This window comes from Mustela lutreola, chromosome 9 (genome assembly GCF_030435805.1).
Source record: "Mustela lutreola isolate mMusLut2 chromosome 9, mMusLut2.pri, whole genome shotgun sequence".
NCBI classification, from domain to species: Eukaryota; Metazoa; Chordata; class Mammalia; order Carnivora; family Mustelidae; genus Mustela; species Mustela lutreola.
The window spans coordinates 3,987,701-4,058,295 of record NC_081298.1 but is presented as its reverse complement, the minus strand read 5'-3'; the positions used below and the strand labels follow the sequence as shown (position 1 = coordinate 4,058,295).

General features: G+C 47.4%; 2 protein-coding genes and 1 pseudogene across 9 annotated transcripts in view; all 3 read left to right on the top strand.

Moving 5' to 3' along the window:
• The window catches only part of LOC131840487 (guanine nucleotide-binding protein G(s) subunit alpha isoforms XLas-like), a 3,256-nt gene extending 2,663 nt beyond the window's left edge, over window positions 1–593 (top strand). Inside the window, 4 exon segments of the mRNA XM_059188476.1 lie at window positions 1–60; window positions 63–188; window positions 190–412; window positions 415–593. The exon segment at window positions 1–60 is cut by the window's left edge and continues 135 nt beyond it. Of these exon segments, the coding sequence (XP_059044459.1) occupies window positions 1–60; window positions 63–188; window positions 190–412; window positions 415–593 (588 nt within the window).
• Window positions 594–30,956: 30,363 nt separating this feature from the next.
• Window positions 30,957–52,087, top strand: LOC131840488 (guanine nucleotide-binding protein G(s) subunit alpha). Of its 8 annotated transcripts, none has more exons than XM_059188485.1 (13): window positions 30,957–31,074; window positions 37,450–37,522; window positions 40,712–40,756; window positions 45,109–45,166; window positions 45,252–45,371; window positions 46,985–47,082; window positions 50,056–50,110; window positions 50,221–50,294; window positions 50,408–50,466; window positions 50,572–50,692; window positions 50,897–51,027; window positions 51,276–51,343; window positions 51,564–52,087. In XM_059188485.1, exons 2-13 carry the CDS (start codon window positions 37,488–37,490, stop codon window positions 51,708–51,710), a joined length of 1,011 nt encoding a protein of 336 aa, XP_059044468.1. In that variant the 5' UTR covers window positions 30,957–31,074; window positions 37,450–37,487; the 3' UTR covers window positions 51,711–52,087. The 8 variants fall into 8 exon arrangements, with proteins under 8 accessions (XP_059044468.1, XP_059044469.1, XP_059044467.1 ...); XM_059188486.1 differs by having other exon boundaries at window positions 30,959–31,074; window positions 45,112–45,166; XM_059188480.1 differs by lacking the exon at window positions 30,957–31,074 and adding an exon at window positions 33,405–33,642 and having other exon boundaries at window positions 45,112–45,166.
• Window positions 52,088–59,454: 7,367 nt separating this feature from the next.
• On the top strand, window positions 59,455–60,606 carry LOC131808501 (phosphorylated adapter RNA export protein-like; annotated as a pseudogene).
• Window positions 60,607–70,595: the final 9,989 nt, after the last annotated feature.

The window sequence follows — 70,595 nt, the reverse complement described above, 5'->3', positions numbered from 1 at the left end:
TTGTGTCCGCCTGTGCATGATATGCTCAAGTGTCCCCCAATTCGCATCCCTGGCACCCCCAGATTACCCGCCGACTGTGTACTCGTACTGGGGAACGGGCTGTCTTGTGTTTTGCGCCATGGCGCGGGCAAAAACTTTCCGTGTTTTGCACACTCTGGTGGTACCTGTGCGCGGGCGCTCTGCAGCGGGCAGCGCGAAAAATGCGGAGGAGAAGGTGGTGGGACGTCTCGGGGAGTGTGTTGGGCTGCTGGCGCGGGGGAGAGGGGGCCGCCTCTCGCTGGCCTCCATAACCTTTTTTCTGTATGTCTTTCTCTCTTTTTTCCCTTTGCGCTAAGCGTTTCCTCACTTCTCATTCGTTCGCCAAACCCTCCCGCCTTTACGGTTGAAAAACCAGACACTCAGGTATCTGGGGCGTCGGGGCTACACACATGCGTTCAGTATTCTGCACACACTCAGCTCACCTGGTGGGGGGATGGTGGGAGGAGGGGGGAAAAAAAACCCTCTGAATCTGCTACGGGCAGGTCTGGATCCAAACCTACACAGGGCTGGTTCCAAGAGGGTGGGCGTGGCTGTATTTAAAAAATATGAAATAATTTTTTTCCTAGGGAAGAGCCCGAGGTAAGCCAATCATTTCCTCTTTTACAAAGAGTACAGTAGGAGGGGCTTGGTTTAAAAAGACTGTTATGCGTTGGGAGTGGAATGCTGTCTTGTCTTCCAAATGCAATTAAAATAAAAAAATTTTTAAAAATGTTTCCAGTGTATTTTAAGTATATGGACGAAATGTGGTAAAACTGTTGACCATGACTTGTGAAACATGTCAATGTTTGCATGTGAATCTTTTCAAGCAGCTTTAGCTGGGGCAGAGAGGATCAAAGGTAAGATCCTCTTCAAATGGACTTGGGATACCAAGAAATTAAAATGGTCTTGTGTTCATAACCACCGCTGGTACGTTTGGCGGCCCTCCACCTTCCCTCCTTCTGTCTTCATCTTTCCCACCTTTAGGTGTCCTCTGGCCCCTCTAGGACTCTCTCCCCCCACCCACCCAGCCCCTCCTCCTCTCCATCTCCCTGCCTCTCTGGCCCTTCCCACTCCCCCCACTGCTCCTCCTCCAGCCTGGCCTTGGCTCCCATCTGAGGCTTTGGCTCCTTGTGCCACAGTCCATCAAAGCAGCAATTAACAAGAGTCTAAATGTGTGGCTTGAATGAAAATTTCAAAAGTGAACCTCCACAATCTTAATTTCTTTATTTTACTCTCTAAAACCTTTCAGGGGATTTAAAGATCACAATTTCTAAAGCTGGGCTACATTTTTTCGCTAAATATTTTATAATGTGTGATGCTTTTTAGTAATGACATTATGGACAATATCCTTTGGCTTCTGTGACATGTGTGTCTTTCACAAATCAGTTTAAAACATGGCGCTCGTTTTAGTGACACCCACCCGGGGAAATAATGACGTCATCGTTTTCCTAATCACGTATAGAAGGGAAGCAGTTTTAAATTTGGGATGTCCCAACCCTACTATAGCCAGAGCCTTAGATGACAATGCACTGTTTTCCTGCAGGGAACTGCTTTTGCCATAACAGTCCCATTTCAATATTCTGAGCTTAGTTCTAGAATGCTGACCTCTGATGGGGAAGGGACACAAATACAGATAGGAATACAGACAGGTGACAGTGTCCACTCGCCCCCTAGTTGGCAGTGTCCCTTACTTGCTGGAGTCTCTGTTGTCTCATTTGGGACATGAGGCTTTCCCAGCCGATCTCCACTAGTCTTCTTTGCCGTGTCTCGAGTCCTCTATTCTGGGGGGTGGGTGGTTTTGGAAAGCACCGTCCACTTAAATCAGGACTGGGGACTTAAACCACAGATTATGCCCACCCTACAACAAACTGTCAGTCCATGACTGGGGCCAAGCCTTGAGAATATTAGAAGTTTACCTTGCTCACCCTTGTTTTGTATACAGAGTGCAAAATTAACCTCAATAAAAGGAAATTTGCTGGGGTCATCCTGCAGTTGCCCTGATTCTGCTCTCAGGGAGTCTCAGGGAGTCTCTGGTCAAGAAGACCAAAACCCAGGCATCTGAGACACGAGCCTGAGTTAGGACAGCCAGCATTACCTGCTGCCGTAATGCGGTTTGGGAAAACGGTTCATTTCCAACCAACCTTCATTTGGCAAAGTGACAAGGAAGGTAGCGGTCTGAGCTACTGATGGGGAGGGGGGAGAAGAAGAATGAGGACTTACAGTTAGGACAAGACCTCTAGCTAACAGTCCGGTTCTGACACAAAACAAGACATCCATATATTTCTACCGCTGAAAATGCGGGCCGAAAGAACATCCTTTCATATGGTCACCAATTTGTGACATGCATGCTCATCTGTTGCTTTACAGCTGTGTGTGTGTGTGTGTGCTGTTTCCATTTTTATTGCCCAGTTTAACCACATTATAGGGAAATTTTTTTTTAAGGAGATAGATAGGTAATCAATAACATGACTAAAATTCTAGAAATTGTAAGAGATGAAGCCTTTTTCTTATTTGACTGTTCAAGAATAGACTGTTTCCATGTTTTTGGAAATCCAATTTGGGTATGATTCTCCCCCCCCCCCTTTTTTTTTAAGACTTGTGGGGGCAGGCAGATTGGAATTTTTTAGTATCTGCTACATTTTATTAAAACTGTGCAGGCAAATGCTATAGATAATAATGGCCAGCTTGCCATGATACTTTATTTATACAGTGAATTGCAATTAATTGTATGATAATTTATTTATGCCACCAGGTACAATAGTGATACATTGCATTCCATCATGCAGAAGAGGCGCTTTTTTTTTTTTTTCCTAATTCTTCTTTAGTACAGCAATTGTTTCCATATTCAGAATGCCTCCACTGAGCTTTGTGGTGCAGTGGGAAAGGCATAGCTTATCAGGCCACCAAATCTTTAGAATTAAGAGAGACTTTTATGATTTTCCCTCTCTGTTCCCCCAGTAGTATTTTATGCCTCTTGAAGGCCGAAATTCTTCCCTGCCTTTTAAAATCCAATTTCCCATAGATTTCTCTCTCAAAAAAAAAAATGTTTTCTATACAAGTAGGTTCATTTTTATAATTTGCCCACATTATGTCTATCATGGGAAATTGGTATTAGGCAAAGAAGAGTGGGGTCCCTGGGCTTTTTGCTCCCCCCCTCCTGACTTGAAAGGGATGGCCTCACTGCCTTCAGGTATAGTAACCAGTAATAGTAATGATCACGCATAATGATACCACATTCTTATTATAGTTTTAAAAGCCTTTCATTTAAGTCACATTTGTCCTTTGGAACAGCCTTGGGCAATAAAAATGTGGTAGAACCCCATGTCATAGGCAAATAAACCGAGAGATGAGATTAGATGTCAGGGACTTTTGCTCAAAGACTTCGAGGTAAGTGAAGGAATCAAAAGTTTCTTAACTCAGATAAGACCGTGCTTAACAAAAAATGTGGCAATGGGCCACAAAGCATTATTTAAGTGTAACGCATGATGGTGAGTGTGCTGCGTGCTCTTCAAATCCCTTGTCAAGTGACAGGCGTCTCGCCGTCTTCTGCTTTCTGAAGGACAGCCAGACCCAGCCGATCTGCGGTTAGAAATGTCCATTGAGCATACCTAACGCGTGAGCCCCCCGTTTCTGACATAACCTGTCATGGCTAGGGGGGGTCTTTGGTTTCCACATTTGCTTGAACTCATCTGCCAACGCTGTAGTCTTAGTTTGTTTATTGGGTTTTGTTCTTTTTCAACTGCAGGTTTCCTTTAGGGAACCTCTGTGGTTTTCTTCAGTGGGGTCTAAACCTTTCCTTACTCAGTGTTCCACTAAAATAATAATAATAATAATAATAATAGTAATTGACAATAATACTAAAAAGTGGGCTTCAGTGCCTGGCTCCCTATACTTGCAGTGTTAGAGGAGGAGACGGCTTAAAATCCCGGCCTGGATCTAGTAACCCTATTAAAATCACTCTTGTTTTGATATTCTTCATAATGATTTTTTTTTTAAAGTATTCCTTACTTTTTGTTGGGGCTTAATTCCTCCTTAGCTTAGCAAGAGTTAGCGCATAGTCTTAGAAATCACCTTTGATTTTATGCAGGAACGTTGGTATTAAGCAAAAAAAAAAAAAAGAAAAAAGTATATTTTTAAAGAGAAGGTAGTCTGATTGTCTAGATTTGAAATTCCTCATGCTGTCACGCCTCTGCTATTTTCCAGAGTCAGTTTTCCCACCAAATAGAACTCACTGTCACCCCTAGCAAAACTGTGGCACCCCAATGCTTCTACATAAAGTAACATTCAGAAGACACAGAAATAGCCTTTCATTCAGTAGCATTAAAATTGGTTTCCACACTTCTTGATTTCTTGAGCTGGTGGCAAAGGGGTTCTTTCCAAACCTCCATCTTGTGCCTCCTGGGGTTCCTAGTGGAATGTGAAATTAACAAGCCGCTTGTCCATTTCAGAATCAAATTTCTCAGGAAGATTCACAATTTTCAACATAGGAAGGGCTGGGCCAATAGACAGGACAAGGTTGCCACCCTCCCCCAGGTGAAACCCTCAAGCATTAGTCAGTCTAATAATTAGCCCTCTCCAGCCCTGGTGTCCCCCAACAACAAGGACTCTGAGACTATGCCTCTGCTGACATCCTCCTTGAATTAGACTGGAAAGGGGTTTTATCGCCTCAGGTTCCTGTCCTGGCCTGTGGTCACCCTGGGCGTGAGACCTTGACCTCTTCAGGGAGGGTGGGGAATCAGCCAGTTTCTGTCTGTCTTGGAGAGTCCTGCTGGAGGATCAGCAAATCCTCAGCAGCCTTTCTAAAAGTGAAAGGGACAGGTGGGAGGCTCCAGATAAAAACTACCATAGGGCCAGGCCAGGAGGCCTCTGAATGAGGGCGAGGAGGGGCATTTCCAGAAGAATCAGAGAAAGAGACTGCGTTTTTCCACAATTCTCTAAAAAGAGGGCCAGAAGTGAAGTTACCCTCTAGAAATCCTCAACCCTGTATCTGGCACAGGCCCGTGTCCAGAATATGGTTACCATTGTTTCTAGAAACTCTCTTAGACTTTTGTCTCCGTGCTCCAAGTAAGAATGTGGGGTTTGTGTTTCTTTGTTTTCTGTATTCCCCATGAGACTGTTAACTTGTAAATTCTCAAAGTACTAGGCACCCGTTCTTTCTCTACGTTTCAGAGTACACTCTTCGTACATACTATATAGATAAGGGTCGGCTCTAACAGGAGACAGAGGACACCGTGCCAAATTTATGTTTGTGCGAAGCCCCTATCAGGGGAGTGACGTGGCCAAGAGAAGATGAGGAGAGAGACCTTGTTTTTACTTGTCCTAGAAAAGTTCCCCATCCCTCTTTCCTACCCCCACCCCCTCTACCTCCTTCTCTTTTTATTATTTATATCATCCTCCAATCTGTAAACCAACTCTGTACCGTGGTTGAACCCAGGGACCTGAGCGCAAATTGTTCTATGTTTACTATACATGCAAAAAGAAAAAAAAAAAAGTTGTTTTTAGTTTCCCTTCCCAACAGCCAGACGGTGAAGCAGTCCAGCCAGTGGGAACTGAAGATGAGCCCTCCAAGAATGAGGTAAGAACAACAAGAAAAAGCAATGTTTGATGTTTAATGATTGTTGATCCTCTCATGGTCAGTTGGGTCTCGGACAGGCAGTGAGCACACGGTGCCCCCTTTCCACGTTAGAATTACCAGAGCCAGTTGTGGCCGGGGCAGGAACTGGGGGCTGGACCACGGGAGGAACGTGAGGGAACGGATCTGTGACAGAGTCACTAAAACGAAGGGCGTGTGCTTCTGTTGTACTCACTTAGAGGGAAAACCCCAAGTTGAACTACAGGGTAATTTGTTAAACCTCAGGAGACTTTGGGAGCCTTAGACTTGTGGAGCTCTGCCCACATGCTAACTTGAACATTAGATCTTACTAAATGCTTCTTAATGATTCAGTTTGGGGTGAGGAGAGAGGTGTATAAATTGTTACCTGATCCCAGACTTATGAGTCAGCGTTTCCGACATTGTCACACACATTTGGTGTGTGGGACAGAGTAAGTACCTTAAACTGCCTTTAATGAGCTGATAATGGGAAGAAAGATCTCACTTTCTTCCACTTCCAAAGGAGCGCTGTGATCCGTCCCCGTTAGACAGCAGCGGCCTCTCCCAAGGAGGCCAGGGGCGCCTAGAGGCACTTGACTGACACAGCTCTCGCCTCTCCCAGTCAACAGACTCTGTCACCTCCCTCCTCGTTCCTAATTATTAAATAGAACAGTTTTTCCTTTCGTCAGACCAATGACTAGTGTGCAGATGACTATGAGGGGATTTTTTTTTTTTAAACAGGGAACCTGCGTTCAGGTAAGTTTGTAGGATTTTTGGAAAGAAGGTCTAACGCTCATCCTGGTTAATGCCCCAAACTGAAGTCAGGTGGCAATGCTAGAGTCCGGGCCGAGAAGGCCTGTTTCTGCAGAATGGGTCCAATTGAAAGTGACAGAGAGTTGATGGTGTCACTTGGGAAGAGTCTGGGCACTTAATTCCCTGGGACCACGTGAGCACATCCCCTTCAGTCTTCTCGTCTGTGGTAATTCCTTAGTGTCCAAAGGACTTAAGCAAACGCCTGTGAGGTCCTTGTTTATTTTTTATTTTTATTTTTTTAAAGATTTTATTTATTTATTTGACACAGATCACAAGTAGGCAGAGAGGCAGGCAGAGAGAGAGAGAGGAGAAAGCAGGCTCCCTGCTGAGCAGAGAGCCCGATGCGGGACTCGATCCCAGGACCCTGAGATCATGACCTGAGCCAAACGCAGCGGCTTAACCCACTGAGCCACCCAGGCGCCCGAGGTCCTTGTTTATAAAAAGTGAAACCTCATTTGTTATCAGTCCCTTGAGTTTTTCTGGCCTTCTTGGGCTTCTCACATCGTGGAAAGTGGCCATCTTAATTCCTGACAGCTTCTGACTCTGTGGGTCCAGTAGGCCTACAAGATGTGTAAGGAACACAGTGAGAACATCAAATCTGTCATTCTGAGGTCCTCCCCCCCATGGTTCCCCACAAGTGTGGATTTGAGGGTGACTGACTGTAGTGGGGCCCAGAGATGGTGAAGGTAAGTTGTTACTTCAGGTCGGCCACTAGATGGTGAGACAGTGTAAGGCAGAAAAAAGGTGTCGGATCTGGGATTAAATCAGAGGGGAAGGGCCCAGGGAGCAGGGGTGGGGAGGGTCCTGCTCCACTTCCACCCCCACGCCAGGACAGAGCCCACAATCTATAGGCCCTGAAGCTTTAGTCAGACCCGGCCTCTTTTTTTTTTTTTTTTTTTTTTTTTTAAGTGGTGACATCTCCCTGTTGGCTAGGTGGTAGGATTATAGGGGGCCATATCTAACACAAGGGTCCTCCATAATAGGTCTACTGATACTTTGTCATATGGGCTCTAAAGGATGTCTAGCAGCATCGCTGACCTCTGCCTACTGGATGCCCATCTCTTTCTCCTCCAACTCCCTCTCTCTTTCTCCCCATCTCTGTCCCTCCAACTCTCTCTCTCTCTCTCTTTCTCTCTCTCACACACACACACACACACACGCACCACCACCACCACTAGGTACCTACACAGTGTAACAATCAGAACTGTGTCCCCTGGGGGACAGCATCATCCCTGTTGATAACATACTGCCCTAACACATCAATATCAAATTCTGGGAAAGGTAGAGATCACACATGTTGTAACTCGAGCCCCTTAAAAAGAAAAGATACCTTCAGAGAGAAGGTTCCTGACTCCAGTTACTAAGGACCAGTCAGAAATGTTTGCCACTGTGGTGGTGACCCTGCATTCTTGGGTAGAAGTAATTTTTGAAAAATTGTGGAAAAGAAGGTGACCCAGATGACCCTAAATAGAATAGAAAAGGGAATTATCCCAAGGAAGTAAGTAATGAATTGGTCTCAGACTCTGATTAACGAAGTCAGTCTCATAGCTAATCAATGGGCCAAGATAAATCAAGGCTTAAATAGATTTTAACCCTTACATGATCATCTCTGCCACTTAGAGGTTCTTTTAGGAGCCTTTGTAGCAGGCTGCGGATTCTCCCTCTGTCTGGTGTGTACTAAATTAAGTCATTCTGCTGTGGAGAGAAGGATGCCAGGCTAATCGGGGCTAGGACTCAGGTGGCTGTAAATACAGCCGCACTGGGATGGCTGGGCCCCACTTTGCACGTATCCCACAAAACAGTAATGGAGCCTTTAATTGGTAGTGTCTGCGCACACACAAGGATGTAGGCTCTTAGCGGGGTCACCTGAGTCCCAGGGCCACAGGGGCCAACCCAACTGCATGCAAGTGACCCGTAACCTTTAGCAACTGATATTTCAAGGCAGGAAGTGACCTTGTGGGCTGGTGGGCGCCCATGGAAGGAATGCCTCTCAATGACTACCTGAGAAAGGTAAAATAAGATCTTTGGGAAATAAAACATAGTTGTGCCAGTAGAAATCATGATCCAAGGACATTCCCCAATCAAGTCTTGTACTTGGTCTTGGGTAAGATTGTCAACGCCCCCTCCTCCATCCTAGGGCAGAGTCTGTAACCAGCATCTCTTGTAATAATCATAACAAGACTAAATCATGATTTCATTTTTAAACCGTGGCCTGACCCGCCCCCCCAGCCCTTACACCTAAACAGCCTCTCCCCCAGTTAATCGTTATAGAAGACGTTATTGCTTCTTTATTTTATTTTAAGCCCAACATATTTATATTTTCGTCCCTATCTGGTCTTCTGCTAGAGCTGTTAGATCTTATACATTCTCCGTATAAGACACATAAGTGAAGTTTTTTTTTTTTTTCTTAAAGCGTTTGGAATTTGTGATCTTTAAGTTAGTCACAATATTGAGAAGGAAAAAAAAATTAAGAGAATAAACTAGTTTCCACCCGCAGCCATCTATATGAATTTAAACACTTTTGCTTTTGCTATTAGGATTACTTTAGGGTGAGGGGTAGAAAGTGATTACTAGTTCGATAAAGTGCACATCGGATATGTAAATTTTTAAAAAATACTATTTTTTAATCTGTTTCGAATTTAGCTGAGTGCAGTGCCCCTAACTAACACATCCTTACTGCAGAATCCTCGAAATTACCCAAGGCATGTTTTTTGAATGTTGATTTTGACATTTTGCCTAAGACCAAGTACAACATCCTTCCAAGGAAATACTTAGAAGACTCCATACAGAACCCAAAAACAGATGCCAGACATGAGGGGGAAAATTTTTTAAAGTTTGGTTGCCAGAAAACTAATAGCTGTTTATAATTAAACATTTGCTTGTGCTTTCATTTCTTCCTTCTTGCTGCTAAAAAGGAAGCATATTAGATCATTTTGTTTCACAAATGGCCAGGGCTGGTTTTAAGATGGACACTTGAAGGAAGGTTCCCCTTTCCAAGTGGGAATCTTTGGAAATTTTCCTGATGGGATCCAGTCATTCTGGAGCACTCTTAGGAAATCGTTCCTAGTGGGGTGGTTTGGCATGGAACGCGCTAATGGTGATGATTCCTTGCTGTCTTCCCACATTGCCCTGATGGGGGAGAGAGTCTGATATGATGGGGGAGGGGTGGGCAGAGGATCCCCAACTTTCCTGGGGGTTCCTAGGACAGTGGAAAGACAGCACTGGTTTAGGGGTTAGTGGGAGATTCTCATTCCTGGAACATTTGTGGTTTCTAGGGCTCTATTCAAGGATCCCATGAATTTGCCAAGTAATATCCAGAAAAGGCCAAAGTTTGATTCTTAAAAGTGTTGACAAGCCTTCATTTTGTGATGATTCTGCAGGAGTAGTCCTGGGGTCCCGCCATGGTCAAGGGAGAGACTTAAATTTGTTGGGTGGTTCAAGAGAAAGCCCCGCGGTATCTCTTTGTCCAACCTGATGTATGAAGAGGTAATGAATGACCCCAGATGGCAGGGTGGGGCAGGGCTTGAGAAAAGGATTCTGGGTAGAGCACATCAAAACCCTGGTAGATGTCTTAGCCTGAGACTGAAGTTGACAGGTGACAGGAGAACTCACTTTTATTTTTCTTTCTGACCCTAAAACCATGATTCCCCTGAGGTGAGAGTGGGGGTTTGACTTCAGATGTGAAGGCAGGCTCCAAACTGGGAGTTGAACTTTCATGCTGCAGGAAGACCATCGGGGCTTTCCTGTCCCCGCAGAGGTCCGCACAGCTCAGAAGTGGGGGCAGAAATCAGCCTCCTAGGGAATTTTTATTCCCTTCTGGCTTTCCTTTTCTTTCCCCTCAATTTTGAGATTTTTTTTAAACAATTATATTCTTATTTTAGGGGGACTTTGGCTCAGGAGATAGCTTGTTTTTAAGGAAAGAGGTGGAATTCCCCAACTGTTTGGGGCTGGGAAATGAAGAGTGAAATAAAGCAAGACTGCTCCAGGCTGGCTGGCAGATGGCGCTCGGCTCTTACTGTTGGGAGCCTGCCTCTGCGAAACTCCCTGGCTGCGCCCGAGGCGCCACTGGGCATCCCCCTCCCCTAATCCCCTTTCTCCGGGACACAGGCTCCACCCCCAAGGCCTCCGGGGTAGTTTTAAAGATTTTCAGTTGAACAGTTGGTTTCTGGGGACAAATCCTGTCACTTTTAACTAGTGGCTCTGAAGACCTGAGCCAGGGCAGAAAAACACTATCACAGTGACCTCCAAATTCCTAACCCAGGTACGCGCCATGGTTCTGGGAACCATCTCTGGGACCTTGGACCAATGTCCTGGGTCCCAGTTTCCCTCATCTGAAAAATGAGAGGGATGTCCTCCTCATTTTAAAACTTTAGTTCTCAAAGTTCGGTTAGCACAGGTACGCTGCCCCCCCCCCTCACCCCCACAAGCAACCTTTAAGGGGTCCTTTTCAAAATGGCGGACTGTAGAGGAAATTTTAGATCTCTTTGTTGTCCTTGGGTAAATAATAATTTTTGAATACCCACTTCTGGGAAATGCTTGCAAGAAGGAAAGGTGAGTGGTGCATCTTTCCCACCCCAGTCAAGGGCTAGAAAAGAGGTTCACAAGTGGGCAGAGGTCCCTTTTCTACCAGGGAAACCCAAGGAGCCTTCCTGGAGGAGTTAGCATTTGAGACAATATGGGAAGATACAAGGAGATGAGGGAGTAGAATTTGGGATGGAAGCTCAATGCTTTCTTAGGAGAGAAGGTGCTAGCTGAGGATGAATTCCTATGGTTTTGCCTTGGTTTGGTTTTTTTTTTTTTTTTTTTTTTTCCCCCCTACTTACAAGGGCATCCTTGGGTTTGTCAGGGTCTCTGAGATTTCAGGGCTAACTTGAGTTTTTTCCCCTTTCCACCCTTCTCTACTCCTCAGTGCCACAAACCCACAGTGCACTGAAGACACTCTTGCTGATGAAGGAAGAGGCTTCTGTGCCTGTGGGTGGGACACCACCGCCCTGCCCCCGCCACCTTTCCCCTCAGGATGTGGGGCAGGCCACCTCTGCCTTCTTTAGGCCAAGTTTCTGTGGAGGGGAAGCTAGTGCTGACAATGTCATGCCCCTTGGTTCTAAAAAGAATAGGCACCCTCTGGCCATTCTTTCCACCCCCTCATAAGTCTTGAGGTCATCCATCTGTGAGCTTCTCATGGGAGGCCCTACTGATCCCTACAATGGGAATTCATTCCTTTCCAGCAGAACTTATCTTCCACACACCATTCCTAGATATGGTCTCCTCTTTTATAGTTGAAGAGTCCAAAGAAATGAATAAAATGTGTTAGTTTCAGGCAAAAGCTTCCCCCACCCTGCTATTAAAATTCTTTTAAGTTAGCAAAGTTTATTCCGACATTCCTGTCTTAAGCCCGTAATCTTCTGGGGCTTCTTGAAAGCTTTTCTTGCTCTTTTTTTCTCCCCACACCTCCCAACTTCCAGCCCTGAACCTTGGCCAAGGCACGTGACCATGGCAGCCCCTGGGGTGTTACTCAGGATTTTGGGGGGGTACTGGGGAACAGGACAGGTGGGCTGCCCCTGTTCAGAACACCTTTTTGGGACCCGTAGAGCTCCTCTCCCACCAGAGGTCAGCAGAGAACTCAAAATGGCTTTACCCGCTCGCAGGAAGTGGGATCACTTAGAATTCTCTAGATGGAATGTGGAAGTGCAAACGGAAAAAAACCCCACCTTTCAGGGATATCTTGGGTTGGGGTCTCATTTTGTCCTGGTTCCCTAGGAGGGTTCGTTCTGACACCATTCCTGCCATTCTGTGCATTAAGGGCCCGGGGGCCTTCTGTCTTTTCATTTGATGGGTTTCTTTGCCTGTGTCCCCAGCCCCCCAACACATACACGCACACAGACACCCCTTTTCCTGACAGGGGACCTCGGACCCTCCCACATGTGACCAAACTCCGCACTCAGGTTGCCCACAGGACTGGGAATCTGAGCCCCATACTTTCCCTTTTCTTCCAGAAGGTTGTTAAAATGACTTTATGGTATGACAGGAAGTCCCCCTACCCCACCCTTGTCCTGCCCTGATTTTACATCTCCTTATCTCCTGCTCTTCGGCCAGATGTATGGATGTTTCTAAAGAGGGAATGAACCCCAGCATACAAACTACTCTGTGCTTGTCCCCCACCCCCCAACACACACGCGCACACGCACACGCACACGCACACGCACACGCACACGCACACGCACACGCACACTTCCTTAGAGGTTTTCCCACGTCCTCCATCGTGCCTTCCACGTCTGCTTGCTCTGTCCTCCCACTGGGGTAGGAAAAGGGGAAAAGGAATCTGAATCCCGTTCCTTTGTTTTTACTCCGGGCTTTTGAAACGCCCGAGTGCTTGAGAACGACCCCCCACCCCCCACCCCAAAGTTAAAACCAACTCCCCTTAGCCAGGTCTTTATTGTTGAAAGAGAGACAGAAGGAAAGAAGGCGCAGAAAGCAGTGAAGACGTAAAGACCAAGACCAAGTGAAAGTCTTAAAAAGAGAAAGAAAAGGCACTTTGGGCACATTTAACTCTAAGACAGAGTGCCTGCCCTGTGGGAACTTCCAGTCGGCGAGGGAGGAGGAGGGAGGATCGGGTTGCAAGTCAAGGCAGTGGCCACAGGCCCTTGGAGGGCTGCCAGGCTCCGGGGAGCTTCCAGCACAGCTGAGGGCTGGGAGGGGGAGGTATCGTCCTCCACCCGATGTTGGTGCCAGGAGCCCACTGAGTAGGGCAGGGCCTGGGAACCTGGGAGCGCATGCCAGAGACCGAGCCCGAGTTCTGACCACTGCCTTCTCTCGCCCACAGTGGGCCCGTTATGCCGCCCCACATTATTCTCCCGGTCCTGCAGTGATTGTTCGATTTCTGGACTCTTTTGAAATCAGTCATTAAGCCCCTTCTAGCACAGCCCGATTTCCCAAGCCGGTTTCCTATGCCTTGCCCCACTCAGTGGGGGCAGTTTTGCTTTAAGAAATCTGGCACACAGTGGATCTTTTCATCCTTCAAAAAAATCCAGTCTTCGTGAGTTCTTTGATTCGATGATTACTCAAAGCAAAACAAAGGCAATCCTAAAGTTAAAAGCAAACACCCTGTACATTACGTATACATCTCAGATGTTGAGGAAACCCTTAGAAGTTTACAGGTTGGTGTCCTCGAGAATTTGGCTCCGGCCAGACCCAATATAGGCATTGTTTTCTTTTTTGTTCTTCCTTCCTCCCTTCCTTCCTTTCTTCTGCCCCCACCACCCCCCTTTTGGAAAAACAAGTTTTATTCTCCTGGGTATGTTCATTAGAGAGGGGAGACATTCTATTCAGCGAGGAAGAATGGGGGGAGGAAGAAGGGGGAGCAGGCTTCTGCGGGAGGAGACACAAGATTGATGACTTTGTGCTGGCGGGTGGAGAGTCGACCATCACACCCAGATGAAAATCTCTCAGGCTCCAACGAGGAACAACACAGCAGAGCAGACCTTCAGCTTCCTGGAGTTAGTGGGGAAAATATTTCGTCAGCTGCCTCTCTGTCCTGAGCTTTTATTCATTAACCCAGTGAAAAGGGGAAAAAAAAAAAAAATCAAAGTCTTGTCCTAATTTGTTGTGGTGAGACCCCGGTTCTCCCAAATTTTTGCCCTTGTTGGTTTGTTTGTTGAAAAAAGCACAGCCCACAGAGTCAGAAGGGGGTTTGCTGGGTTCGGCGCACTTCAGTTTGCTCTCAAGGCTTAGCCTCTCTCCATGAGGAAAAGTCCTCACTCTTCCCAAGTGCCAAGAGTTAGAAATGTGTTACTAATTGATTTGACCTAAATTTGTATTGCTCCAAGACTTAGCAAATGGTCAGTTAGGGGCCGGAGGTGGGGGGCGGGCAACAGTGGCTGTCCCCCTGGCCAAGAGAAGAGACTCACCACAGCTATGTTTATAAAATGGGCCTTCTATGACATTAAGGAATTCTTGAGGGGGACAGGGTGTTGTGGTTGTTCTTCAGAGAAAGGGAAAGGTAGCTGGGAAGTGTTTAATGGGAATTTAGCATAAAATGACACGCCTGGCAGAGGAAAATCACGGTTCCAAATGAAAACAGTTGTCACAAATTAATTTTTCAAATTCTTGACTATTGGCAGATCTGAGGTTTACCTCATATGCAGAGTTATGCCCAACTTGGCAAAGAGCATGGAATATGGCCTGGTTCTTGGTCCATATGTACCCATTTTCCCTCACTGATAAGTTTTTTCCTAATTGGGGTGTTAAGTTGAATGTCCAAATAGCTTTGTTTCCTTTTCTGCCTTTTTAGTAGCATCTCTTAGCTTGCGGTAGCCGTCAGTGTGTCTGCCAAGCCTCTCAGAAGGATGAAATCCTTGCCGGGTCGGTGAGTCTGCCTTCACTTGGCCTTTTTCATTCATTTATTCATTCATTGACGTGTTCACTGTCCACGTATCGAGTGCCTAATATGTGCCCTTCCCCATGGGGAAGACAAAGGTATAAGACTGGCGGCTTCCTTTGATGGTCTTACGATCAGAATGAACCCAGGAAGTCTCTGCTGAGGAATGAAATAGGGCAGAGAGAACAGTTCAGAGCAGATGGAAAGGCGGTCAAAAAAATGGACTTCAGAAACCTTTCGACACTTCTCCAAGCTGGTGGGGCAAGCCAAATCAGGGCTTCCGTGAAATCATTGCACCCTAATCGTTAAGTCACAGAGAACCCGCCAGAACGACCTGGGTCAGAGCAAACAATGGCATGTCCATGTTGGACAGGTACAACCACGTGGATTTCCATGTCAGTCTGAGGCCGCAACTTTGTCAGTGGGCCGGGATGGAGCCCCGTTGCAGTGGGGTGACAAGGCTTCCTCTCTGGGACTCCAAGAGCCCTTTCTCCTGTGGTGTAACCCAGGGGCCTGCAGAGGCCTGGCCAGGGCTGGTGTAAACAACTGGTCTGTCTGGAGCCAGGTGGTGCTGCCGGGGATCTAGGACTCAGAACACTGTCAGGGGATGGGCTTAAATTCTTCCACCCAATCTTAGAATCTTTTGTGGGATTCCTGTTCTGAGGGTGGGATGGGGAAGTGCTCGTAGTTTGCTCCCAGAGGTCCTGATGGAGGCAGAGTGCTTTTATCTTAGCTTCTAGGCTGTCCTTTATTTTAGCTGCAGGTCTCCATCTTAGTTTCAAGCCTCCATCTTACCTCCTGAGCTGCCCTCCATCTTAGCTGCATCCTCCATCTTGGGCCCTGAGCTGCCCTCCATCTTAGCTCTAGACCTCCATCTTGGGCCCTGAGCTGCCCTCCATCTTAGCTCTAGACCTCCATCTTGGGCCCTGAGCTGCCCTCCATCTTAGCTCTAGACCTCCATCTTGGGCCCTGAGCTGCCCTCCATCTTAGCTACATCCTCCATCTTAGGCCCTGAGCTGCCCTCCATCTTAGCTCTAGACCTCCATTTTGGGCCCTGAGCTGCCCTCCATCTTAGCTCTAGACCTCCATTTTGGGCCCTGAGCTGCCCTCCATCTTAGCTCTAGACCTCCATTTTGGGCCCTGAGCTGCCCTCCATCTTAGCTCTAGACCTCCATTTTGGGCCCTGAGCTGCCCTCCATCTTAGCTCTAGACCTCCATTTTGGGCCCTGAGCTGCCCTCCATCTTAGCTGCAGCCTCCATCTTAGCCCCTGAGCTCGGGCCTCTTTTCCCTGTTCTCTGATGCAGATAGATTCTGTATGCAAGTAGTACAGTTAGTTCCCAGTCACTGTAGAAAGAAAACACACCTCAAATTCCAGAACTAATTTCCTGCTTTCCCTTAACAAATGCTTTCATCTGTGCGTTACTCTTGGAAGAGCATCTTACCTGTAGGCCTCCTGTAATGCTCAGCACCTACCTGATCTTTTTATAAAAACACAGTTTTTTCATGTGTGTCTACAGATAGAGATTCTTTGCTTTTAGCTATAAGACCAGGGACACGCTTTTGCGTGGAGGACTGAACGGCAGCAACTCGAGATGACAGGGACTGGTCTTTGTTCCAGGAGTAAAGTTCAGATTCACAGAGTTGAGTTTCGGCCCCCGCTGTTTGTAACATTGAACGCTTTGCACCCGAGAGGCAGCCGGAGCCATCAGTGTGACTGAAAATCCGTTGCAGGACTCAGCCGAAGCTTGCTTGCCCGCTCAGAAAAATCAGTCGCCCAGGTTACTTTGAAAGCATCCCTTGTGACAAGTCGCCAGCTCTGTAAATGTAGGAGTTCACGGGCTGTCGCTTTCCTGCGCTGGCCTGCTGTTGCCCTGTCCAGCCCACCACCTTACCAGGGCACGAGTCAAGTGTGGTCCACCCCCAGAGAAATGATGGGCAGAGATGAAGGCATGAAGGCTACGAGAAGTCAGTGAGCAGGTGCTCCCCCAGCTGGGACTCGAGCCCTGGCTTCAGAGTCCCCTTGAAAGAGATCTGAAACTGGGGTTCCTGTGTTTCGTGTGCTGGGCCCTCTGAGATGAGCCTCCGGCTTATTTGAGAAGCGGAGACTTGACCTCGGGCCCCCTTACCTCCCTGCAGGTGGCTGTGTTCGGTTCAGTTAATCCCATTAGCTGGCGAAGGCTTACAGGGCTGCCCTTAAGGGAAATTTGCATTTTAATAAAGAGCTCGGGAGGCCGGTGGAAAACAAAAAGGCGGGGAGTCACATTTTTAACGGTCGGAATTCTAACTGGAGGCCTAGGGAAAGGATAGGGGAGGGGGCAACTGAGCAGAGGACTCCCCTCCCCACCCCCTGTCCCAGGCTCCCCCCCCATTCTCCCCGCCCCACACCCCCCCTCCAGTGCAGCGAATTCATGGAATCTGCTTTTTTCCCTTGTGACCCTGCAGGACTTGGGGTCCCTCCCTCCCCTCCCCCAGTTCTCCAGGTGCTATCAGGGTGCCTTCCCGGCTTCCGCTTGGCAGTGGGGGGTCGTGGGTGGGCATCTGAGTGGCCAAGTCAGGTCCAGATTGAAGCCTTCAGGTGCCTGACTCATTCCGGCTCGGGTCGATAATAACAAGCCCCATGTTTTCCTCCAGCGTCCTCAGTGATGACACACACAACAGTCAGGAAATGACGGGCTCGAGTGCTATATCGTTGCTTTGCTTTTTTTAAAAAAGAAAAAAAACCCATGTCGGGGGCGGTGGGGGGGGAGGAGGGAGGAGGTGGGAGGCCAGGCCGGCGAATAACCCGGCGGCCGAGCAGTCTTGCTGCCCGGATGTTACATAAACAGCCCCCAACTGCCCTGCGTCGCAGCCCCGGGAGGACCGGGTGCTTAGTGACACTCAGTGGATTTCACACCTTCGCTTCCAGGTACTTAGAGCTGCATTAACAGCTAATGATTCAATTGAGGGAGGCCTGGATTGCCATTTTGACTCGCTCGGTATTAGCATACCCTCCCAGAAACCCGCAAGCCTGCCAATTAAGCTCCCCAGTGTAACTCAGAAGGGGCCTTTCCAAGATGTGTGATCTTTAGGAAAAGGAAATTAAGCTAATTTTGAAAGCTCCTGACATACGAGTTTCCTTGGAACGCACGCAGTGGAAGGCTAGGATGAATATTATGATTCCTCACATGATGCGTATTTGAACATATGTCAGAGATTCCTGCGGCAGAGCTCGGTGCTGCTCAGGGCGGTGGGCTCCCTCTTTCTTCTTTTTGCTTTCCTTCCCGGTTTTTCCCTCTTTTCTGCCCTTTGTTTTCTTCAAACGTTGACGCGCGCCCCGCCGGCAAGGCTCTTTGCAGAAAGTTCTGCGGTGGCCAAGGGGATTGCGGTGATGTTTGCACAAAACAAGAGGCGACGCCATGGCCAGGACAGGAGCCTGAAACGCTGCAGTGTCCCTGATGGTGGGGGGGGGGGGTGTCCCCCAGTGGCTCAGCCATGCTCGGCAGGGGGATAGGAGGGCATTTTATTATGCGTGTAAGTGCGAGCTTTATTTCAAACACAAACACGCAGGCCGCTGCTGGTATTACATACACAGTCACGCTCGCCCTGGGAGCGTGAACGGCATTCGGATTTTATCTTCCCGGTTCCAGAACCTATTGACTTCCTCCCAACGGCTTCCTCCTGCCCCTCTGCTAAGTCCATGGGGAGCATCGGCCTCCCCATGCGGCTGAATTGTGCACCCTGACAATGACTGGTAATTAGGGGCCGTGTGTGGAGCCGAGCCCGGAGGTGGCTGTCACCACCAGTCCTGCCCGTGGACACGGCTTCGCCTGCACCTTGCCGCAGAGAGAGGCCGCTGGAAACATTGATTTCCGCACCCATCCCCTGCCCCCAACCCTCTCAAGGTTAGGATTCTGCTTAGAACTCTCTGCTTCCAGCTAAAATTTCCATCCCCAAAGGGCCTGATTTCAGGCAGAGAAAGGACCACTTTAGCAAATGAGAGAAGAGGAACGAGAGGGTCATTTCAACTGCAGCAAAAATCAGCCATGCCATTTTCCCTGACAGCACTTTAATTATGATGAAAGAACAAGATGTTTTTTGGTTTTTACAGAGGAGGCTTGTGGCGGGGGAAGGGAAGGGACCTCTGGAGGAGGCGCGAGCTGCAGCGCGCCCGTCACCAGGGTGATGGATACTCGGGGAGGGGGAGCGAGGGCCCCCCCCCCCCCCCCGGCCCAGCCGCCCCGCCCCACGGCAGCCCGGGGTCCCGGCCCCAGCTCGGTCTGGCATGCCTCAGGGGTGCGGTGTGACTCGGAAGGGCCCACAGGACAGAAGTCAGCAAGCTGCTGGGTGTCGGCCTCTCCCTTCCCTGGTGTGGGGGTGAGCGGGGACTTTAACCCCGAGGAGGAGGCCAGCCTGCGTTCTGCTCCACCGGCTTTGAAAGCGGCGGCGGGGTTTCAAGTGATCACACAGCCCGTTGTTGAAAATGATGTTTTTTTCCTTAAACTCAGGTGCCTGAGCCAGATGGACGTCCAGGGGCCTCGGAGCTGCAGGGAGAGCAGGGCACGGAGGTTCTGATGGGCAGAGGCCATGTTTTAGAAGAGGAAGAAGGTTAGAGAGGCAGATGTTGGTAGACCTCATTCAGCTAGGGCAAGCATCAGGGAAAAGCATCCCCTTGTCCCCCTGCAACCCTCCCGGGCTTGTCTGCGGTCGGTCACTGCCCTGACCTTAGGCATCGGGCCCCCGGGGAGCCTGGGGGGGGGTGTTTGTACCACCCCTGACGGGGGGCCTGGGACCCCCGTCTGGCAGCATTTAGAGAGAAATGTAGAAGTGGCTACTAGACTCTCTCCCAGCTGAAGAGAGCCTAGCTGCCGTGAATGGGAACGTAAGCCGGAGAGGGCAGGAAGCGTCCAGGTTAGCTTGGGGTCCGCAGTGATGCAGGGAGCCGAGGGGGAGACCCCAGACCTGGGAGGGGGCGTGATTCGCTACTCCCTTTCACCTCCCTGCTCTGTTTTAGGGCTCTTTCATGCCATGCAACGTACAGTGCCGGCTGTTTCCAAAGCCTCCAGCACGGAATTACACAGAGCAGGAGACATGATTTGAACCTGCTCATCTCGGCTGCTTTTGTGTCACTGAATTACACAATGTCTCTGTTAAAAGTGATGTCGCCGCCGCTGCCGAGCGCCCCGCGGCCTTGAATTAAACACCGATGGGTATTATTTCCCTCCAAGGAAGCACTCTGTGGCAACTTCCCCCGAACAATTTGCGATTTTTCTGGGGCTCCTTCTTCCCCTCACTAAATTGGCATGCTGCTGGAGACACTTCTAATTTTTGATTATTAACGGGCAGCGGCTAATGAAACAGCGGGGACTTAGGGCTTTGTGGTAGATGAATTATGGACATTTACGACTAAAACCACTTTATTTCTCGCACTTAACAAGGGGATTAACGAGCAAAATGCCACATCTGTAGAATCCTGGGGAGGGGGGCTGCGGTTCGGGCTGCAGGCTGGGCTGAGATGCCTCGTTCCCCGGTTCCCCAGAACCGCTGCAGTCTCCCCGTCTGAGCCAAGCCGAGATGCAGATTCTTGCTCTAACCAGATACACGGCAGTTCTGCGTGCTGCAGAGGTGGGAGCTCCATGATCCTGCGGAGTTCAGTGAATCGGTTGAGGGGGAAACATTAGGAAAATAGGCTTAAGCCCCTTCCCCTCCCTTTCCACTTGGAAAATAATATTAGGAGCCGGCAGTTCGTCTGCAGGGAGAAACATGGGAAGGCAACATCCCGACTGACAACTCTCAGGGTACTTGAGTATTTTATTTTATAGTGATTTTATAGTTCGGAGGAACAAAAAAACCAGACAAATAAGATACAGAAGCTGGCAGAGTGTGTGGGGGGGGTGCGGTCAGGGCTCAACCACCTTAGGAGATGGTGCCTTTCTGATGCCAGAATAAGGACAGAATAAGGACTGCATCCCCTTTTTGAAAGAAAAAGGCACTTCGGAGAAGGGAAAATACCCCGTTCTTTGAGAAACACAGTGAGGCGATCGGGTACTGCCAGGCAGCGGTGGTCACAATCCTGTTGGAGAATTGGTCTCATTTTTCATGTCAGAATTAATATTGGTTAAGATTAGATGGCTTCTTAATTTAGACCATTTACATTTTATACAGTGCTAAAAAGGAGGGCTCAGGCCAGTCTGGGGCAGCAGCATCGCCAAATAAATAGGAACAATACAACCTTTGAAAATATCCATTTTTTCTGCCATGGCTTTGTTCTGGCAAATTTTGAGTCATTTAACACCATCTGAAAACTCAGATTTTCATTGCTAGAAAAACGTAATGCTTTCCGCTCTTCCTCTTGCTTCTCGTTGCCCACAAATTTCCTGTTCTGGTGACCTTCTTGACTTGAGTTTTTTGTCTCCTTCCCACCGAAGCCTCCCATCAGTTTGGTCCAAAATGTAATCGTGAAAAAGCATTTGGTTGTTTTGTCTACAGAGAGAGATAGTTTGCCTGAATATTTCAGAAGAACAGCTCATCCAGCCACCTACCCTGACATCACCCCAACACAGACCCAAAGCCGTAGATAAACGTATTTTTTGGAACCAGAGGGAACAGACCTAGGAGCCAGGCTGTGCTCTGAGGAATGAGGAAGGGAGGACAATGAACAAGACACTGGAGTCTCTTGCTTTCTCTGCAGTGGCCACCAGAAGTCTGCAGAGGGATGGTGCGGATGAAGTAGCAAGCGGGTCCCTACAGGCAGGCGCAGGGAGGCAGAACGGTGCCAAGAGACATCTTTACGGCTTGGCTCTCTTGGCAACATCATCAGCAGGGTCAAGATTCATCTGGTGCCTGAAGCCATCTTAGAATTTAGAGGCAGCCAAAGCCACCGGCCCTTGTTCTGTCTTAGGTTACAACCAGCTCAGACCCATCAGTAAAAACTAGGGAAGAGAAATTGTAGCTTTTACAGAAAAAGAAAAAATATTCATGATTCAGGTTCTCAGAAAAAGCTGATTAACCCCCACCACGACCACCTTTTATCTCAGAGTCACCAAAACTAGAACTAGATCATCAGTCTTTCTCTCTCGTTCTCTCTCTCTTTTTTTTTTCTTTCCTATGTGGATAGCCAATATCGACTCTCCGGGCTACATTTCTCCTGCTGTTTCCATGCGGTCAGCAGCCAGGCAGGTGGAAGAGGAAGGGGGTGAGGAAAGGAGGCAAGAGAAAGGTCCGGGCTCCCTTGGCACCCCTCCCTCCTGCCCTCCAGTCTTGTGCATTTCATGTCTATTTGCAAACAGCTCAGCCCAAAGCACAGCGTGGATATTACCCCCAGATGCTGTCTCTGACCCGTCTTACTTTTCCTCCGGGGCGCAGGCAGGGCAGAGCCTAGATGTGCTCAGACCTCCGAAACCGCCCAGCCTTGATCCTTTATTTTTATGTTACAGTTACGGAACCTGGGAAATGTGTTTTCAGCGATTTACCCCATACCAAGAATTTCAGGAGAGGAAGGTCAAGACGTGATGACTTAGATTTTATTAGCAGCTCCATTAGGCAGACCTCGGAATTCTAATAATGGGTCTTTGCCAGACAAATCAATGTCACGTTCCTAAAAGGAAGAGAGTGACAGCTGAGTGATTTCACAGAATTACCAGGTATCGGGAGGAAGGTTAAGCAAGGGTTCCATTACGATAAATTAGAGTGATTTTTTTCATTTGTTTCCCTGGGGTCTGCGTGCCGCGAGGAGCTTTTTAAAAAAATTTTCATTTGCAAGACGTGCTGGTTTGCTTTGCACGTTGTAGAAAGGACGTGTATATTTTTCTCCCCAAATCTCCTGCCTTCGGCGTCCATTTTAGAAACTAGCTGTTCGTTGCAAAAGTCCTTCCTTCCGTTCCAGTGCTGTCTTCCTCCACCTTTTTCCAGAATTCCCCTCTCTGCCCTCCGTAACCTCAGTAGATCTAGCAGATACATATAGCTACGCCAGGTTGGGAAAACACATTTGTTTAACACGTTTAAGAATGTGCAAGGAAAATGAAATATCAAGGTATTTTATATTGAAGATTGAAGCGTTAAGTGTCCTTGGGGATAACGCTAGTTAGTTAACAGTTCTTCTTCTTCTTTTTTTTTTTTTTTTTCACATTTTGCATCCAGCCAACTCGTAGCAGCTCATTGAGATGATATATTTCCAGTACTTACTGACTTAATTAAAAGAAAGCCATCTAAGAAACTCACTTTTTTTAAAGGCTGAGCGTGATTTTTAATTACCCTGCTCTGGGGCGCCCCCCTGAGGCCTGAGTTGATAACAACATGGTAGGAATTTGGGGTCAGTTAGGTTTTCCTAGACTTGGGGATGCTTCTAATGGTGGAAGTAAGTAACTTGTAGATCTGGTGTCTTTGGGTCCCAACTAAGTTTTTGTATCCACTTCCTTTGCAAGTTCTTTCATAGTTGTGCTTTGGAAGCAGCTCTAGGGATCCAATTATTAAAGAAATCCTGGAACTCCGAAGGCAGAGATTATCTTTTAAGAATAAAAGGCAAAAAATGTTTCTAACACAGCTTTAAATTGGTCGACACCTTCAGCTGTCATCTTAGTGAGAAGCACTTACTGGAACTTTCTGGAACCAGTCTCCAGAGTGGGGGATGTGGCAGCCTCTGGAGCTGGCCCTCCATCCCTCAGCTGGCTGCCATTCTTGCCGGAAGATAGGGACCCAGGGCCTTGCAGTCAGTGGGACCGACCAAGGAACACCTTGTGTAGGATCCGTCTTGGCTTGACAAGACACAGCCTAGCCTTCTTCCTTCTCTCTGTAGACCAGGACACCCCGTGGGCATCATCCAGTTTCCCAGGCCCGACGGACATTTCAGAGCTGCCCCCTTCCCAGCCTGTTGACATCGCCCCCAGAACTCCCAAGGATTGGTCTTGGCTTCTCACTTGACTTCTTTCACTGATTCCAAGTTCCCACGAAAATCAGCTGCCTTCATGGGTCACTGCTGATTTCTCACCCCAGAGAGGACCAAGGGACCCAGTGAAGCCATTGCCTCATGACGCCCACCCCCAAGGTCTTCGTGTCTTATATATGTGAAGGGCTAGTCTTCTAGAGATCTTCCATCTTGGTGTTAGGTCACTGCAACCCTGGGATAAAAACAGCTATAATTAGTATGTTACAGATTAGACTGCCTTTCTAGCTTTGTGCCACTTCCTCTAATAATACCAATTTTGGTGACACATTTCCTAGAATCCTGGGCTCGCTTCAATTGCTAAAATCCTCCAAGAGGCGATTATAGGACAGACCTGTTTGCTTTAAAACCTGGAAGGGTTTGGTCCCGATCCGTTGTCTCTGCTCCCACCTTTGTCTTTCCCCCACCTTCCGGGGTCTGTCTGGATTTTCTCCTTTTATGTTCAGGGAGCAATGCCTCCATTCTCCCCTGAGTCTGCTGTTTTGTTGACAGCCGAGCACACATGGTCTTCTGTGCCTGTGGCAAAACATGCTTTGCTTTCCTGGCCCACTCCAGAGTCCCCACCCCTTAATTGGGTGGGGGGTAAGGGGGAGCAGAATTTGAGTGGGGCATCACAACTTCAGCCAAGCTGGGCATACATCTAGTCCACCTGTCACTCGAGCCGGTGTCCAAAATTCAGCCCTACGGGTCACAGCTGTGGTATTATTTCAGCATGAGCAATTCGGTATTTAATGTTCCTTAGAAAAATAAATCATTCCAAGCTGCTACCGTTCACCTATTAACCCTTAGAGGATTTCGGAGAAGGAGGGGTGGTACTATCCATAGTTTGTTTGTCTGGCTTGCAGGAGTAGCTCATCCTTCCCGGGGCTGTTTCTCCCGGAGCTGGCTTCTCCCATTGTGGAGGGCAGCCACAGCCTTCTCCGGGCGGGGGAGAAGTTGGGCTTGCATTTCATGTGTGTCTTTACCTACATAGTACAGGTACTGCTTTCTGCCTGGCTGCAGCTTTGGTTTCTGCCCTGTCCCCTTGGTCACTACATTAGCCTACTGTGGCCGGCGAGTCGTGATTTACAAATAAGCGCGGGGGGGGGGGAGGGGACGGGGGGGCGCGGGGGGGAGCTCATCATTAATCAGATCTTCTCATTGTATGTAAGGGGCCCCCAAAAGCAACATACATTTTTAATTTGTCCTCTCAGTCACTGGGCCCTCTGTCACCTAGGTCTTAATAAATGAATTGGCCATCTACAATTAAGCCACGTAGTGCAGATCGTTTGAAAGCTGAGTTGTCTGCCTTCTGAAAGAAACTGGCTCTATTTAGGCTTTAAGGCAACCCTGCTTTGTGTTCTTTGTAAAGTCAGCGACATTCTTTCCATTTTTTCAGTGTAATTAACACAAAAGGAGCGGTAATCTGAGAAGGTAGTAGAGACTAAGGCAACTGAGAGGCAGGAATGTTCAAGAAAGCGGCAGAGGCAGCTTTCCCAGTCCTGGGCAGCGTGCAGAGACCCCGAGACGCGGCTGTGGCTACGGCTGAGGTCTGGAGCTCATGGAAACATCTCCTTTTCATCTGATCCCCAGACTGGTGGCAAAATGCTTGATGCTTGGGCTGGATGATTTTCTCCTCCTAACTTCTAGAGGTCTGCAAAGACCTCAGGAAGAAGCCACAGCACCAGTGGGGTTCTGCTGCTGTCGAGTGGGATTCCTGACAGGCTGGCCAGGGTCGTGCCCGCTGCTGATCCTGCCAGCTGAGGGCAGGGGAGTGGGGGGAGTGCAGCCTTAGGGCTCCCAGGAAACCCTGAATTTCATCAAATGGTGGCTGAATGGAGCTTTTAGGGCAGGGGGACAGGACAACCAGGAGAGCTCAGGCTTCTGTGGAACCTCAGTGGAAAGCAGGAGGCTGCCTTCCCCATCTGGGGGCCACGCTCTTTGTGCCTCCAATGGTTTGTTCCCCCTGAAAACAAAGACCCAGGGAAATAGGTAGAGCCCCACTGTAATTCCACATTTTTCTATTTCAGTCTAAACGTGTGTGGGCAAACACAAAAAGATGAAAAGGTAGATCCATGTCTAGATGAAGTAGGCTTGTGACTAGTTATGTCACATGCATTGCTTCCCTCAGGGTTTGCCAACAGCAGATAGAAATGGGACTAGGGAGGGGGCTCCGGCCAGGAAGGCAGAGGACACCCCTGCCTGGCCGGAATCTGGGGGATGGGAGACGGGCTAGTAACTAACCGAAAGGCTATTTGAAAATGATCACCCACATTGAGTTAGTGGGTAAATAAAGTAAAACCCAGGACGTAAAACTCGTATCTAGAAGCTGTTGCATGTGTATATGTGTGTACACACAGCAACATTTAGTGAAAGGAAATTTATTGCCTGATTAATCCAGAGTGTTTAACTCTCTAAACTCTTAATTATAGGGGGCTGAATTTGAAGAATTGAATGCAACAGGGGAAAAAAACTAAAATCTTTCAAATCAGAGCAATTAAAGGGCCGCTTTAATCTGAGGAGGTCTTACTAGAACTTCAGCATTCTATTGATTGCGCCAACTTGGGTTTTGTTTTTTTCCCCTGTTGTTACTCTTTTAGTAAGATGTTGGATCAAAATGTCATTTAAATAAGGCACCCTGTAAATGAAAATAGAAGTTAGCTGGCCTTCCCTCCACCAGCCCCCATCCTGGATGAATTTCCGTCCTCAAGGCCAACTTAAAAGTTCTAAACAAGAGGTTTTGCTATTACCTTAGCCCTCATGAAACATTTTTCCCACAAAAGGAGTTAAAAATATTTTACGTTAATGAGAGTTAATCTTCCTGCTTTAGGACCGTGACAGTTGTATAGCTTTTTTTCCTTCAAACCCAGTTATGATCTCCAGTAAGTGGATCCATGGATCTATGATGTCATTGTGCCCCTAATCCAAAGTGTTTGTCCGTCGAGAGTCTCAAGTCAAGGCTAACATGTGTATCGTATTGTTTAGGTTTAAGTTTTAAAAGGAACGGAGTCAAGCACATAGTCTCTTTTTGATTATTTCCCCCTTTTAAGGTAGATGGTGGCTTTGTTAAAAGTCTACTCCTACCCACTCTGGGGCTCTTGGGGTTGTGGTAAGGAAGGAAAGACACGCAGGGCCCTGGAACCCGGGCATCCACAGATACCAGAAAGTTTCCCTCATACGTGGTGCCCACTCATCAGATTCAAGAAAGATCAGTAAAGGGGCACCAAGTCCTGGTTGCCTCACATTGTACACCCTTGGTTCAAGTGGCCGCGCGAATGGGCCCTCACAGCACTGGCCCGAGAAATTGGGTCCAAACACATGGGCCAGGGTGCTCCTACATTCCATTTGGATCAGCTGTGCTTTGAATTTGAAACAAATTGTTTTGAAATTAGTTGATGGCAATTAAATAGGGAAATTTCATACGGCATGTAGTTAATTCTTTGACTTCAGATCTGAAATGAAGGTTTCCTAACTTGAACATTGTGTTTAGTGTAGAATGTAAGTTTAGAAGTACTTTGTGATTGAAGTTACTAACTAGGGAATAGGACAAAAAAAAAAAAAAATATATATATATATATATATATATATATATATATATATATATATATTTATGTATTATGTATGTATGTCCCAGGTAATCACTATATTAGATTTTAAGAACTTTATGGTCCTAAGTAATAGGATCTCTTTACCAGGGATGTACTAGGTGTTAATTCTTGGTCTCATAGTCTATATAGCATGGGTTTCAGGTCACGTTCATTTGCAACAATTTTGGTCATTCTACTTAAAGTGCAGAATGTGCTTTGAAAACACCATGGAAGCACTAAATACTGTTAAAATCTTATAGCTGGGGTTTCTGTTTCAGTGGAAACCTATTTATTGTTTCCTAGGCTATTAAAATATTATTATATTTTCTCTGGGCTCTTTCCATGACCCCAGCATATGAAAGACCAGGAAGAACACCCTTGTCCAAAACCTGAATTACATCATTAAGTGTAACAATATTTTCAAGATTCCAAGCTGTAGCGAGTCTGTTGCTTCTGAAAGCAGACAAGGCCTTCTTACTCAGACACATCCATCCACAAATATGAAGCTTACAAGACCACACAATTCAAACCCGGACATGTGGACTCATTGTCGTAAAATGTCGTGTTGGAAAGAACTGTTGCGAGTCCCTCTGGGCAGTGTGTGTGACACCATCTGTTTTTAACCAAGTTGTATCATTAGGGGACCTAGTGTTTTAGGTTAAGGGTGTGTTATCCCAGCTTGCTGGCTTTGGCAGGAAGCAGGTCACCTGAGCCAGGGATCTGTGCCCTCCCTAGACATTTTATATCCAGGACATTCTGGCCCTCTGCCCCCTTCTGGAGCCTGAAGTTTCCACGACTTACATCTCTCCCTGAGCCAAACGAGAGGCCCCTTCCATTAGAAAACTCTAGTTGAACTGTTCCAAGAATTATGCTAATGGATTTCTGTACTTGCAGAGCGAAAGCCAGGTACTTAAAACGGCAGCGATCTATTAGAATAAATTACTGATTCATAATGAAAAGGTCACGCATGGTGGCCTCCAAATGTGAAAGCCTTTTTTAAAAATTAAAACTTTTAAGGCCTGGGCAGGTCAAATGCTAGACCGAAAACTCTAGACAGTGTCGGCTCACCACACCAATTAAGTAAAATCTCGTCTTTCAGTTTGTGTCGGGTGAAAACAGAAAGCCCAACAGACCACAAACGAGCTTGTGTTCCAGAGTGCTTGGTGTCATCTGCTTACCCTTAAACCCTTGGTTCCACCTGCTGTCACCTGTTTACAAAGTAAATGCTGTATTTGTCCCTCAGTGGTCATCACGACATATAGGTGAAAGCCATACAGAGACAAGTGAAATCCTCTGGAGGATGGCCTGCTAGGTTAGAAGCTGGAACAACTCAAGTCTGACCTTGCTCAATACATTTCCGGGACAATAGTCCCGATTGTGCCTTGCCTGGAATATGTGTCTCTGTGACATGGGACAACTTCGCCCCTTTCAAAGTTCAGGTGTGATGTTTATCCAAAGGGGGGAGGGGATGGTAACCCACCTCAAGGATTTCCAAATAAGGAGAGGGGACATTATATCCACTGTAGTAATGTGTAGCTACTGACAGAAGTATCAAGGTTGTACTGGTTACTATTTACTTTGTTCCTCTTAAATACAGTGTGTTGGTGTTTTGCCACATTAGAAGCAGGAAGGAAGATGCTTTTGAACAAATGGAGCTTAACAGAAATTTCTGGCCTGTTCCCCCTCCTTATAAGTCTTCACCAATTTTTGAAAACGACTATCAATGAATCAGATTCAACCGAGAAGTTTTTATTTAATATAGGAAGATAGAAAACTGGGGCCTTGTCTTCAACGAGTTTCTAATCTAGTTGGTGAGCGATTGTGAGTCATGATCTGTGCAAAGAGCGGGCCACAGAACCCTTGCTCCGAGGGCCACGCTGCCGAGGTGGCTTACGGGCCGGGCCCCCTTTGGGTCAGGGAGCTCACTATTTTTATCCGCTCTGGGTTAGGTAAAAAGTGTCAACCTAGAACAGTAGTTCTTTAGAGCTCTTTTCAAAGGAAGGTGTATTTTTGTGTGGAAGAGAGGCCAGAATCTGAAGTATGATAAAGGCCTGGCTAGGTTTGCGCAGGGACAGGCGCTGGAGAAAGTCGGAGGCCCTCAGCGACCAGAAGCTGCAGGTTGTGGCGGTCTGGCCTCTGCGGCTTCTGCTTCCTGTTCTTAATTCCCAGTGTTCTTTCGTGACTTTGAATTGCCCTCTGTTGTCTTTTAGATCCATTAAAAAAGAGGCCTTGTAGAACAGGGTTAGAGGTGTACTTGATGGGGCCAAGAAAAATAGTATGTGACATCTCCATCTGTCACAGCTTTTCTTACTTTTGGGAAAGGGGATGCCGGCTGTTCTGTTGAATGGTTACCAGTGTCTGTTTTCAAAGAAAACCCAGAACTGTATGTGAGTTTGCTCGAGGCCTCTGGAAGTATCGGTGGCCTCATATCCCCAGGTGGGACAGGTGTGTTTCTATTTCCAAGCAGGCTTCCTTCCTCTCTCTATCCCGAGGCGTCGGAAGTGTGAGGGACTGTGAAGGAGTCAGATGAGGTCAAAGGTGGCAAAGACCTCACGACCACTTTGACCACCAGGGTTCACCCATCAAAGGCAGTCGCCAGGTCTTGGCCTGATCACCTGGGCTACGGCTGGGACTCACCAGGGCACAGGTGGGCCGCAGGGACCACGTGTATTGAATGAATGAATGAATGAACTACACGCAGGCAGAAACCCGGGTGGCACACGGGACCCCTCTGGGGTCCCAGAAAAGTGAGCCGCCTCGGAGTTTGAGAAGTTGGGCATCACCGCCCTCCGCCCAGTGCCCTCTTCCACGTCCTAGTGTGGGGACCCTTCAGAGTTTGGTTTTGTTTTTCAACAACTCTCGGACAAACGCATGTTCAATAAACGACTTTTCCGTCTGTTCCAGAGGCTTCCGCGGTGCCCAGGCCGGGCCACGGAGAACCAGGAGAGCCCGGCAGGCCCCCTCTCCCGCCTGGGAAGACGCGGCGGGCACCGAGTCCACAGCCTGGGCCGCCGGCGCCGGGCCCTCGCGTCGCCCGCTCGCTGCTCCTCGCGGCCGCTGCGGGCTGTGCGCTCGCGTCGCGCCTCTCGCCGCAAGCTCCGAAACCCGTGGCAGGCGTCGCGACTCATCTGTCTTGCCGACACCTACCTCCGCGGGCACGCGCCGCCGGGGAAGGGGGGGGTGGGCGGCGGGCCCCGCGTGCGCTGCCCGGGAACCTGGAGGTAAGGAGGCGCGGCGGGGGTGAAAGCGCCGCCGTCGCACACTTTGCACGCCGCCCAGGGCTACACCACTCACCGAAAATTGGGAGGCAGGTCTGGGAGGCGGGGTCCGGCGCCCACCGCCTTGGGCGGCCCCGCGCCCCTCGCCACCGCGCCCCCGGCGCCCCCTACCCACTCCCGCGCCCCCCGCACCATGGCCCGCACCCCCTGCGTGCGCGGCGGCCCGTTTGGGCGCGTCCCCGGCGGGCCGATTTTTCGGCTTCCCCTTCGGTTTATAGGGGCCGCCGCTGTGGGTCCGTCCTCTGAAGAGGCTGGGGCGTCATCGGGCTGCTTAGGAGCGCCGTCTTCGGCGGGGACACTCAGTTGCGTCGGCACCGCGGAGCGGGCTGCGTCAGGTGGCTGGCCCGGCGCGGCGCTCGCTGGCTCGCTGGCTCTCCGGCTCGGGGCTGCGGCGCCGGCGGGAGCGAACCCCTGTCCCGGCGCGGGGCGGCGGCGGCGGCGGCGGCGGCGGCGGCGGCGGCGGGCAGCCGGCAGGCAGGCAGGCACTGCCTTGCGTGTGAGTGCACCTCACTCACATGTAAGTCCGGGTGCACCGTGGCCTCCCGCGGAAGTGCGAGTCGCCCGGCGCGGGCAAGAGCCACCGGGGCCGGGACAGGGCAGGGGCGCCCCGGCGCTGCCGCCCTGCCCCGTGCCTCCCGGGCACCCCCCAATTCTCTCTTTTCTCTTTTCTCCTCTCCATTGGCGTGCCCAAGAGCCAAACCGAGGAGCGCCTGAGGGTAACAGCAAACTCGTGCCATCGCGCCTCTGCACTTTTCTTTTTTGAGTTGTTTGACATTTCTCGGTGCTTTTTGGTTTCTCGCTGTTGTTGGGTGCTTTTTGGTTTGTTCTCACCCCTTTTTTCGTTTGCTCATCCTTTATTGGCGCTAACTCTTAGGCAGCCGGCCCAGCAGCCCTTAACCCGGGCAGCCGCGCTCCGCGGCCCCGGGGCAGCGCGGCGGGGATCGCAGCCGACTCCCCCCGACACGGGGCGCACGGGGTCCGGCCAGGCCGAGGCCGGGGGCAAGCAGGGCGCCCGGGCCAGGCGAGAGCCGGGCACCCCGAAGTGGCCGAGCCACCATGCTGAAGATGGCCATGAAGATCAAAGCCCGAGCGGCGGAGAGCGAGAAGAAGACGGCGGCGGCTGCGGCCGAGGTGGCTGCCGAAGCTGCGGCGGCGGCTGCAGCGCTGGCCGAGCCGAGAGAGCCGCTCGCGCCGCGGAAGAGCGGGGACGCCGAGAAGACCCCGAAGACGGCGCGGGAAGCGCCCCCCGAGAAGTTCCTGACCGAAAAGGAGCGGCGGAAGATGGAGAAGAAGCTGCTGGAGCAGAGAAGAAAAGACGAGAAGAAGAAGGAGAAGGAGCGGAAGAAGTTGGAGAAGATGCAGAAGAAGAAGAAGAAGGCGCCCGAAGCCCGGGAGGAGGCCCGAGGCCCGGAGGCCGCCGCCGCTGCCGCCGCCGCCGACGACGACGAGGGCGCCGCGGAGGGCGCCGGCGGGGGCGGCGAGGGCGCCGGCGGCGGGGGCACGAGTAGGGCTTGGGCCGCGTGGGACACGGACTCGGGCGACGAGGACGACGCCTACTACACGGCGCCGCGCGTGGGGGGCGTCGTGTGGCGGCCCGGGCCGCTGAAGGCTGGCGCGCTGAGCGCCCACCTGCCGCTCGTGGTCTTCCTGGTCTTCTCGGTGCGCAGCCCCTCGTGGGTGCTCAACTTCCTGCTGCAGAAGCGCACGGAGCAGGGCCGCGGCTGCGGCTTCGTGTTCGGGGCGACCTGCTGCTTCCGAGTGTTCCTGGGCTGCGCCTTCTTCTCCTACTTGGGCGGCCGTGCCAAGCGCAGGGGCCGCGGGCGCTCCGGGGGCAGCGGTGCCTTCGGCTCGGGCCATGGCGCCCGGCGCCGGGGGCGCGACGAGCGGCTCATCTAGTCCGCCCCCTGCCCCCCGCCCCCCGCCACCGCCACCACCACCAGACACCACCATCGCTGTGTAGTGTGGATTTTTATTAAGTATTTGTGTGTGTGTTTGGACACATTTTCCTTTTCGGTTGCTCTGTCCTTTGGTTCGTGCTCGCCTCGCTTTTTCCACACTCTCCCTGCTCTCTGGCTCTCTCTGTGTCTCTCTCTCTTCTTTTCGAAAATTTTCCGAAGTCCGGGCTCGGGCTCGCGCTCCCTCCCCTTCCGCCCACCCCGGCCCCTCGGCGGCGCCCGCGGGAGGGGAGGGGGGGGGCGCGCTCGGCCTCGGGGGCCGCAGGGCTACGCGGCCCGGGGGGGTGGAGCGTTGGCGTCGTGCGAGGGGTCGTCACTGGCTCGGGGCCGCCCCCTCTCCCCCCGCGGCCGGGCCCGAGTGGGGCCCGCGTCAGGGGGGCGAGGGGGCGGCTCCCCGTCCCGTCCTGTCCCGGGCCGGGCGCGGGCGGAGGGACCCCCCCCCCACCTTCCCGGGCACCCGGGAGGGGGGCGCCTCCCTCCGCCCGCTCCCGCCCTCCCCGCCGCCGCGGCCGCTGCCGCGGCTGCTCCTCATCCCTCCTCCTCCTCCTCCTCCTCCTCCTTCCACCCCCCCTCGCCGCCGCCGCCTCCTCCTCCTCCCCCCGCCTCCCCCCGCCCGCTGCAAAGCTTTGGGTCGGGGCGGCGGCGGGCCCGGGCCGAGGCAATAAGAGCGGCGGCGGCGGCAGCGGCGGCAGCAGCTCCCGCAGCTCCTGCTCTGGTCCGCCTCGGCCCGGCGGCGGCCATCAGCCCCCTCGGCCTCGGCTCGAGGGGCGGGGAGCTCCGCGCTCCCCTCGGTCCGACTGCCAACCTCCCTTCCCCGCGCGCCCCGCGGCCCGCAGTCCGCCCCGCGCGCTCCTCCCCGAGGAGCCGAGCCCGCGCCCGGCCCGCCCGCCCGGCGCTGTCCCGGCCCTCCCGGCCCGCGTGAGGCCGCCCGCGCCCGGCCCCGCCGCCGCCGCCGCAGCCCGGCCGCGCCCCGCGCCCCGCCGCCGCCGCCATGGGCTGCCTCGGAAACAGTAAGACCGAGGACCAGCGCAACGAGGAGAAGGCGCAGCGCGAGGCCAACAAAAAGATCGAGAAGCAGCTGCAGAAGGACAAGCAGGTCTACCGGGCCACGCACCGCCTGCTGCTGCTGGGTAAGGGCGGGGCGGGGGGCGCCGGCCCCGGCCCGGCTCGGGGGCCCCTCCGGGCGCCCCGCAGGCCGCGCGCGCCGAGCCCGCCCCCCGCCCCGGGCGCGCGCTCCCGAGCCCGCCGCCCGCTCGCGGGCTCTGTCTCTGGGGGGCGAGGCCGGAAGGGGGACCCCGGGGCGCAGATTCGGCCGGGCGGGGGCTCAAAATGGGGCGGGGGGCCGCGGCGGCGCGGGCGCGGGGCCCCCTCCCCTGGTCCGCCCGTTCTCTGTCTCTCTCTCTCTCTCTTTCGCCCTCCCCTTCGCTCTTTTTTTCCTCTCTCTGTTTTCCGCGAGGCCTACACGACGCCAGGGGTTTGGGTGCTTGTTGGGGAGGTGGGGGAGGGGGAGCCCCACAGGGCTCGGGAGACTGCGACAAAAAGAGGGTTTCGGGGACAGGAAATGGGGTGGCGGACAGAGGGAGGGGGACCCGCCTCCGTGGGGTGTGTGATTTGTTGGGAGAGGGAGAAGAAAGAGGGGCCAGAGAAGAGGGGGTGATGCGCGGGGGGGGCGCCGCTGTGGCCAAGGGGACCTCGCCAAGGGGAGGCTTTGGCGGGGGAAGTGGCCGAGGAGAGTGGAGGGGGGGGGCGGGTGACATCAGCCCCTCGGAAGGGATCGGAGTGGTAAAGGTGGTGCAGTGAGGGGGAGGGGGCGCGGGCGAGTCGTGGCGCCGGATTGGGGGGGGGGGGAGCGCGGCCGCCGCTGGGCGCGACTCGGTGCGTTTCGGGCAGGACACACTGTGTGCGCGGAGCAGACGTGTCCCGGGCCGGGTCGGGCCGTGGAAGGAAGACAAGGAGAATCAAATAAAATAAGACATCCCCCCCACCCACCAAAAAAAATGGAGTTAGTACGCTAAGTGCCCAGTGAAGCCAAATGACACGTCATTTTTACAGTATGACCTTTTTATCCCCTTCCAGACATGCAGGCTTTTTGAAAAGCAGAGAGAATTAATTGTAGCCCCCCCCACACCCCACCACCAAACCATTAACACACACACACACACACACACACACACACACACACATACACACATACACATTTTCCTGTTAGTCGGCCACATTGAGACTGCTTTGTGAAAGAAAAAAAAAAGACATTCACAAATCAGAACTGGAAAATGACATTTGTCTGTAAATGGCTTCTTGGTCTGGAAATGGCGTGATTTGTTTTGTTTTGTTTTGTTTTGTTTTATGTCCTTTTCAAGGTGGGGGGGGGCATTGAGAGCGCTTTAAGGAGACGACTTTTTTCCAGGTGGAAGGAGATGAAAAGACGTTAATTAGTTGTTTGTCAAGTGACATTTGGTTGTTTGGTTTTGGGTTTTCTCTTGATTGCGGTTTTTCCTCTTTGGCCAAAAAATTTAAAAAAGGCGGGGTGGGGGGGGGATTGTTAACTATAAGGAGATGGCCTTTCCTCCTTTTTTCTTAAGGGGGGGTGGAGGGACAAAATAAAACATAAGCATAAAAGAAATTGTTGAAATGACCAGAAGAATTACACAAGCATTAATTAGTGTGGAAGTTTTCCACTTCCTCAGTAATTTGGCTGAGTTAATTTGTGAATTTGCTAGGTTAAAACCTAGTTCATGGTCACATTTCAACAAAACAGCTTCATTATAAAGAATAAAAATGTAAAAGGCTGAATTTCCTTTGTGGTGGTGTTTGGTTTGCTTTTCTTTGGATGGGTCACCTCTTTGTTCTCCTGGGTCCAGATTTATGTAAAGCAGAAAATTATTAATTAAGTGGAAGTAAGTCTGGTGTTTATGCATTTGCAATTTCAGTAATTAAATGATATGTTGAAGTCTTGCCTAAAACTTGTAAAGGTGGAATTATGCTATGTGAATTATTAATATGCATATAACTTGATTTCAAAGTATAAGCCTGGAAAAGTCTAGAATCTTTCCTAGGAATGCCATCTTGCTACCTGAATACTAATTTGAAGCAAATGTGATACTAAGGGTGCCTTAAATTTCTAACACCTTTGCTCAGTAATCACAAAGTCTCTAGTTAATTGAGACTGTTACTCTGAACACACCTTGCATCCCTGTGGGCTCATTTTCCCCAGGTGTCCTCCTTTATATGGCCACATTTTATCATGATTTATTGATCGCCTCTGGCATGAGGGTCTGAAGCCCCACTCAGTGCCACAGATTGCATTTTTAAATGGTGGTTCTCACCAAATAATGCCCCCCCCCCATAGAGGAAACCTAATGATACCCCAAATCCTCTTTTTAACTGCATCTGAATTTAATGACAAAAAATTGAGTAAATTACAGCGCCACAAAAGATCTTGCAGTAGTTTTTCAGTCCAGTTCTCTAATTTCATAAATGTGGAAACTGAGGCACAGATCTGTTTGTGTCTGTTAGAAGTGTTAAACATCTTAACACTTCTGTAACACTTCTGACGAAAGAATTTGGAGATTCTGATTAATGTCATGTATTCTCTGTGTGCAGTCTCTGAAAAGTGCCTTTAATATTTTAACTTATTAGAGTTGGGCTCATTAAGATACAGTGTTTGCTTTGAAATCAATGTTTCTGTGGAAACTAATTTTAACTTTTACAGATATTGATTACAGCCTTGTGAAAAGGCAAGAGAAGGAGGAATGCTTTGCTCTCTGGGCAGTAAAAACAAAAGCAATTTAATAAAATTAAAAGTGGGGGGGGGCGGAGAAAAATGGTTAAAAAAAAAAAAAAACCAAACAGGTTTGTGTGGGAGGAGGGCAAAAAATTTTTCACTCAAAGAGTTATTTGTTGAAGTGAGTGTACATTTACAAAAAAGAAAATGAAAAAATAGCAGTCCTCCTTCTAGCTGGTTGGAAATGTGCTTTTTCCATAAAATATATGTTTACAAATGAAAGGTGATTTAAAATGGAGGCGTGTGTTCCTTCTTACTTTGAGAAGGGCTTAAAGAATCTGAAAATTCAGTAGCTCCCAGGAATATCTTCCCTCCTGATTAAAGTCGTGTCCTTTTAATACTTTTTACAGTTGTTGCTGCATGTGATTATGATTGTTCTCAAGCATTACATTTGATATTAAAATGTGTTTTTCGAGAAGATGACATACAGTTGATGGGCTCCCACTCCCCCCCCACTGTCTCCCCCCCGCCACCCCCCGCAACATGGTGGTTGTATCCAGAGAGAATTTACCTTTAGGAAAATACCCTTTGCGGGAAAAGAGGACACATGTAACCTTGTGGGTCAGGGTTGATGTTTGAGTAGCCCAAGGGGAGAGAAGGCTACCCGGAAAGAAGCTGCATTGTGAGAATTTGCGGGAGGGAAATGCTGCGTCAGTCCGTGAGCTGAAGGAGACTGCGGTGTCTGGGCATTGTTTGTGAATCCTGGGTATTTTAACCATGAAACCTCTGACGAACAGTGAATTCTGTGGCTGCCTCCGTTGATATGTGCGTTTCACCCGCCAGTGCTCTATTCCGAGGATTCAGTTTCAGTTTTAACTTCGATTTTCTCCCCCCTCAAATGACAAAATTGCGACCTTCCTTCTCTTTGCCCCTTGGCTTCCCCACCCCACAGATTCTAACACAACCCAGAGGTGGGGGGGGGGGACCCTGAAAACATGAAACCCTTTAATTCTCGCGACTGTGGCGGTGAATGCTGCAGGTAGACCGAGTTGGACATGTGTTTTGTTTTCTCTGCGTCGAAATGTCAAGGAAAATTGCAAATGTGTTCTTGTGTGTGTTTTCTGCGAGCTGCTTCGGTGGCAAAGACAGCGGTCCCTGCCGAGAGTGTGTCAGATACCTCCTTCATAACCTCAGACTTACTTTCATTTTCTAGGTGCCGGAGAATCTGGTAAAAGCACCATTGTGAAGCAAATGAGGATCCTGCATGTTAATGGGTTTAATGGAGAGTAAGTGTCAACTCTGTGCACGGGCACAGGAAAAGTAACACGTTGTATATACTAATCTTTAGGAAGTTTAGGTAGATTTGGGGGGCTGGGCAGCTGATTTCCACTTAATTTTTTCAGCCTGCATAATAGAAAATCCAGGGAAGAAGAGCTCTTTGAGAATCCCCCCCCCCTTTTAATCTTTGGTGCAGCAATAAATAAGAATAGTAATAATAAAGCACCGGAATTATAAAAAAATACACCCCCCCCCCGCCATTCCCCCCTATACACACCAGGAAAATAGCACCTGGTTGGCCCCGTGGCACGTCTGCCGCAGACCTGCCCGCAGATTTTGGTGCAGTGGGTCTCGAACATGGCCGACACCTGCGGTGGCCACCACTTTGCAGGCAACCTGACCGCTGCAGAGAAGCCCCCCCGCCCCACCCCGCAGATGTCAGCGCAATGCACCAATGCAGGGTGTTTGAAACTGTTAGGGGGAAAAACACTGTTTTAGTAATGTTCTCACGGAAAACAAAGTTGGAAAGAGGCAGCAGCCCCTGTTAATAATTCCTCATGCCCTCCACCACCACCACCCTCTTTGGAATTAATATTATGGGCAAATCACGGTTTCCCTTTCTAAAAATCAATAGTCTTGCCTAAAGAAAAAGGAGGCATTTAAGTGATGGAGACTGGGAGTTAGGTACTTCCGGCCGGGTCAAGGGGCATTTTTGCCTTTGAAAAGTCCTTGCAGGCATCTTGTTTTAGGACAAGGGGACGATACCGCATTGAGAATAAAGATTAAAAGAGAGTGTGCGTGTACTAGGGATGGAAGAGAAATGTGGGTTCTGTACGCCATGAAGAATGCAAATAGAGGGGAGCGTTGAAGATAATCAGGGCATTTGTTTTTCTCCCCAGACCCCAAATGCCACCCCCCCACACACCCACTTGTGAAACAGAAAACTGCTAAATCTACCAGCCTCGGCTTTCTCTGGGGTGATGGCCGTTGGCCACACTGGATTGTAAACACCTGAAGGCACTAGTTAACAGTTACTAGCTGGTTAGCAATCCCATTCCCTTCCCTAAACCTGGATTCAGCTGAAAACTTGCTTCTCCCGTTGCATCACCTTCCCTTTCCAAGGGGTGCATTGAGTCAAGGCCGCATGGCCTCAGGCACCAGAACCCCACAAAACAAACCAGTAAAGAGCCATTTCCAGATGCCTACTATGCACCAAGCACTGGGGACACAAAGATGAATTTTCTCACCTTTCAGAGGTAACAGGACTGCACTTGAAGGCAGCTCTTCATGGAACATTCTAGAATTTCTTTGGTCAGATAATCAGGGCTGAGGATGATGTCATGCGTACAAATAAATGGGTGTTTTAGTTTAGGATGCTTTCTTTAAGCACAAATTCATGTGCTCATAAATAGCCCATCCTAAAGAAGGATGGGCTATTTTACCAATTTTATGAGTGGCTCAGTGAGTTATCAATACACGCACATACGTGTGGCTAATTAACTACTCACTTTCACTTGTCACAAAGCAATTCTGAAATTCTTAATTCCTGACACACCCTTCAATAAAACTGTATTCCCAGAGATTGCCAGCAGTTGATAAACAAAAAGCCAGAAATCGACTTTGAGCTATGTGAATTTGTAATTTGTAATTTAAAGACAAATCTTGCATAATTACTCCCCCCATAACTTGCTGGGTGGGGCGTGCTTCTTCATGATCTAGTTAAGCAAAAATAATTTGACCATGTACCCTCTAGATAAATATTTTGATTAAAACTGGACATGGCGAGCATTTTTAAAAGGATGCGGCCGCCGCTGTTTACCTTAGCTCGAGTCTAGCAGAAGGTAGGACAGCCTTGGAGCAGTTGACTTAAGGTTTTATCACTCTCCAGACGGCCCTACAATTTTTTAATTTTTAGAGAAAGGATTCTCCTCCCTTGGCGAGCCAGTCTGTAATGCACATGAGGCATTTAAACCAGAACTTCTCTTTTCTATTTTCTTTTTAAAAAGAGGAAGCGACATTCCCAGTTCGCCTGCCTCGTAGAGGAAGCCATAGGTAATCTCTCAGGGTGTTAAATTTAGCCTGTGGAAGTGACATACAGGGGAATTCGTGTGAGTCTAGAAACCTTATTTTTGTCTCCTTCAAGTGAGCCTCCTTTTTTCTTTTTCCTCAGTGCGGTATTGCAACAAAAGTGGTCACCTTCTTCACTAGGGATTCCCTGTGAAGGCACGGTGACTTCCGTCCACTAAAGGGTGTCTGCATGGTGCAGGGCCTTTCCTCCTCGCTCCTGTAAATGTGCGCTTTGTCAGGGCTGGGCTGAGCTATTAAATTTGCCTTAACTATCCGCAGACTGCCGTGCCGATTACATTTGTAGAGTGAGGTGTAATATTAATCTGACCTTGAGAAATCCAGAGGTCAAGTGCCGATTTTCCTAACTCAAAGCTAACTTCTTACCTTTAGTATCAGCAGAAAAAAGTGCCATTAATATTGGTTGAGCTAATAAGCTAATCAATTACAAAACCACGTAGAACGCTTAGCCGTCCTGCCCTTCCCACTTCCAAGGAGGAATTCCTATTATTTAGGAAAAGTGGGGTTTAAGTGGGTTTTTTCCCTTTTTTTTTTTCCTCCCCCACCCCCCACCCCCCACGCTGCCTCACGGTGCACACAGTTTTAATTGATGACAGTTTATTCGGAACAGTTACATACAAAGAAAACACACGTCCTACATCGTTTCCCTGACCGCAAGCAGGGAGGACATTAGTCCTGCACCAGGAAATCACGGGCAAAAATCAGCTGTGTCTGGGCCTTTGTGTGTTCAGATACAACATGGTAAAGACGGAGCTCTGGGAGAACCCGGGAGCCTTAACGCGCTGCTATATTCTCCAAAGAATTGTGAGATAAATCACGGCTTTATCTCCCTGATGCATGTACATTTAGTGAAAGCACAAGAAAATAATTATCCGTCCCTTCTGTATACCCGACGGGAGAGTCTCCAGAGGGCTCGGCTAATTCAGTGGCGGAGTGTGGCGCTCCCTCCACGGCCTGCCGTCTCCGGAGACCTTCCAGCTTAGCCAGAAAGGCGACCAGGACGGAACGGGAGGATGGCGGCCGTGTGCTGAGGAATGTAGAGAGGCTTGTGGGGTTTTTGGGAAATTGCGGTGCCTTGCAGATTAGGTGAGCTTTCAATCTCTCTTTAAAAGGGGCGGCGAAGAGGATCCGCAGGCTGCCAGGAGCAACAGCGATGGGTAGGCACATTCGAAAACAGAAAAACTTTTTAACAAACAGACATGAAGATCATACTGGGAAACTGAGGGCCGAGCCCCCGGGGAGGAAGCAAAACTCATTTCAGGGCCATCAGCCATCTCGCTATCTGTTCGCACGGGACCCCTCTGCAGTCTCTCAACATTTTCGAGCACGTGTAGTGCAAAACATAATTTTTGGGAGCCATCCTTTACATGTTAACTAAATCCAGCTGGGGAAAAGTTAACAGACGTCAACTTTAGACGATCAGTTGAGGATTTCAAGTATTGACCCCCCCCCCCCCCCATATGGTTTCTGGTTTCCCCAGCCCCTACCCCTACCCCAGCTGTCCATTCGAATTGGCAACTTGTTTTCCAAACTATCTGCTATATTCCCCTCCACCCAGTGCTTGGTCTGATTTTAAAATTTCAGACTTTGGTGGGGGGGGGTAGAGAAAATCTTTTCCCCTTATCAAAATACATGGTGCTGCACTGTCTTTAACTTGGAGAAGGAGGGGGAAAAAAAAAAGTGCCTCAGCACCTTGCGGGAGGTCATCGTTAAGAATGATCTCCGAGCCTCTGATCTTTTTAAAATTTTCGAGTGTATTTTTAATTGGATGCATATTGTATTAGCTAGTGGATAGGAAGTTCACGATGGCATCCACTTTTTTCCCTGCGTTCATTATCAATTTTGTTCTCCTGCACTTCCTACATCCCGCTCCCCATTACACGCTGACACGCACCCGCATGCCAGGTAGCCGCCGGAGGCCCGCTTGCACATTGAGCATGCAGCGCCGACGCCGCTGTTCCCACGAGAACACGCAGAGCCCACTGACCTAGCCTAGGGCACCTCAAAGAAGGAGCTTCGGTGGCGGGGTGGGGTGGGGTGGGGCAAAGGGCCCGGGGGTCGGGGGACAAAGTAACTTACACATGTTTGTTCATCTGTTTCTTTTAGAATCTATTATCCCTAGATGATGGCTACAGTTTCTCCTCTTCCCGGCTATGTCCTATCACACTTTGCATGCTGGAATTGCCTGGTCTTAGGAACTTCTAATAAGAATACTATTCTGTTGTGGGGGGGGGGGGGGCCCACCACCTAACCTCAAAAGATAAAACAAAAAATACAAAAAAAAAATACAAAAAATTACAAAAAAAACACGCAAAAAAACCAAAATGTGGAATGAAATCCTTAATTGGCAAAAATGTAGTTTACTAGTAGTCCCAAAAAAGGCATCTCCATAGAAGTGACTGACAGTTTACTGTACCAAAAGTTGGCATTTGAGGACTATGACAAGCCCTTACCGAACCACCTCCTGTGTACTAGAAGCTGTGCTAGACCCTTGAACCCTACTAATACCTTGCCTGCACTTCTCTCTGTGACTCTGTTCTGCAAGTAAATAGAAGAATTAACATATGTGATAAATAAAAATTCTCTGCATGTCTCAGCAATCCCGGTATCTTGCGTCTGTCTTCTGTCTTCCTTCTTTTGTCTGTCCTTTCCCATAAAAGCACAAAGATAAGGTATAGGACCGAAAAAGACCCTTGGTACAATGCAGCACCCCCCACCCCACCCCAACCACCACGTAGGCAGCTGATTGGGGGGGAGGGGAGGGGCTCTTAAAATTCAGACCCAGACCATAGGCTTTATTTACATGGGGGAGAGGGGGAAGGGGGCAGTGTGCTAAAAGCACTTCTAGCCCCCAGCCCCGATATTTTAGTCAGCCCAGATTGTAGTAGTTGGTACATAATTTGGCTTTGTTAAGTAGTTGAGAGACATCCGAGGGATTTTCTCTGAATTTCACAATCAATGTTAAATTCATTAAGCGATAGTAAAAATGATGATAAACTTGCCAGCCCCAGTATAATATCTCCATCTACATAGTAATTGCTTCAATGGAAGAATTTTATGTTTTAGTATTACACACCCGAATTAGATTTTAGATTTCTATTTTAGCTGTTTTATACTTGATATACTCCCACACCTATTCACATACGTAGATGAATACTGAACACGTTCTCAAAATATCCGTATTTAAGACTGGAAGTTTTCCAATTATCATACTACTACTTAGACCAAAATATCAAACTGAATGAAAGAACCTAGTTTCTGGAAGTTCTTTCCTCTTGGTGTACATACATTTGGGTATTTAATACCTCGACATCTCTAATTTTAACTACTGTAGGACCTTGAAACTGAAGGTTAATGGCTCTCATTACCATGGAAATGGAGCCTGTTTTTAATGAATGGAAATAGATTTGTCCTGTGGGGTTTTAGGTAGATTTGAGTCCCGTGAGGGAACGTTAGGGGCAAACACGCCCTTTACTAAGTTGCTCCTGTCTGAGGAACTGAGTGGGACTCCAGCCCTGTCTCTGGACATGGTTTCTAATTTCAGAAAGGAGTCTCAGTGGTGCACGTACAATGTAGAAAAGTCCCACAGAAGGGTCAGGACTCTCTTGGTCCCTTTTCATTGTAGGGGGGCTGCACAAAGAGTTGGCGGGGGGGGGGGGGGCGGCACTGAGCCAGGACTTCCCATCAGGGTGCAGATACCACCCATGGTTTGCAGGACACCTCTTGCCATCAGGTCTGTTCAAGCTCTCCTGACTTCTAGCACTTTGAAGTGGCCCTGAGGGGGTTCCTGGTGCCACAAACTACCCCCCCCGCTCCCCCCCACCACATACCCCCAAACCTACCGCCCCTCCCCCGCTGAGAATACTTCTGAACTAGCTTCTTACTCTGGTAGGAAAAGCAGTCTCGTTTCTTCGAGGCTGGTTCCCCAGAAAGAGGGCCACTGCTGGGTTAGGGACGCAGTGAAGTCGGTGTCAGGGGCATTCCTTCCTCACATCAGCGTGCAGATCTTTTGATAAGACTGAACCAGGCAGGAAGCATTAGCTGCCACAATTCTGGGGAAAACTCAGGCCCGGGATCTGGCCGGGGGGCCGGGCTTCTGACAGGCGAGCACCTGACCCCTGCACCCCGCGCTCTCCCTTCCTCTAACCTTTCTGCTGGCCTGCGCCAGCCACTAACACCCCCCTTCTCTGTGTTTCCCCCACTCCTGAGGGGTCCCCAGCTTGATCACTACCTCCCTCCGTTCCAGGACTCTTGGTCAATCAACCAAGTGGAAGCTGCAAAAATTAGGAATCCTGAGATTGCCTTTAAAAATCCTACATAGCAAGAAAAAGATGGGCTCTGTCCCTCCTGCGACCGTGACTCACTTTTCCTCTGAGCCTTAAGTTTCCTCTATGAGGGGGCGGCACCCTCTTTCCTCGTGACGCTGCCGTCCTGTCCCGGGGCCTGAAGCACAGTAGGTGTGTCCTGCACACGGGCTCCACTCCCCCCACCCAAAACCACAAGGTTGAGGCAATAGGTGTGATAAGATTTACCCCAAGCAAGAGGTCTTTTTCATCCCCTGAAGACACAAACTCTAGAATCTTCTTTGGTCGTGTCTCTAATGAACGACAGCTGCTGAAAAACACCTGATCGGTACCCATTATCCGGTACCCATTATCCATGGGATCGGAGCAAGTATTCCATCCGCGCCCCCTGCCCCGCCCCAACCAGAGGGCGTGGGCATTACCTGTGGCCCCAGTGACTCTGAATAAAGATCTTCCATGACTTGGGTTCAAGTCATAATTAAAAGGCAGCTAAACTTCTGACTTCTACCTAACTGGTGCCCCCCTCCCAGCCCCCAGCACACAAGTCCCAGCTCATAAAGACTCCCGGGGGCATAATCTTATTTCATCCCTATTCACATGGAGGGATCACTGTATAGTGACATCACCTAGAAACGTCATTGCTGCTAGCTGAGTGGCTGACACTGTGACTTAATAAAAATGGCCTCAAAGCCTTAAAATGTGTCCTAACACCACTGCATTCACTGGTCCTCTGTATACCAACCCAGTAAGCCCCAAGTGGAACCATGGAATTTTTTTCTCCTCCCCAATATGATTGACCTAATACCCCCCACACCCCCCCCAATACACACACACACACACACACACACACACACACACACACACACGGGTATTGATAAGGGCCAGTAGAACCCTTTTAGGAAGCGTTGACATGCAGTGGGACCTTCATGAAATGGAACAGCCCGTGAACTAGGTCCGACTTCTGGTACAGTAGACGTGGTCCTTGATGCCAATTCACTGATCGGCCCCAATCGGGCGTGTCCTGAGACACGTCTGGGAGGTCATCATTTGAAACCGCCCTCATTCAGGAGCCTCCAATCCGCAGGGATTCGAACCCACCGCTCTTGCGAGAACAGAATACTATGCTTTTAGTTGGACTGTCTTGACTAAAGAGACCCTGTCGGTCAGTATGATGCCATATGATCTCTCTCTTTTCAATCCCACTGTAGTGAGAAGGCGACCAAAGTGCAGGACATCAAAAACAACCTGAAGGAGGCGATCGAAGTACGTTGTTTGGGTCGTTTCTCTTCTCTTAGCCCCCACCTCAGGCAATGCTGTCCCCCTGACTGCTTTGCTAACTCCTTTTCAGACCATCGTGGCCGCCATGAGCAACCTCGTGCCCCCCGTGGAGCTGGCCAACCCTGAGAACCAGTTCAGAGTGGACTATATTCTGAGCGTGATGAACGTGCCTGACTTCGATTTCCCTCCTGTAAGCTAAGCTCTTGGGTTGTCCTTACCCCCAACCCGGGCTCCTAGATGCGTTCTGGCCACTGGTCACCTGTGTCAGCCACGCTTTGAGAATAGATGAATTCCACTAGGGTCCTTAATGTGCCAAACCCAAACCTTAATAATCAGTAGGGGTTTTGCTCAAGATGGGTGAGCAAACTTGGATCACCCCCTGTCCATCTTGGCTCACCCATCCCCCCAAGTGAACACCCCACTTTAATCCTTGCCTTAGTAGATTGTAAATCTTCGTGAGGGAGATCGGCACAAGTTGTGTCGCAGCCTTAATTATTCCCTCATCCCCGTCTTTGGCCGACCCAAGTTAAAAGAAAGGACTTGAACCTAAATTATAACTTGGAGATTTTCTCCTGGGCGTCCTCCTTGGCGTGCGGGACCCTGTTTACAAAGATTCTTTGTCCCATAAACAACTATGTTTAGGTGACATAAAACTGCCCGTTTCCAAATGTATACATTTTGACCCCGTAGTAGGGGAAGAGTGATTTCTGAGAGAGGAACGGGAAACAAGGCGGAAAGATGCACAAGTTTATAAGGCCCAGAAGGAAAAGACTTGTCTACAGTTAGAACAATGAGTTATTGTGGTCTTTTGTCAGGCTTTCCTGGGAATTTGTGTTTGTATTTTAAGTGGGCTTGGCTGCAAACTTCTACTAGCAGGGAAGCAGTATTAATAAGTAGGGCTAGGTGAATTTTTTTTTTTAAAGCATTTGTTTGAAAACAAAATTCAAGCCATCAGCATGCTATACATAATGTATATTTCTGATAAAAGAGAAAATGGTAGCGGGTTGAAAATGCACCAAACAGGAACCTTCTATTAGTGGAGCTGATAGCTGAGCCTTGTGTCCCTACCTGCCTGTAATCCTTCTCTTGCTGAATTCACATCTGAAGAAAAACTTTGTCTTCCCTCGGAAGGGGAGGTTGCCCCCATGTAATTAAAAATGTTTGTATATTCAGATGAGATGTGACTTATAACCTCCTGCAATTTAGGACAACAGAGGGTCTCTGCTCCTTTGTTTCTCCCTACTGTGACCCTTCCCAAGGGACAGGCACTGACAAGGTCCGATTCGCCAGCAATTCCTAACCATCATATATTTTGGGAAAAATTCAAATTTTCCTGGAAGGGAAATTTCATCCCAGCACATCTTACAAACGAAATACTGTGTTTTCACAACACTGAATCACTCCTTGGCGTATTCTAATGCAGATTAATGTATATCTTTCCTGGAAAAGTAATTGTGTGGAGAAACCAAATGATTCAGTAGTTCACTCTGTCCTGGCCCTCCAGTACCACCCCCCACCGCCCCCCACCACCAAAAAAAACACCCCAAAACAAAACACATAGGAGGAACACGACCCAAGACCTGTTAGTTCACCATAAGAGAACAGCAGGAATTAATTACTTTGGCTTTTAATTACGTTTCACAAATTGGATGAAAGTTCTTTTGAGCACAAAGTCGTTAATGTGGCTCACAAGTGGGAATGCCACTTGCGCTGGTCACAGCGAACTGTGGCGTCCGGGTTGTAGGGACAGCGTGGCTGCCTGGGCTCCAGCTCATGTGTGTCCTCTCCCGTGGTCCCTTGCAGGAGTTCTACGAGCACGCCAAGGCTCTGTGGGAGGATGAAGGAGTGCGCGCCTGCTACGAGCGCTCCAACGAGTACCAGCTCATCGACTGTGCCCAGTAGTGAGTAACCGCCCCGCACACAGCACAGGCACAAACGTAGAAGACACTAGAAATCTCCATCGAGCTTGAGGGCTTCCGCTCATAGACCCATCTGCACTTAGAAAGTTCTGGTCTGATTCATTTGTTTCAGAAAACCCTTAATTGCACTTTTTTAGTGCAGTGACATTATTTTATATAAACAATTAATGCCTGTTAGAGCAAAATGATAATTACTTGCAGTAAAGTGATGTGCATAATTAATTAGCTTGAGGGAAATTAATTGGATTGACCTGAAAGCTTTTAGGAAGATGGGGCAGCTCTCAAGCTTTGAATAATGTTAAAAATATTTTATTTTATTGCTGTCATGTAAAAACCTAACCAAAATGGCCAGCACAAAACCATACCCCACCCTCTCCTTGGTAGCTGAGAATTGCCTTGGCATCTCTGCCATCAGGTAGGTGACGACACTAGGTGCCAGGGCCCAAGGTTACTGGATGCTCTTCCTCTCTAGTTAGGTTTTGTTGAGTTCCATGTCCTGCCTTTATTCACTGGGCTGTAAGTCAAGGATGCTTCCCCTCGTGGGGAGCCGACAGCATACTACAAGCTCTGTCCCACTGCACCTGCTGGAGTCAAAGATAGGCTGATCAGAGCCCTAGAGAAATTGTTTCTGAAGGCAGCCTTGGTTTACCTGCTAAGTGGTCTCAGTGAAAACTTGGGATGTCTTGTGACTTGGTGGTGGTGGTTGGGGGGGGGCGGTGATGGGTGTTTGCGACACTGCAGCTTTCCTTCTGGAGGTCGCTGAAACTCAGAAGCGACTTTGCTATAGAAAATATCAAGTCCTCACGACCAGGGTTCCTGGCTGGCTAAAAAGCTACTGTTGAGTGGCTCAGGAGCCCCAAACTGGTGGGATTTATTGTGAATACTGTGGAATAAATGGGGGGGGGGGGGGTAACAGCAAACAAACAGCAAGTTCCCTCCACTCCTGTTCTCTGAGGATGGCGGGTCCGGGCACCTGCCCTTACCCCGTCGGGGTAGGAAGTCTGCAGGACAGCACCTCCAGCAGCCGGCCGGGCTGTGTCCTCGGGCACCCGCACACCCCCCGGGCCTGCATTTTCCCAAGGAGCAGAAAAACAGCCCCCCCCCCCCCCCCCCCCCGCCGCCAGTCCCGGGGACCCCAACCCCCTACCACTTCTGCAGCAAAGTCCCTGATTTTCTCCAAAGTCTGAACGAAAAGCTGGAAGTGCTAATTATAGTAACTCAAAACAAATGGAAATCCTGCAATTGTTTGCGTTTTGTATCTTGGACCCAAGTCAGAAGTACAGGTACGGAGTAGGAGGGGCGGGTGTGACAATGTCAGGAACCGTCATTTAGCAGCTTTTTGGGGTTGGGTCTGGTTTTTTTTTTTTTTTTTTTTTTTTAATTTCACACCATTTATAAGTTGCTCCTGCAACTTTGTCTGCAAATGGCAGCCTTTGCCCAGTTCATGGAAAGTTTTAAGGAAACTTGCTGGGGGGCGGGGCGGGGGGGGGGCCAGAACACCGTTGACAACTTTTAAAATGGCCTCTGCGGGCGGTCCGAGCGCGGCCGCCCCGCCCCGCGCACCCCCCAGCGCGCTTCCGGCCGCCGGCCTTGACGGTGAAGTTGCCATACTGGTGTCTTGCCCATTTCTTACGCTGCCTATTTTTATTTGTGGAGCCGGGCTTGGCTGGCTCGGCTCCAGATGTCTCTCTCACAAGATTTGGTGCGGCTGGTCTATTTATAGCCCTGTGGTTCTGTTGCCATGGCAACGCGCTGGCGGCCAGGGCGGTTGGGGAGCTATTTCTGGCCCCGTGCTGTAATGTGGGACTGATTGGGCAAGTTAGTGTATCCTCTAAGCCAGACTAACTCTCTAAACTGGTCAAGAGGAAGGTTGGGGGGGGGGGGGGACAACTTCAGAATTTCTTCAAACTAGACTCTTCTGCCTTTGTGATTTTTCTTTTTCAGTTTTGAAATCCTTCCAAACTCCCTGCCCCAGGAAAAACTCTCCCCCCACCCCAGTTTTAATAGTCACTTTCCATATTAATTAAATGACCCCAGTCTTTCCAAAGTTCTTTTTCCTAATGGTGCGTCCTGCCCAGCACCCCCGGGGAGGGCCTCCTTGCTTTGGGAAGGTCATGGCCAGCTCTGGAGGGAACCTTCCTCACGGTGCAGGATGGTGTCTCAGGCCCCGGGCCCCTCTCTTGTGCAGGATCCCAGCCATAAGAGGATCCTTAACCTGCCTGGCTGGGGGATTTAAAAAAAAAAAAAAAACTCAGAGCCTCCTATCTGGAGGGTTCTATTTCATGGACCAAACAGAACGGAAGGGAACTTTGTGTTGGTTTCCTGCTCAGTGTGGTTAGGCCAGAAAGGGCCCCTTCGTGACAACCTCTTTTGTTCTCTTTTAATAAGTGAGATTCTTAAAAAGTAGGAGGAAGGGTTACCCATTCTGAGTAATTCAAACAATCTCATTTTCACCAGTCCCTTGAGGGGAAAATCCTTGCTGCTTTTAAGTGTATCCTTTTACTTTAAAAAAAAAAAGAAAGAAAGAAAAAGGAATGGGGTGGAAATACACAGTTTTTAAATCACTTGCCATTTTAGTCAAAGGCACACAACTTTAAAATGTTAAATTTTTAATAGTCACTTTCAGATGACACCAGATCAGGTAGGCTTGGTTGGGGGGGGGCTCCCCCACCCCCTGAGACCTGCGCTGTACCTGTATGCCAGGGGCCTCGAGAGCCCATGCCTGCTTCCTGGTTCCGGATCTCCTTGTCCGCCAAACACGCTCACACTGACCTTTCTAAAGCTTAGGCTCTGAGTCCTAAATGTAACCAACACAGGCAAAACTCCTGCTGACTAATCGCCATATAACTTTGACACTGTCATTTCCATCGAGCTCAGCTTTATAGGGAGACAGGAATCAGGGGCAAATTGGCATGAGCTCTTTGAACACCTGTGCGTGTGTTTCGTTCCTCCCAGCTTCCTGGACAAGATTGATGTCATCAAGCAGGCTGACTATGTGCCCAGCGATCAGGTACGCAAACGTTCTCACAGTCAGGGACTCGCAGCCCCCTTTCCAAGCCACTCAAGACTTTTGCCTCCAGTGGCTTTGGGTGAGAGCCATTGACTGAGCTCTTGTTTTAGGATCTGCTTCGCTGCCGCGTCCTGACTTCTGGAATCTTCGAGACCAAGTTCCAGGTGGACAAAGTCAACTTCCAGTAAGTGAACGGTTCCCTTCTTAAGATAGAGACTGGTTTCCTTCAGTTCCCACCGGCAGAGTGCTGGAAGGGGTTAGCCGCTGGGAGTGACCCGTGTCCTCTGTCTCCTGCAGCATGTTTGACGTGGGCGGCCAGCGCGACGAGCGCCGCAAGTGGATCCAGTGCTTCAATGGTACGGAGCCGCAGCCTTCTCTTCTCTGTAAGCACGTTTTGCTCTGACTCGGTGAGGGCCTTGGTCACCTCTGACATGCATTGCTTTTGCTTCCTTGTGCCGCAGATGTGACTGCCATTATCTTCGTGGTGGCCAGCAGCAGCTACAACATGGTCATTCGGGAGGACAACCAGACCAACCGCCTGCAGGAGGCCCTGAACCTCTTCAAAAGCATCTGGAACAACAGGTCGGTGGGGCATCCCCCTGGCTTCCTGCCAGTACCCCCCCAGCCCCCCACCCCTCCCCGCAACACACACACAGGGGTCCTGGGACTGACCCGAGGCCCTGTACTTGCGCTCTTCTTGAAAAGAGCTTTTGCAAGCACATGAGACCCCTTGCAGAAAGAATGTCTTCTCTTCCTGGACACTCACCTCACCTTCCTCCCTGTTAGATGGCTGCGCACCATCTCTGTGATTCTGTTCCTCAACAAGCAAGACCTGCTCGCGGAGAAAGTCCTTGCTGGAAAATCGAAGATTGAGGACTACTTTCCAGAATTTGCTCGCTACACTACTCCTGAGGACGGTACGTGGGGGCTTCTGCCGTTGCACCGGCCCGTTTCCGTTCTTCGCTCCCTGGGCCTGGATATCCACGACTGCGCCACAGGCTTCCGTTCCGGGAGGTTCTTCGTGTGGGGGAGTTGCACAGCCTCTAAATGAACAGCCTCTCAGAATGAAATCGCCCTGCCGCGTCTAAGTGAGGGGGCCCAGCCAACTCCCTGGCTCTGCTCTTACCTTTTAATGACCTCACCAAAATATTTCTGTTCCTTGTAGCTACTCCCGAGCCCGGAGAGGACCCACGCGTGACCCGGGCCAAGTACTTCATCCGTGACGAATTTCTGGTGAGTAGAGACTATCTTCCATCCTCTCTTGGCTGGTTCTTTTTCTCTTAAACATTTGGGGATTCGGCTCTTCGCTGCCTCCATGCTACTGCACTGGGAGCCAGTGAGAATTTTAGCTTTGATGTAACCTCAGGAGCTGGTGGACTCGTCCTCGGCGGCTTCCCCGCCGAGGATGCTGGAGAGGCGGCGCTGACTCTGTTTCCTTGTGTCTGTCCCACAGAGAATCAGCACTGCTAGTGGAGATGGGCGCCACTACTGCTACCCCCACTTCACTTGCGCCGTGGACACCGAGAACATTCGCCGTGTGTTCAATGACTGCCGTGACATCATTCAGCGCATGCACCTCCGTCAGTATGAGCTGCTCTAAGAAGGGAACACCCAAATTTAATTAAAGCCTTAAGCACAATTAATTAAGAGTGAAACGTAATTGTACACGCAGTTGATCACCCACCATAGGGCATGATTAACAACGCAACCTTTCCTTTTCCCCCCAAGTGATTTTGCGAAACCCTCTTTTCCCTTCCGCTTGCTTAAATATTCCAAATTTAGAAAGCTTAAGGCGGCCTACAGAGAAAAAGAAAAAGATAAAAAGGCCACAAAAGTTCCCTCTCTCTTTCAGTAAAAAAAATAACAGCAGCAAACAGAAATAATGAAATAAAATAAATGAAATAAAAGAAATAAATGAAATAAATATTGTCTTGTGCAGCATTAAAAAAATCAAAATAAAAATTAAATGTGAGCAAAGGACGTGAGTCCTGTGAATTACTTGCGGCTTCGAGCACACACACGTTGTTCATGGTTTGGAATGCTGCAGAAGTTGGGAAGCCCCATGTTGAAGTGACAGGTCCCTGGAAACAATTTGCAGATAATTCAAAAGTCTACCCCTGTCCTTTGCCTAAGCCCACGCCCCATAGGAAAGCATTAACTCACATAAAGACTTCTGAATTTGTTGTTGGCACCCTATCCATTCTACCAACTTACCTTATATAGGTCATCACAGTGTGCCTGTTTTAACCTAGAATCTCCCCCCAAAATAGGTGCTAGGTTTGGGGCTCTCTTCTTGCTTTAGGATATGGGGGGGTTGGATTTCAGGAATGCAGTGTTTCAAAAGTGGGGAAGTGGGGTTACTCAACAAATGGTGTATAATGTAGACCTTTATCAAATCATCACATTGTATAATAAGTACCTCAGAATTTTGTCTGTTACCCTCAGAGCTGGGGGTGGGGGGTGTCAAAACAGAACAAGAGCTATCAAATAGTTTTGAAACAGATGGCTAAACCTCTGGGGATAAACTTAAACTGGATCCCTACCTCACTCCATACACAAAGGAATTTCATGTGGATCGATCACTTGTTTAAATACAAAAAAGTACTTGAAAATGGCTATTTTAACAATTAAAATATTGAGTTACACAAGGCCTCTTCTATATGATCTAACCTGCACAAGCCATGGGGTTGGGGTGGCCTATAGAAAGTTAAAAGATTACATGAAACAAAATATGAATGGGGTGGAGATGGGGTAAAAATCTATAACAAAGGGTTGATTTCCCTAATAAAGTGCTCATAAAAAAATCATAAAAATGGAAAATTCATGAAGACACCATTCACTTGAAAAAAAAATACAAATAACCGGGGGGGAAATGGGGAGTCTCCTAATGAAATGCACTATAAACTCATGGGGGGGTTGGGGGTGTGGTCAGCATTGTAGGCCCCACATGAAACTCCTCTAAAAGCTGTAGTGAACTATAGCTTGGGTTTGAGGTCCAATTGGACTCCCTGATCTTCATCCTCAGGGTCGTACCTTAAGCTTGTGGTCACCCCTGAGTTGGCTTCCCAGAGATGGGGGAGAAAGAGACCAGCTTGTCTTCAGCATCAACCACTGCAGCCTCTGAAAGTGGCTGAATGAAACATTAGGTGGATTCTGTAATTCAGCCCCCAAATCCACTTATGGGTCTAGTTTCCAGATAAAATTAATCCCAGCCAAATTAATCCTCTAGTATAGCTCCCCAGAGGTGAGCAAAATAAGCCCCAACGAGGGCAGAAAAAGTAGCAAATACCCTTCTCCATCAATACTCAGTCCACATAAAAATGGAGGGCGTGCTCTGTAGGTTTTGTTGCAAAACAACCCTCCAAAGCACCCCCAATTAACATCAATCTACATAAGTGCTTATTATGCAAATATAGCCAAAAGACCAGCCCACCAGTCCCCATAATCCTCCAAAGTACTCCAAATAAACAGCTAATTAAAACCTGGGAACCAGCTATCAAGACCAGCCCACCCAAATGACCAGCTCTTCCAAGATGGCTGCCTGTATACCCCCCCACACACATAGAAATTCTAGAACCTTCTCTGAAGAATCCACAGGTGATTACCACAGCACTAGCTACATCTCCACCACAATTAGGGAACAAATTCTCAGGCCCTAGAGAAGTTACACCAAGAAAATGATATCCCAGAACACCCCCACCCCTGCCCCTTGCCAGTCAAAACTGGCAGACTTCACAGTAACCTCCAGAAGGAGGGTCACAGTTACCCAGCAGCTATTATGTGCCTACCACTACCCAGTGAGACCACTCGGCCATCAACACCATTTTACCAATGAGTCAACCCAGGCCTAGAGAGGGGTAAGAGACAAGGCTGGTAAAGGGGAAAACGGGCTTCAAAGTCAGGTAGCCAAAGACCACTACCTGACCACCACACCATATTGTCCTTCTGGAAGACTCAGAACAAACAGGGAAAGGTCTCCTGTTGTTCTTCCCAGGATGCCAGTTGTCAGGATTCCACGACCTCTGACCCCGAGGGGAAATCCTGCAGGGTTCTTCTGGAATTGGGAGCCAGTTGTGGTGGAGTGGGTGGGGTGGCTGGGGTCGTGGTGGAACAGGGAGGGTCATTGAACATACTCCTGCCCCCCCACCAGTTCAGAGGGTTGCTTGGGCCCACCTCCAGGCACTCAAATGTGTTTGAGGGTTCCTTCTGTTCCTTAGGACTTATCCCTTCTATTGTAAACATTCCCATTTCTATTTTCCCTCTGGCCTGGTCCCAAACATAACTTGTATAGGGCTACTTTAAAATCTAAATTCTGGGATCTTCAGAAAGCCAAAAAACTATGAGGAATTTCATCTAAATCTTGGATTACCAGTAGCCATTAGTTTTTAAAATTTCAGCTGAATTTTACCTCTCTGTTTGAAGGCAAAACATTTTTCTAAAGGTAACAACTTACGCCACACTTTCTAAAGGTGTATAGACCATATATTACTATGTGTTGACCTTTTAGAGAATAAATAAAAATAATAATAATAAACCACTAAGCTCCCCCAATAAAGTCTAGTAGGAGGAGGGTCTAGAATTGAGCAGAATCTTTATCTACTTTCATTTTTATTTAAAGATGGGCAAAATTGTACCCCCCAAAATGGCCACCTCTGCAAAACCCGTGGGTGTCAAGTGGCATTCTATTTTAATGGCCTTGGACACGACTGGCCATCTTTGCATGCAACGAATGTAGAGTGTGCAGGACTCAGCCAGCTACTGAAAGTTTTGCTCTCATGGGGCTTATATTCTATCACGGGAGACATACACTTACCAAATAAATAATCAAAAGAATTGCAGATGGCGACAAGGTCTCCAAGCAAAAAAAAAAAAAAAAAATGGGGCAATGGGGGAATGGGAGATATTTGGGGAGGGACTCCATGCTACATAGAAGAGTCAGGGAGGGCCTCCCAGGGGAGGTGACTTTTCTTAAGGGAAAGCAAAAGATGAGAAGGAGATGTGAGCGGCTAACATCAATATTTTTTTATTGATTATTAAAACATTATACTTAATATTTATGGACTACTTTAACATGTGATAGGGGCTGTCCTAGGCCCTTTTGTGGAATTATCTCATTTAATCCCTTTGAAACCCTTTGAGGATGAAGCCTATTGATGTACCCAAGTGGCGCCCCATGATCCAGAATTTTTAAAAAGTGATATCTGAAACATGGTGAATAATTTATGCCCATTATGCTTGTAAACAATGGCTACACTAAAAAGGCCACTGCGGTAAGCACTTAATTTGATAATTGCTGCCCAGGTTCCTAGAAATAGAGTTAGGGATTTGGTGTCTCTGTGATAATTTTCCTGTGTTTAAACGCACATATACTGTGAACAGCTGAAGTTTTCTGGTTTTGTCTAAGGTGTTCTATCAGTTAGGAATGTGCTCAGCTGCACGGGACAGAGCCTTGACTTGGCGTGACACAGACAGAGGCTCGTAACTCACTTCACCGGAATCCTGAGGAATTCTCCAAGTGGCTCCTAGGGTTTCTTAAGCAGTTCATCAATAGCTGGGCTCCAACAAGTCTCTTGGCTTCATTCTCTTCATTGTGAGATGGTATCACATCTTAGCCCAAGGCAGAGAGGAGAGGGCAAGGCAGCCCAGCGACTGTCTCTTTGATCAGGAATGCAAACGCTCTGCAGCCACCCTTCCATCTCTCAACCACGTGAAAGACACAGATACCTAGATAGCAAGATAAATACTTCGATGCCTAGATAACTAGCTGGACAGACAGAAAAATGTAGGTTTAATAACACTATCACACACACAAACATGCACACACTCACACACACACACAGAAGGATTTATAATTTTCTGTTGCACAGACCTTGAAGGAACATCTAGGAAGATCTATCCAGTGCTGACCCTGTGGAGACAAAAAAAAAAAAAAAAAAATCGAAGCACATCAGTTACCATGGGTCGGGGTGGGGGAACCCTCACATCACCATAGTGACCACCACGACAAGACGAATCCGGACTCTTGTTGGAGTGGGAAGCTAGGAAATGGGAGGATATGAGGGAGGCTTATGGAGTCTGTTTCTTGACCTAAATGCTGATTAAACAGATTCATTTTAGAAAATTCATTGGGTTATAAATCCATAATTCATTCAGATTTCAGTCTGTATACTATACTTCAAAAAAAGTTTTTTTAAATGAGAGAAAGGAAGGCGGCACTAGACACAGTACTTTTACAGAAAATTCTACTAAACCTTTAAAGATCAAATAATTCCAATACTACTTAAATTATTCCAGAGTATAACCAAAGGAAAATTTCAAATTTGTTTTTGTAAAGCAGGTATAATGTAACATTGATTTTAAAATGTGCCAAAGAGGGTAGAGTGAAAAAAAATAAAAATAAAATAAAATAAAATGTGCCAAAGAGGGTAGAGTGAAAAAAAATAAAATAAAATAAAATAAAATGTGCCAAAGATTAGGGTGCCTGGGTGGCTCAGTGGGTTAAAGCGTCTGCCTTTGGCTCAGGTCATGATCTCAGGGTCCTGGGATCAAGCCCTGCATCGGGCTCAGCAGGGAGCCTACTTCCTCCTCTCTCTCTGCCTGCCTCTCTGCCTACTCTCTCTCTGTCAAATAAATAAAATCTTAAAAAAAAAAAAAATGTGCCAAAGATTGCATCCAAGAATAAAATTATGGGCCAATCTCGCTTATAATATCAAGGTGAAAATTTTAAAATACAAGCAAACACAGTTCAATATTACATTTAAAAAATACTACAACATGCCTAGATGAGATTTATTCCATGAATTCAAGGTTGGTTCAATACTAGCACAATAGTAATATTTGCAAAATTTAATGTCCATTTGTATTTTGGAAATCCAATAAGACAGTAATTAATGGGTGCTTTCCTAATGACTGTATGTATACTATATATAATATATAAAGTACACTGTCTATATACGCATTTATATCTAAAATGTACTTTCCTATATGTTTTATATGTAAATTTTATATATATATTAATTACAACTATATTACATATATTAATTATAAGTATATTAAATATACTTAACTATAAATGTCTTTAAATTTTAGTTATAGTAATAACTCATAATTTAATTATAGATTAGTTATACTAATAACTGATGATAAAGTAATCAATTAATATAGATATGTTAAATAGGTATACAAAGTTTTTCTCCCCAAACCAACATTTTTCCTAATGAGAAACCTCTAAAAGTTTCCCATTAATGTCAGGATCAAGAAACAGAAAGGACAAGGATGTCATCTCAACACACGGTTTATTATTGTACTGAAAATATACACCCATTCAATTAGACAAAAGAAAGCAATTAGAGGCCTGAGAATTTGAAAGGAAAAAGTAAAACTTTTATCTTGCACTGAAAATGATATACCCATCATGATTTCCCCCACTAAATCCACAGAAAAAGAATTACTAAAAATAAGAATTTAGTCAAGAACAAGTTTATGAGATCAAAATGAAAAATCAATAGCCTTTCAATAATGGATAGAACATCTGGCCATCTGAAAAATCAATAAACAGCTGAGTTGAACAGTACTATAAACCAAGTGGACCTAACAGATAGATACAGAACTTTCTTCTCAACAGAAATAGGATACATTAATGTTAAGTCATAAAGCAAGTTTTAACAAATTTAAGAAGATCAAAATTATTCCAAGTGTCTTTGCCATCCAAAATAAAATAGAACTAGAAATCAATAACAGTAAGAAATGAAAAAATTCAAATATGTGGAAACTAAACAATACATTCTTAAATGACTATTGGGTCAAAGAGAAAATTAAAAGAAATTTTTAAAGTATCTTGAGACAAACAAAAATGAAAATACAACTTACCAAAACCTAAAGGATGCAGCAAAAGCAGTACTGAGAGGGAATAAACACCTACAACAAAAAAAGAGGAAAGATCTCAAATAAACAACCTGACTTTGTATCTCAAAGCACTAGAAAAGAACAAACTAAGCATAAAGCTAGTAAAAGAGAGGAAATAATAAAGATTCAGGCAGACATATATGAAATAGAAAAACAATAGGGAAAAAAAAAACCTACAAGTTGGTTTTTTGAGAAGATAAACAAAATCAAGAAACCCTTAGCTAGCCTAAGTAAAAAAGAGAGCAGACTCAGGGTGCCTGCCTGGCTCAGTTGGTGGAGCTTGCGACTCTTGATCTTGGGGTCATGGACTCGAGTCCCACACTGGGCGTAGAGATTGCTTAAAAATAAAATCTTTTTTAAAAAAGAGAGCAAAGTCTCAAATTTTTTAAATCAGAGATGAAAGAGGAGACATTACAACAGATGCTTCAGAAATAAAAAGGATAAAGGAATATTATGAACAATTAAATGCCAACAAATTGGATAACCTAGAAGAAGTAGATAAAGTCTTAGAAACATACAATCTAGCAACACTGAACAAAAGGAGATTATATTTGTAATCAAAACCCTGCCAACAAAGAAAAGCCCATGACCAGATGGCTTCATAAGTGAATTCTGTCAAACATTCAAAGAAGAATTAATACCAATTCTTCTTAAACTCTTCCAAAATAATAGAAAAAGAGGGAACACTTCCAAACTCATATTATGAGGCCAGTACCAACCTGACACCAAAGCCAAATAAAGGGACCACAAGAAAAGAAAACCATAGGCCAACATCCTTGATAAACACAGATGCAAAAATCCTTGATAAAATACTAACAAAATTTAATAGCACATTAAAGATCATACACCATGACCCAGAGGGATTTAACCCTAAGATGCCAAGATGGCTCAACATTGGAAAATCAATCAATATGGTAAAACACATTAACAAAACAAAGGATAGAACGTACATGATCATCTCAGTTGATGCAGAAAAACATTTGACAAAGCTCAATATCCATTCATGATAAAAACTCTCAACAAAATAGGTATAGAAGGAACTTTCATCAACTAATAAAGGCCAGTGGGGAAAAAAATCCACAGCTAATACCAAAATCGATGGGGAAAACCTGAAAGCTTTTCCTCTAAGATCCAGTACAAGGCAAGGATGCTAACTCTTCCACTTCTGTTCAACGTAGTACTGGAATTTGTAGCCAGAACAATTAGACAAGAAAAAGAAATAGAAGTCAACTAAATTGGAGAGGAAGAAGTAAAATTATCTCTGTTTGCAGATGACCATGATCATACATCCAGGACACTCTGAAGGCTCACCAACAGCTCTTAGAACTAATACATGAATTCAGTCAAGTTGCAAAATTAAAAAACCAACGTATAAAAATAAGCCACAACAACAAACGATCCAAACGGGAGGTTAAGAAAACAACCCAGGCCATGGGAAGATGGTGCAGGAGGCTGGTGACATGGAGGACAGGAGCTTTCCAACTCGGATTCTGACATGACAGTGGCCTCTACTGATAGGCCGCTGCAGGGACCGAAAACACTAGGTGGGGACAGCACGGAGGCCCTTCCAGGGTACAGCAACGCTGGCATCACATTATCGAACTGTTAAAAGTGTGGATTCGAGGGAAGAGAGTTTTTCGGATACTGATGATAATAGCTCTCTTTGGAATTGCAAGCAACAGAAAAGTTTTAACTCTCCTTCCAAACCAGAGTTGCAAGAAACCACCTGTTCCTGGAGAAGGTTAACAACATATGGGGTGCTGAGCTACAAGAATAGAATCAAGGTGCAGTGGCCACTGAACTTGGTATTCTGGGAATGGAGGGCGCTATTGACAGAAGCAGACAATGGGAGACCAACTGTCATTTGCTTGCTAGAGGAAATCTCAAGAACATACAATGGCATTAGACAAAGCCCTAGATGAATATAGGCATGGTGGCAAAAGAGTGGGATCAAAGGAAGAGGAAAGTGGGTGAGGTCATCGCATCCAGCACTGACCTGTTAGAGACAGGCCGAGGACAGAATAGAAATGAACCCTAAAGGCTGGTAGCAGATCACAGAGGACGATTCCCAGCAGGAACTGGCTCATGAAATTTCTTTCAGGTTGTAGGAAGTTTCTTTCAGGATGCAGATCTTTTTAGAGGAAGATCTCATAGCACAAGTGGTAAGGATAATTGGGACAAAAAGGCAGCTGAACTTCTGATGGGAACTGCCGAAGTTGAGGAAAATGCTTGTCTTTCCATAATGAATGCTAGTCGGAGAGAGACACCAGGTGGGGTTTTCCTGGATCCCCTGAAAAACACTCTTAGTGTCAGCAAGGAACAAATGAAGGACATTTTCTACACTGCAAATCAAAACAAGTGCGCATAGAGAAAGGCTGCTAGGAAGAGAACATGGGTGTTGGGGAACAAACAGGAAAGAAGCTATTAAAAATCTAAATGTTCAGGATGACAATGCATCACGAGAAACTTTTGCAAGTGACATGAACGAGGCACTGGCCTCTCTTGACGCTCCCTTGGAAAGCCATGCAGAGGCTGAGTTGGACACAGAGGCCTCTGAGGTTGATCGTTCTCACAATCTGGACTTCTTTTAGTCCATTTTGAGGAATAAACCTTTCTAAAATATCATTGTAATAAACTGTTTCTACTGAGATTGCTTTGTTTTACTTTGCACGGATAAACATAAAAATCTGGAGAGAAAGAATTGTTTTCTTGTTTAAAATAAAATTGAATTTGTGGGGAGATGTATGCTATTTCTTTTTAAAGATTTTATTTATTTATTTGAGATAGAGAAAGTGAGCAAGAGCTGGGGGTGGCAGGGGGTGAAGTAAGGCAGAGAGTGGGAGAAGCAGGCTCCCCGTGAGCAGGAACCCCCGAGGGGCTGGATCCCGACCCCTGGCATCCCGACCTGAGCTGAAGGCAGATGCTCAACCGACTGAGCCACCCAGGAGCCACGGGAGAGGAACATCATTGATAGAAACATTCTTCATGTCTGACAAAATACTTAAAGGTGCCAACCAGAGGATTTAATTTCTCAGTCTGTTGCATTTGGTAATTATGACTAGTCGATAATTCCTTTTGTCTAGGATATTGTAATATACTATTCAAAAATATGTTTTCTTTTTCTGATTTATCTGATTTATCCTTGCAGCAAATTATGATTGGTTTCAAAACATTCCATTAGAAGATCCTAATAAGGCACATAAATTGTTAAGCTATTACAAATGCATTAAAATTTAGTTTTTCTATGTTCTAAGAACTTTTAGGCCATTTTAAAGATAGAGACTAAAATTAAAATAGGTTTACACTGACGGCTCTTCCCACTTATTTGTCCAGAAAGAAATGAACATCAGAAGCTTTTCAAAGATATATTGGTTCTTACCTTTAACTTTGTTTTTGACTTTTTTAAAAATTAACTCATTCATAAACTAAATACTGAATATGATCCATGCCCGTGTAATTGCCATGAAAATTTAAAAAATTCCCGAGTCGGGGGCATCTGGGTGGCTCAGTGGGTTAAAGCCTCTGCCTTTAGCTCAGGTCATGATCTCAGGGCCCTGGGATCAAGCCCAGCATCGGGATCTCTGCTCAGCAGGGAGCCTGCTTCCTCTTCTCTCCCTCACTGCCTGCCTCTCTGCCTACTTGTGATCTCTGTCTGTCAAATAAATAAATAAGATCTGTAAAAAATAAATTTCCACGGGTTGCCTGTATAAGATCGTTTTACCTTATGTTTAAAAAGTTAGGTATTAAAAATGTTACCTTGTGGAAAAAGGAAAAGGAAAGAAAAGAAGATAAAAGAAAAGAAAGAAAAGGAAAACCAATCCCATTCACAACAGCAACAAAAAGAATAAAATACTTATGTATAAACTTAACCAAAGAGGTAAAAGATTGACAGGCTGAAATTATAAAATGGAGGAAATTAAAGAAGACTTGGATAATGGAAAGATATCCCATGTTCATGGATTGGAAAAATTAATATTGATAAAATGTCCATAATACCCAAAATTATCTATAAATTTAATGTAATCTCTATCAAAATCCCCAAGGTATTTTTTACAGAAATAGAAAAAGATTTTAACATTATTATGAAACAAAAGACCCCAAATGATCAAAGCCATCTTGAATAAGAGGAACAAAGCTAGAGGCATCACACTGAAATGTAATTCAAAATATATTGCAAAGCTATAGTAATCAATACAGTATGGTACTAGCCTAAGAATGGAGATATAGATCAATGGAATGGAATAGAGAGCCCCCCCCAAAATCCACACATCTATAGTCAATTGATTTTTGACAAAAATACTAATGAGGGAAAAGATATAGGGAACATTGGATATCTACAACAGAAGGATGAAACTGGACCCTTACCTCACACCATACACACAAATCAAGTCAAAATGGACTGAAGATGTAAATGTAAGACCCGAAACCATAACACTAATAGAAGATAACATAGGAGAGAGGTACATCAGTGGTTCAGTCAGTTGAGTATCCGACTCTTGATTTTACCTCAGGTTTTGATCTCAGAGTTGTGAGTTCAAGTTCTGCTTTGGGTTCTGTTCTGGGTGTGAAGACTACTGAAAGAAAGAAAGAAAGAAAGAAAGAAAGAAAGAAAGAAAGAAAGAAGAAAAAAAGAAGGAAGGAAGGAAGAAAAGAAAACATAAGGAAAAGCTTCTTCATTGGTTTGGACAATGATTTTTTAGATGTCACCAAAAGCACATGCAACAACAGCAAAACATAGACAAGGGATTACCAAAATCAAACCAGAAGCTTTCTGCATGGTAACAGGAACAATGAACAGAGTGAAAAGGCAATCTGTGGAATGGAAGAATATATGCATAATAAGCCATATATCTGAGAAGGGGTTAATACCCAAAATATACATCCAAAAGAAACCAATAACTCAATTATAACATGGACAAAGGGCCTGAATAGGTATTTCTCAAAAGAAGACCTACAGATGACCAGCAGGTACGTAAAAGGTGCTCAACATCACTCATCACCAGGGACATGCAAACCCAAACTACCATGAGGTATCACCTTGCACCTACTAGAATGGCCACCGGCATAAAGGCAAGAGACAAGTATTGGAGAGGATGTGATTAACAGAAAACTCTTGCACACTGCTGATAGGAATGTACATTGGTTCTGCTGCTATGGAAAACAAAGGTTTTCCATAGGTTCCTCAAAAATGAAAACAAAACAAACTTACGATCCCGTGAACCCACTTCTGGGTATAGAGCCAAGAGAAACACAGTCAATACCTTGAAGAGATATTTGCTCTCCTGTGTTCAGTGCAGCATTATTCGCAACAGCTAAGCTAAGGGAACAACCTGTCTATAGTTGAATGGACAAACAAAATGCTGCAGACACACACACACACACACACACACACACACACTGGAATATTATTCAGTCTTAAAAAAGAAGGAAATCCTGCCACTTAGGATAATACAGATGAATCTGGACGACATTATGCCAAGTGAAATAAGCTTGAAACAGAAGGAAAAACATTGCATGACCGACCTCCTATGTGGAATCTAAAATAGGCTCATAGAGGCAGGAGAACGGTGGTTACCAGGTGCCAGGAGCAAGGGGGGGAAGGGGAAATGTAGGTCAGAGGTAAAGCTCCAGTTATACGAACACGTTCTGCAGATCTAAAGCACAGCCACGTGACCGCGGTTAACAGCGCGTTGCATACTTGAAATTTGCTGAGAGAGCAGGTGGTGAATGTTCTGGCCACGAAGGGGAGAGTGGTTCCGAGTGAGGTGACGGATGTGATTAATAGAAAACTCTTGCACAGTGCTGATAGGAATGTACATTGTACATCCAGCTATGATGACTGTTTCACAAGCAGACATGTATCCAAACACCAAGCTATATGATCAAATATATATTCTTCTGCTTTTGTGTTTGTTTTCAATATATACTCTTAAATGGTCAATTATACCTCAATAAAGATGGGGAGGGGGATCGATAACGTGTGGCAAGTAAAACAATAAAGCTTTTAGAAGAAGATGCAGGAGACCACTTGCTGGAGAGGGTACCGCGCTGTATCCTGCTTACATGACTCGTTTAATTTGTCAAGTGTAAGACCCCCTTACGATTTCCCTGTTGAAGGAACCAGGTTCTTTGTCCCACAGAGTTTTCCACATTTTAGATTTTTCTGATGGCATCCCCATAGTATGGACCCATTTGGAATTCTGGTTTGAACAAACCAACTATTTTTTTTTTTTTAAGGTTTTATTTATTTGAGAGAGAGAGAGCAGGGGCAGGGGGCAGGGAGAGGGAAAAGCAGACTCCCCACAGAAGGCAAACCCTTCACCAGGAGCCTCCCAGCTACCCTCAAACCAACTATTTTTTTTTAAAAATCATAAAATTATCAGGGAAACTGAAGCAGTAAGTGGTATTCAACAATATTTTAAAAAGTTGTGTGAACTTTTTTCTGTCTGACAGGGAATTATGTTTTTTAAGGAATTCTCATGTTTTAGGTGTACCCACTGAAACATAACGGGACGTTCCCAAGGAGGGACACGTGGCAGTCCCAGCAAGGCTGTGCTCTTAATGGCCCAAGAGCAGGCTCTCTAGCTCAGAGGTGGGGGGAGGGGAGCCCTGGTTTGCTTTATTTGCCTGTTTCCAGGACGTGAATGTGCGCATCCCAGTTCAGTTCAACTCCCAGCGGGACGTCACTGCGCAGGGAGTGGGGAGGAAAGGAGTACAGGCAGCCCTGGGCAGACCTGGAGACCCAGCATCAACATCGCCACAGAGCAGAGACAGGACACTGGTGTGAGTTGGTCTTTGCTGAAATGGAGTGATGTGTCCAAGGGGGTTCATCCTGCTGCACTAATGTTTTCATTGAGATGTAATCGACATAACATCTTATTAGTCTCAGGTGCACAATGGAATGATCTGATGCACGTATGTATTCCCAGATGGTCAGCACCATCAGTTTAGTTAGAAAAAAGAAACCTTTTTTCTTTCTTGAAGTGACCACTTTGGAGAGCTACTCTCTTCGTAACTTTCAGACATCCAATGGAGCCCTGGTAACTACCCTCACCGGGCTGTGCATTTTAGCCCCGTCTCATTCTGTATATGTTTGACTTTTTAACTAAAAATTTAAAAAGAAGAACCCTGAATTGCAAGATTAAAATTTTTAGACCTTTTTATGTTACGGCTGATCAGGGCAGATAATTACAAACAGACATCGCATGACCCCGTCCATGGGGTGTGACACAGAGCGTCACCAAGCGCTCCTACCCGCTCGACTCTGGTATAACGAGGTGCTTTGCCAAAGATAATGCAAGGGGCTCTGTCATCGTCCTCGCCTCACAGATGAAGACATCGAGGAGAAAGCCATGCAATTTCCTTGGTTTACACTCACACAGCCAAAAGTGGCTGAGTCGGGATTCAAATCCAGGTCGTCAGGCCCCAGAGTCTATGATTTTAAACTCTGGCCCAAGACACTTAATTTTACTTTATTTTGTTTTTTATTTATAATTTTGTTCTTTCCTTGAGTCATCTCTACGAGCATCACGGGAGTCTCACTCATGTACCCGAGGCCAAGAGTCACACGCTCCAAGAACAGAGCTAGCCAGGCGCCCCACTGAATTTTTTTAAAAACACCCCAAATGGCTCGATTGGAGATAAACCCGGCGATGCAGCGCACTGGCAGCTCTTTAGGAGAACCGTCTTCTCATCACCGATCTGGTGAGTGCCTCCGTCACACGAGAGCTAACCTGCGTGGTGGTCACCAAGGCGGATGTGGCCCCTGTCTTTGGGTACCATGTCCCCGCTGGGAGGCAAGCACATTTATTTCCAAAACATGATTTCATTGCCATGAGGCCAAGTGAAGCGGGATGGAGAGGACTGTTGATGTATACAGTTTGGGGTTAGTCTTTTATCAACATGGTGTTCTGGTAGTTTCTCTGCATTCATCTGTTAAGAGTGATTTTTTCTCTATTTTACAAACACGAGAAACAAGTGTTGACAAGGATGCAGAGAAAAGGGAACTCGTGTGCACTGTTGGTGGGAATATAAGCTGGTGCAGCCACTGTGGAAAACAGCGTGGAGGTTCCTCAAAAAGTTAAAAATAGAGCTACCTTATGACCCAGCAATCGCACTACTGGGTATTCACTCAAAGATACAAAAACAGGAATGCATGAGACCGAGCCCTGCACTGGGCTCTGTGCTCAGCACGGAGTCTGCTTGAGATTCTCCCTCTGTCCCTCCCCACCCTGCTTGCCTGCTCTCTCTCTCTCTCAAATAAATAAATAAACCTTTAAAAACACACACTTATTCAAAGGGATACATGCGCCCCTATGTTTATTGCAGCATTATTTGTAACAGCCAAAGTATGGAAGCAGCCCGTGTCCAGTGATAGATGGACATAGAGATGGAGATATATATTGTATATAATGTTATGCTATATTATATTATATTATATTATATTATATTATATAACATTATATATTGGACACAGAGGTGGTGATATATATTATAGTATATTATATTATATTACATTATATAGATCAATCACATAAACAAGATGGGAGATATATATATATGTATATATGTATATATGGGAACACTACTTGGACATAAAAAAGAATGAAATCTCACCAGTTACAATGACGTGGATGGAGCTAGAGAGTATTATGCTAAGTGAGACAAGTCAGAGCAAGACAGATACCATGTGATCTCATTCACATATGGAACTTAGGAAAGAAAACAAATAAGCAAAGGGGAAGAAAAGAAAGAGAAGCAAACCAAAAAACAGACTCTTCACCGTAGAGAACTCGCTGCTGGTCCCCAGAGGGGCGGGCAGGGGGTGGTGGCGACGGGAGGGGCATGGGATGAAGGTGGTCCTTGTCGCGATGAGCACCGGGTGACGGATGGAAGCGCTGCATGTCTGTGTTGTGCACGTGTAGGTTAGCTAACTGGAGTTTAAATGAAAACTTAAAAAAATGAAATCTGAATGTTTTCACTTTTTTGTCATCGCAAAGACTAGTCTACCCACTCAGTAACTAGTCACCGGGGCACTCACTACGCCATAAGCGCTGTGCTGGGCACCAAAGGGACAGCTACGAAGAACGCAGGAGAGCCCTCGTGTTCTAGAGGGAGACTAAGACAGTGAAGTTTTAACCTAAGAAATCATCAAAGTAGGGGCGCCTGGGTGGCTCAGTGGGTTAAAGCCTCTGCCTTCAGCTCGGGTCATGTTCCTAGGGTCTTGGGATGGAGCCCCGCATCGGGCTCGCTGCTCAGCGGAGAGGCTGCTTCCTCCTCTCTCTGCCTGACTTTCTGCCTACTCTCTCTCTGTCAAATAAATAAAATCTTAAAAAAAAAAAAAAAAGAAGAAGAAGAGAAGAAATTACCAAAGTAACTCAGAGCATTACAAGGTCCATCTAAAACAATGGGATGTGGTGCCAGTGGCATCGCTGCAGAAGTTGTGATCAAGGAAGGTCTATCTCAGGAGGTGACATTGGCCTGAGACTGGAAATGTGAGAAGAGGCAGGAGCTGAGGCATGGGACACAGCCCTGAGGAAGGACCCCGGTGCAGTCCACACCACCAAAGCACACATTCTGAGACACGAACGAGTGCTTATAATTCAGGACTTCCACGACGCTCCCTGGGGATTTCTTGCCCTGCCTGCCAGGTCTTTCCTTTCCAAAGCAAGGTTCTACGGAAACACCAACCAAAAGTGAAGAGTTCGGCCTGGCCAGGTGGACCTGAGGGTGGGGACAGGAAGAGGGCGAATGACGGGAAGACTCCGCTATCAGAAGCAGAGTAGTAGAACGAACCCCCTGGAGCATCAGGAGGCCATTTCCATCGACTTCCCGGTGCGTTGAGTGAGCTCATCAAGAGGCTCTCTTGAAACTACAGAGGTGAGCATAGGACCTCCCCGTCCCCCGCCTGCCTAGACTGTTCTACACACATGTTGCTGCTTCAGGGATGAAATCCAAGTCTGAAAAAACCGAAATCAGCTGCTGGAAAAGAGGATCCACGAGCCGGAGACGAGAATCGTTTCTTCACTTTTTTTCCAAAAGGAAAGGAACAGTCAAGGAAAAAAAATACTGTGACCCTGTTCCCCGAGGTAGGGGAACCTCAGAGGAAAGAGGGAATCTCCATTAAATTGGGTTTCAGTGAAAAAGGACTTCAAGCAACGGATAATTGTACATGGGGTTGAGATTACCAAACAGCCCCTCAGACAAAGGCTAAGAATGTTTTTGTGTTTTCTCATCATTCACTCCCTGATTGCCTGGTCCTTGCTTTAGAATTTTATAGATCACCAGCAAACTGGGGATCCCTGGACATTGTAATAACTGGCCAGCTCGGGCATTCTACACTATGTTCTTAGGGTTTTATAATTTAATAGTGCTTAGCAAACATCTGAAGACCCATCAAAAAAAGAAGTCACACTGCAAAAAATAAATAAATAAATAAATAAATAAAATTAAAAATCACAGTGTATTTGGTAAATCCGCAATTATCCAATATTTCTCTCTCTGTTTTGTCTTTCCCAATTATGAAGTAGCCTTTGTTGGTAGTGTCCACAATGAAAACATTTTTCCGATGCCTTTCAAGTGTGAAATGTCTTGGGCTCCTAGGGTTTGAGGAACGCTTCGATGTAGTTCCATTTGGGTAATTTGGTGTTACAATTTCTTTCCTAGTTTTGAACTGAAAACTTTTTAAGTACCACATCTCAAACACATTGGCCATAAAAAGATGTAGATTGAAGAAGAATCCCTAAAGAAAAATGGTGCCAGATAAGGAAGAAACCAGACTGCTCGAACACCAAGGTTTTTGTTTTGTTTTTTTGTGTGTGTGTGTGTTTTTTAAGATTTTATGTATTTATTTGACAGAGATCACAAGTAGGCAGAGAGGCAGGCAGAGAGAGAGGGGGCAGCAGGCTCCCTGCTGAGCAGAGAGCCCGATGCGGGGCTCGATCCCAGGACCCGAAGGCAGAGGCTTAACCCACTGAGCCACTGCGGCGCCCCTTGAACACCAAGTTTTAAGGAAAAATTCAGGTTTTCTTGCCTTCACACAGAGGGGGCTCATCGCCACTGTAATAGCTGGAATGATTCTTCTGTGTCTCCGGGAGCAAGAATCCAACATAGAGATGAATACATTTCACAAAATCAGCAGGTCCTACAGGTTAAATTCAAAATGACAGTGTATGATAACAAAGCATTAAACCTTTACCCATAAAATTATAGCTTCTGGTGCGAGCCAACTGAAAAATTACCCCATGTAGAATCCTAAAATTGCTTCCATCCACGACTATAAACATTTCCATTATCTTCATATAGAGTTCAAATATTCTTGTAATAGTTTTAGCAATAAATTGAATTTGTAATAGTAGCTTATCCCTTGCCTTAAGGCTCTCACTTTTATTAAGTAGTAACACTAGTACAGAAACCATCGGAGTCCCCCGGGTGTGCCTGTGACAGTAGGAGTTCCCTTGATCAAGGTTCAGCCCTCAGTGAAACGCGCTGATGTGTTGAAAGTAAACGCTCAGAGTCTTGTCCTTCTTTCTGTGTGGAAGGAAGAACGAAAGGATGGAAGAAGCAGAGGAAGGAGGGAGAAAAAACCAATAAAACAAAACCCCAGGTTTTCTGTTTCTTGCTTTACACCCACCTGCCTTATAAGAAAATTCAACTTATACATCACCTACTTCTTCTTCAATTGGGGATTTTATTTATTTATTTATTTTATTTATTTATTTGACAGAGAGAGAGATCACAAGTAGATGGAGAGGCAGGCAGAGCGAGAGAGAGAGGGAAGCAGGCTCCCTGCTGAGCAGAGAGCCCGATGCGGGGCTCGATCCCAGGACCCTGAGATCATGACCTGAGCCGAAGGCAGCGGCCTAACCCACTGAGCCACTCAGGCGCCCTCAATCGGGGATTTTAAATTTGGACACAGAACTACGTCATTGACACATCCGACCAAGGCAAGAGCTTTTTCAGATACAATTCAGTGTGTTTTCTGAACCCCAAACCCTCAGCAGAAGTGTTTAAACTCAGATGAGTTCTGACACCCGGCTTCAGGCCCTGCTCCCAGAACAAGCCCTTCTGACCCTTTCTGACCCCTTGTCTTTCCACGGCCACCGTGGTTTTGTCAAAGCTGGCTCGCAGCGGGGCGACATTCGGAAGAAGGTTGTCCTGTTAGGACTGCTTCTTGTTCATTTGGTTCTTCCTGAAACGATACTGATGCTTTGTTTTCTGACCCTGGTGCTTGACTCACTTCACAGAGGGAGAGAAGAACCCCGTCCCAGCAAACAGCATCCAGACGGCAGCCGGAGGGGGACCGCAGGAAGGCAGGGCACGAGCCCCGCAAAATCGGCCAACGTGATTCTCCACGTTACCGGGTCCAAGGAGAAGGCACATGGCACTGCTCCATAAGGGTTCAAAGGGGACTTGAAACCTCTGGGTCCCTTCCTGGTGGTTTTCTAAGCCCGGGGCAGAACAGTAATAAAAGGACACTTCCTGACATCACATGTGTGTCTGCCAAGCGGACATGGGACCAACGGTCCGCGATATTCTCAACGTCCTTGAAGTCAGGAACAAGGAAAACAGTGCCTGTGCC

Coding starts and splice junctions, on each gene's coding strand:
- LOC131840488 (XM_059188477.1), top strand. CDS start 33,504: ATGGGCTGCCTCGGAAACAGTAAGACCGAGGACCAGCGCAACGAGGAG. Junction 33,643..37,449: donor GCACCGCCTGCTGCTGCTGG/GTAAGGGCGGGG, acceptor TTCATTTTCTAG/GTGCCGGAGAATCTGGTAAA. Junction 45,372..46,984: donor CTGACTTCGATTTCCCTCCT/GTAAGCTAAGCT, acceptor GGTCCCTTGCAG/GAGTTCTACGAGCACGCCAA.